Source organism: Brachyhypopomus gauderio, chromosome 9 (genome assembly GCF_052324685.1).
Source record: "Brachyhypopomus gauderio isolate BG-103 chromosome 9, BGAUD_0.2, whole genome shotgun sequence".
Classification (NCBI taxonomy): Eukaryota; Metazoa; Chordata; class Actinopteri; order Gymnotiformes; family Hypopomidae; genus Brachyhypopomus; species Brachyhypopomus gauderio.
The window spans coordinates 6,108,913-6,181,001 of record NC_135219.1 but is presented as its reverse complement, the minus strand read 5'-3'; the positions used below and the strand labels follow the sequence as shown (position 1 = coordinate 6,181,001).

General features: G+C 44.2%; 5 protein-coding genes across 10 annotated transcripts in view; 1 reads left to right on the top strand and 4 right to left on the bottom strand.

Moving 5' to 3' along the window:
• Positions 1-2,417, bottom strand: part of LOC143522807 (uncharacterized) — a 12,451-nt gene extending 10,034 nt beyond the window's left edge. Inside the window, exons 1-6 of one of the 2 annotated variants that reach the window (XM_077016671.1) lie at positions 2,205-2,417; positions 1,804-1,878; positions 1,583-1,706; positions 1,372-1,471; positions 599-733; positions 304-420 (exon numbers count right to left, since the gene is read on the bottom strand). In XM_077016671.1, coding sequence (XP_076872786.1) covers positions 304-420; positions 599-733; positions 1,372-1,471; positions 1,583-1,706; positions 1,804-1,878; positions 2,205-2,220 — 567 coding nt within the window. In that variant the 5' untranslated portion in view covers positions 2,221-2,417. The remainder of the gene's footprint in view (positions 1-303; positions 421-598; positions 734-1,371; positions 1,472-1,582; positions 1,707-1,803; positions 1,879-2,204) is intronic. The other variant, XM_077016672.1, reaches the window with a different exon arrangement.
• A 2,789-nt stretch (positions 2,418-5,206) lies between these two features.
• Positions 5,207-7,642, bottom strand: smim8 (small integral membrane protein 8). 4 transcript variants are annotated; one of them, XM_077016666.1, is made up of 4 exons: positions 7,600-7,642; positions 6,702-6,831; positions 6,479-6,602; positions 5,207-6,333 (listed from the first exon to the last, which is right to left on the bottom strand). In XM_077016666.1, exons 1-4 carry the CDS (start codon positions 7,625-7,627, stop codon positions 6,175-6,177), a joined length of 441 nt encoding a protein of 146 aa, XP_076872781.1. In that variant the 5' UTR covers positions 7,628-7,642; the 3' UTR covers positions 5,207-6,174. The 4 variants fall into 4 exon arrangements, with proteins under 4 accessions (XP_076872781.1, XP_076872783.1, XP_076872782.1 ...); XM_077016668.1 differs by lacking the exon at positions 7,600-7,642 and adding an exon at positions 7,193-7,341; XM_077016667.1 differs by lacking the exon at positions 7,600-7,642 and adding an exon at positions 7,128-7,278.
• On the top strand, positions 7,410-9,383 carry gjb7 (gap junction protein beta 7). The gene is made up of 3 exons (XM_077016665.1): positions 7,410-7,640; positions 7,728-7,785; positions 8,138-9,383. Exon 3 carries the CDS (start codon positions 8,176-8,178, stop codon positions 8,950-8,952), a length of 777 nt encoding a protein of 258 aa, XP_076872780.1. The 5' UTR covers positions 7,410-7,640; positions 7,728-7,785; positions 8,138-8,175; the 3' UTR covers positions 8,953-9,383.
• Positions 9,384-10,328: 945 nt separating this feature from the next.
• Positions 10,329-29,114, bottom strand: znf292b (zinc finger protein 292b). Its single transcript, XM_077016664.1, has 8 exons — positions 28,933-29,114; positions 20,495-20,649; positions 20,223-20,301; positions 19,924-20,059; positions 19,553-19,758; positions 19,136-19,272; positions 18,762-18,903; positions 10,329-18,626 (listed from the first exon to the last, which is right to left on the bottom strand). The coding sequence occupies exons 1-8, from the start codon at positions 29,092-29,094 to the stop codon at positions 10,923-10,925; spliced, it is 8,721 nt and encodes a 2,906-aa protein (XP_076872779.1). The 5' UTR covers positions 29,095-29,114; the 3' UTR covers positions 10,329-10,922.
• A 2,627-nt stretch (positions 29,115-31,741) lies between these two features.
• Positions 31,742-50,694, bottom strand: htr1e (5-hydroxytryptamine receptor 1E). 2 transcript variants are annotated; one of them, XM_077016663.1, is made up of 4 exons: positions 50,247-50,694; positions 35,682-35,768; positions 33,918-34,580; positions 31,742-33,465 (listed from the first exon to the last, which is right to left on the bottom strand). In XM_077016663.1, the coding sequence occupies exons 3-4, from the start codon at positions 34,488-34,490 to the stop codon at positions 32,899-32,901; spliced, it is 1,140 nt and encodes a 379-aa protein (XP_076872778.1). In that variant the 5' UTR covers positions 34,491-34,580; positions 35,682-35,768; positions 50,247-50,694; the 3' UTR covers positions 31,742-32,898. The 2 variants fall into 2 exon arrangements, with proteins under 2 accessions (XP_076872778.1, XP_076872777.1); XM_077016662.1 differs by lacking the exon at positions 35,682-35,768.
• Positions 50,695-72,089: the final 21,395 nt, after the last annotated feature.

The window sequence follows — 72,089 nt, the reverse complement described above, 5'->3', positions numbered from 1 at the left end:
AAGACGTGTACACAGATAGCCACCCCCCCACGCATGCGCACGAACAACTCTGTTGTAAATTAAATTAGTCAATTCTTTGAGTTGAGTGCACATGCAAGTGTGTGTGTGTGTGTGTGTGTGTGTGTGTGTGTGTGTGTGTGTGTGTTAGGAGATGTGATTTACAGGCTGCAGATAGCATCCTCTGCTTTGATCAACAGATCCATATAAAAAGATAAATCCACTCTTACACCTGTGCAGTACCCTAGCCCAACCACAACACCAATCTAGCAACAAGTCTTCGCTGTGAGGTTATGGGATACTGACCTTAATGAAGGCGACCCAGCTCTTGTGACAGTAGACGAGATATCCACCCAGACTAGTAGTCAGCTGGCTACGGTCGATGTAGTTTGAGAGTTCAAACACATCTTTGATGAAAATGCACTGTTTTAATAATAATAAAAAAAAATCATTTCAGATTTTTGACCTGAATATACTGCTTTTTATTGGGAACTATAAACAATAAAGCATAAAAACATCCATGGTTTTAAGTGTTCACACCTAGAAAGGGAGGAGCAATACCAATCAAAAATGACTGTTAACAAGTCAACAAGAGGCACACCTTTAAAGGGGTGGAGCTAGGTGACCTGGAGGCACCCGACAGCAGGAGTTTGTGCAGTAGTTTGTGCAGGTGCTTGGACACGCCCCTCTTCCTGGGCAGGACCACATACAGCGAGTGCACAACCCGTCCTCGCCGCTGAAACACAATTCAACCTCACAATTGACCTTCAATCAACCAATCAGTGATTGAGCTCATTCATATAGCAAACATGAAGTCACAAAAAGGGCTTTTCACACACATCGCACTGCACATTAAGGTTTGATAAGTTGTTGTACTAAAGCCTGCAGTGCTGTGGTCACCCAGCAGGGGGCAGACTAGGTGGGAAGAGTGAACGCAGGAGAGGAGCATCCAGGGAGATCTGATATTAGATTAGCGCAAGCACATGACTTCCAAAGACGTGTGACTACTGCTGCAGACAACTCCAGATCCATATACAGAAATACCCTGAAGATCAACGGTTTTGAGAGGGAGGGAGGACCACAACAGTAAAGTTCCTGTACCTTCAGGAACAGGGTAAAAAAAGCACAAATCCTCCATTACAATCCACTACACACGATTGAGAAGTTCCACTCATTCTTGTTCACCTCACTTGAACGTTACAGTAGAGCTGCTGTGTGTCAGCATGCCACTAAAAGTAATTTCAGCTAAAACATTCCATCGTGGACCACAACTTGGACAGCGTCAGGGAACGCAGAGTCTTGAAGCTGGCAGCGCCCGTGTGGAATGACACGGAGGAACCGTTGGTGCTGAGCCCGGCTGGGAGCAGACAGTACCTCCAGGAGCAGGAGAGTTTCTGCCACACGCCGACCCACGTCCACAGAAGCCTCCCTGAGATCAGCAACAACAGACAGCAAACACTCCTCCCTGGATTTGCTTGAAACAGAAGGGGGAAAGCCTTTGAAGAAGATACAAGTAAAACTGCTACAAACTAGTGGATTGTGGCAGAACATGGTATAGATTTCATTCAAACCGTATCAAACATACTTGTACAGGCGCAGGAAGTAAAGGATGAAGTCGGACACCTCTTCCTCAGTGAGCTCCCGCACCAGTTTGGACTGGGTTTCCACCGGGAAGACCACAAGTGGACAGCCGTGCTGGTCGAAGGCACCTGTTGGCACAAAACAAACGGCAAAAACAAACGGCGGTGTGGTACAAAAACACGGCGCCGGTAAAACGTTATATTCAAACGTTATATTAACGTTTACCGGGAAATATCACGGCTCCCGAGTCCAGCACGTGATCCGGGGGCAGCGGCGGGGCTGGGGGAGACCACTGAACTGCTGAAATAACATTTTTTGTTTCAACTTGGCAAAATGGAAACATTGCTGAGCGACACACTCCTCGTTCACTCTCCTCTCTCTCTGCCCGAGTCTCGTTTCATTTGGATAGAGCGGCATGTTCAACAGTAGTACATTATAAATTATCATTAAATGAGCCCATTCGGGAAAAAAGTTAATTGCGATACTCTAGACGCAAATTTTAACAGGCACACGGGGGAACTCGACATCAAATATGCTGCAAACTAATTATTTGTAGTCTTATCTGGAATAAGAAGTTTAGAGCGGCTTGCAAAACAGTCGCTGAATACACTTGTTTCTGCTCGTACCTGTCGAGTCGCCCATTTCCGTGGAAGTGTTCACCTTTTCTCGTCTAAAACACCGCGAATGCGTCCGGTTCGGATAACTTGTCGCTTTCAAACGGGTGCTCAACGAACATGTACTTGCGTGTGATTGTGGAGGCCGCTGCGGGACGGCCGAGAGATGCGACGCCCTCCACTCTCCGCCATGTTGCGCTTATACTGTGGCTCACGCGCAGACGAGCGGTGGTCGCGGCCAGCCGGAACGTGAACCAATTTATAACTCCCCAAACTGATGGGCGGGGAGACCAAGTGTGTCACACCAACTTACACGCCCCAGAGTTGCTATGTCGATTCACTTTTGGAAAATAAAGTTATTGTTCCTGTATTTTAGTCTATCTCGTGCTTTTGTGAACTACAGGTTATATCCAGGTCAGTTGAGAGTGGGATTAAATCACATTAACCAATTTAATCCCGAATTTTTCCCAGACATGAAAATATCCAGATCTTGGGTATTTAGTAACCTTCACAAAATATCAACCATTATTTTTTTAAGTTTCATGGATAAGTAGGAGTAAAAGTACATTTTATGGCTGGTCATAACTGTGACCGGTGGGATAATGTTTCGAATATTGATTTACTGCATTCAAAACTCTTATATATCTTATTCCAATTATTAACATGGATGGATGATGGAGGGGTGTGGTGAGGTAGAGTGATGGATGGTGGAGGGGTGTGGTGAGGTAGAGTGATGGATGATGGAGGGGTGTGGTGAGGTAGAGTGATGGATGATGGAGGGGTGTGGTGAGATAGAGTGATGGATGGTGGAGGGGTGTGGTGAGGTAGAGTGATGGATGGTGGAGGGGGTGTGGTGAGGTAGAGTGATGGAAGATGGAGGGGTGTGGTGAGGTAGAGTGATGGATGGTGGAGGGGGTGTGGTGAGGTAGAGTGATGGAAGATGGAGGGGTGTGGTGAGGTAGAGTGATGGATGGTGGAGGGGTGTGGTGAGGTAGAGTGATGGATGGTGGAGGGGTGTGGTGAGAGAGTGATGGATGGTGGAGGGGTGTGGTGAGGTAGAGTGATGGATGATGGAGGGGTGTGGTGAGAGAGTGATGGATGGTGGAGGGGGTGTGGTGAGGTAGAGTGATGGATGGTGGAGGGGTGTGGTGAGGTAGAGTGATGGATGGTGGAGGGGTGTGGTGAGGTAGAGTGATGGATGGTGGAGGGGTGTGGTGAGGTAGAGTGATGGATGGTGGAGGGGTGTGGTGAGGTAGAGTGATGGATGGTGGAGGGGTGTGGTGAGGTAGAGTGATGGATGGTGGAGGGGTGTGGTGAGGTAGAGTGATGGATGGTGGAGGGGGTGTGGTGAGGTAGAGTGATGGATGGTGGAGGGGGTGTGGTGAGGTAGAGTGATGGAAGATGGAGGGGTGTGGTGAGGTAGAGTGATGGATGGTGGAGGGGTGTGGTGAGGTAGAGTGATGGATGATGGAGGGGTGTGGTGAGGTAGAGTGATGGATGGTGGAGGGGTGTGGTGAGGTAGAGTGATGGATGGTGGAGGGGTGTGGTGATACTCCATATCTCCATCACAGTCATTAAGGACAACATCTTCCTCATTTTGACTACATGTTGCATGACATTTCCGTGAAGTCACATAAATCCAACAAATTCAGAATTTGGCTCAAAGTGACACTAAAACAAAGAACATAGTATGATGTTAGGTAGAGCAAAACGATATGTGTATGTGATTATATGTATACATTGTGTTATCCTATCGGTCACTATTGTTGCCATCAACATGTTTTCTCATTCTGTGATCTCACTGAAGAAAGTTGAATAATTGTAAATGCATATATCAATAATAGACACCTGAAAGATGATGTGTACCAAAAGTGGTTGTCATTTTTATGTTAACACAATTTACTAAACATTATGTTTTGGAGTTTTGATGTAACCATCCTCTGCTCCTGGTGCAGTCAGGAAGTAAACAGCACTGGTCTTTTGAAAATGTACACAATATTTTTGACACTGCACATATATAGAGACCCATTAATATTTCAATATTTGTTGGAAATTCATGAATATATCATTTAGTTAAATGTTTACAGCCTATAAAAAAATTACAGTCACTATTGTGACCAATGGGATTAAATAGGTTTTTAAAGACCACATTCCAAGCACGTTTGACAACCATGATGTACTGGACTAGTGGCTGTGCTACGTTCGGCTCTTTGCTTCTTTACTTCCCTCTCAGAGTGTGACTAATTACATCATCTTAAAAACATCTGAGATGAAGAACAGGAACAGTAGGAAACTATTTTCTTTTACACAGACACACAAGATTGGTGAATGACTCTAGATGGACTAGTCAAACCTGCTTCATCATTCTCCTCTTCCTCCTGAACTCCAGCTGTGTAAAAACCTGTTAGGCAGCCACCACAGTCTTACTGGATCCTGTTGGTTGCTTCCTGGCCAGACTGAACCTCTCACACTCCCTGTGTCAAGAGCAGTGTCTCCTCTTTGTGTCTCATGTATGCCTCCTGCAGGCCAGCCAGTGTAATGCCTCCTCTAGCTGTCTCTCCTATAGGGCCCAAAGCTACAAGTGCCATGACGACCCCCAGATCCAGCAGCATGTGGTGTTTGCATATGTGTGTGGGGCATCTGGCCTGATCAGTCTACAGCTGTGTTTACTGTTTTTACATCTTGACATCTAATCAGTAAACACACTGATAAAAATTATAAAATGTGTGTGTGTGTGGTGATGTCAACAGGTGGTTGTAATCATGATTTGGTGCAAATGCTGAGTCTTTGAGGAGCAAAGATGGCCAAAGGATCTCCACTTTGTCAACAAATACATGGGGAAATTATGGATTTCTTTAAAAACAATGTACCTCAAAAAAAGATTGGAAGAGATTTGCATATTTTGTCTTCTACTGAGGACCAGTATGTCTGTCACAGGGTCCATGGGGAGGTTCCGATCCGAAAATCCGAAAACTTTAGCCTAATTCTCTAAAAATAGTGACAAAATCACTATGTTGCCAATACTGCTGCCGCTTTATTGCCATTCACAAAATGATGTGTCTCACACCATGGTTGGTTGCATTTATGGAATATTTGTGCAGAATCATCCTTACAGAAGTGTCCTGTCTCCATGTGGCTGGTGGGGGAAGGAGCCCTCCCAGGATACATGGCCAGGAGGCTGTAGTCCATGCCATCCCACAAGCTCTGGTCATGAGTCTGCTCAGTCAATTGGTTTTTGCAAATTGGACACATCTATGCTTTCATCACATACAAGAAAAATAATAAAATTAAATAAAATAATGCTCATGTGTGTAAAGGTCCTCCCCGCAGTGGTCAGGGTTTCAGAAGACTGGATTTGTCGCACTGCAAATCAGTTACATATTTTGACTTTTGCATCCCTAATAGCTAGATGCAGTCTTTAGAACCAAACAACAGAGGCGTATTTCTCAGTGGTTTATAGATAGTGTCCTTAAACTGGAAACGATTACAAGCTTGGTATAATTTAACCATGTCATTCCTAGATAGATGGCAGACTTTAACCTCAATATAACATTGTTCTGTTGGTTATTTGTTCTAATTATATTGTTTGCCTTTTATTTTTTTGTCTGATATATACATGATTGAGGTACCAACATTTATATTTTATTTAACATGAATTCAATAATATTTAAATTTTCCACTCTCTTGAAGGATGGAAAACAATAAGGATAAAACTCTTTAGCTATACAAAAATGCTGTCTATTCAACAGTTAGTCTGCAAATTATAGACATTGACATATAGGCATGTATGAATACGTACAAATATACGTCATACTATTTTAATTACCGAGACCTGCATTGGCTAAATCGAGTGTCAGAACAAATTCACGATGCAAGAAACTATGCCAAATCGCTGTTACAACGTGTCAGTTTGGCTTTGTGTCATAAGATGTTCTATTACATCGCATCGCTGAAGCTCCACAGAGCAGCGCCGCACAGTCACTTAGTCCCATTTGGAGTTTTTTCTGCGCATGTATCTCTCTCCCTCGCTGTCTACAGCTTCATAAAGTTCCTGCGTGTTCTCCTTCACAGCATGCAGGTAGCCGAGGTATCCAACGCACAGGGTCACGGTCACGAGACCAAACGCCATCACGGGTTTGTTCTATGAAGCAGTGAGAGACAGAAAATTATTAAAGAATGTCACATGACATCATAGGCGTGCTGATGACGTAACAATGCAAATGACGTGTCAAGGACGATGTCGTGCAAGTCTACGAATAATGCGCAGTAAGAGCGCAGTGGCGTACAGGTTTAATGAAGAGCTCCGGGTTGACGGCGCGGAAGAGCGAGGTGGTTTTTACTCCTCTTAACCCGGGACTCCTGTAGTCTTTGGGGACGTCTTTACCGCTGCCACTGTCTGAAGCCGACATTCTAGATGGCACAGTCAGCAAAATTTGGACAAATGTGGTGACGTGAACAACATAAAACTATTAATGCTAAAGCCTGACATCTAATAAATGTACAACTTACTCTACAAAGCGCAGGATGAACTGACCAATCCTCTCATAAATTATGTGAAACGCTGGGCGTCGCCATCTTGTTAGGAAGCAAGAGTCTGCCCGAACATAGTCAAAACTCCTTTGTAATGACATCCCGCCATCTGGTGGTGGGAATACACAAATGGAAAATGTAATATCGGAGAAGCGACAGTACTAGACCACATGTGGCAAACCATATGTGTGTATGTGTGTGTGTGTGTGTGTGTGTGTGTGTGTGTGTGTGTGTGTACACAACAAAATACATATCAGTTTTAAATAATTAACCTACATGAAAACGTAAGATACGTTAAGGGTTTTAATAGATTTACTATAAATTTACTATAAATCTACAAGTATTTCTACGTTGCTGGGTCATCTTAATGTCGTTAATAATATATGAACACGTAAAACACCCCACCGTTATTGTTAAATTTGCATGGCCTTCCCTCCCAGCTCAGGTACACACACAAGATCCTGTATCACCTTTGTTTGTTTTGGTACCGCGTCCATTAGCCTCCCATTTAAAAACAATGTACGTTTTATGTGCACTGAGAATTAATTTCTATTTTAACGGAAGACGAAACATCGGATCTGCTTTCCTGGTAAACAATATCAAGGCAGTGTTGACGTGAGCCCCTATTAGACAAGGTGTCTGGACCGCGGAGGTGGACGGTGACCAAGGTTACAGCCCACAGTTTCTCTTACACGACAACAGATGCGTTTTTAGTGGCACAGTAAATCTCCATTTACCAAAGTGCTTATCAAACTATTGAAGATCAAATGCATAAACGACTACATTCCATATTACTGAAAGTAATTTGGACATTTTAGAAAACAGTAGTCTATGTTGAAAACAGATATCCACAAAACCCGGGTAGAAGTGTATTTACTGTAGTGGCGGACGTAAGACACCCCCATAGCAACCAAACAGGTGCGGCACCAGGTGCATTTGACTTCCAAACGCGTAGTATGAACCGGCGGTGGGTTTTCCTATAATTTAACATTTCTTTGATCACAGCCTTCTCAGCGATAAGCAGACCTTCTTGCAGGAATACAGAAACTTTCACGAGTGAAAGGTGAACATTGCTTCTAAGGGCCATTTTATTTCTATACGTTAGACTTTGTTGTTTTGAAATTCTGAATGTTGTCGCTATTATAATCTAATATGTAACGGATTTATAAATATTAGTAAACCTAAACTTGGTATTTTTATTATCGGCTTTTCAATGTGACTTTTTAAAATTGTGTAGTAGACTTAACGTTGGCTAGCGCTTGAAATAAACTTTTTAAAGTACAGGTTCATAAACTAAATAAAGAAATAAGAAATATAAAAAAAAATAATTATGATGCCTTCATTTGACTTTGAAATGTGCTCAACCAAGCCAAACGTTGACATTGTAATTAAACTGTTGGTTATTGTATTTCTAGTTCTTTTTCCATCGTAAGCCGGCCGAGCCGCCGCAGAAATGAACTGGGGCTTTTTGGAGACGGTGCTAAGTGGGGTAAATAAATACTCCACTGTCATCGGGAGACTGTGGCTCTCTGTCCTCTTCATCTTCCGCATCCTCGTCTTCGTCGCCGCCGCCGAGCAGGTGTGGAAAGATGAGCAGAAGGACTTCGTGTGCAACACGCAGCAGCCCGGCTGCGAGAACGTCTGTTTCGACCGCTTCTTCCCCATCTCTCAAGTGCGACTGTGGGCGCTGCAGCTGATCCTGGTGTCCACACCGTCCCTGCTGGTGGCGCTGCACGTGGCCTACCGGGAGCACCGCGAGCGGAGACACGGGAGGAAACTTTACGCAGACAAAAGCAGAATAGACGGCGGCCTGATGTGCACGTATCTCTTCAGTCTGACGCTGAAAACAGCATTTGAAGTGGCCACGCTTCTGACGTTTTACTACTTGTACAGCGGTTTCCAGGTGCCCAGGCTGCTGCAGTGTAGCGAGAGTCCCTGTCCGAACACTGTCGACTGCTACATCTCCAAAGCCACGGAAAAGAAAATCTTCCTCTACATCATGGGCTGCACGTCCATGCTGTGCATCGCGCTCAACGTGGCTGAGATGTTGTACATCCTGTCCAAGCAATGCTGGCAGTGTTTTAGTAAGAGATACATCCCCGTGCAACAGCAGAGCGCGTGCCACTGCCACCCTGCCCCCACCTGCACGTTCGCCTCACCTGGTCCACAGCCCATATCCGCAAGCAAAGATGAGCTAACCCGGATCCAGACACCACGAGGAGCAAAATAACTACCAGCCTAAGCAGCTCCAGGGTGCAGAAAGAGTGGAGATCGGCTCAACAAACCTGCGTTATAAACAGGCTAATTAGGACCTGTTTTCACAAGGTTCCCAATGCTACTGGGATTAGTATTTACTATAGCTTCCCCAAAGTAATGGGATGTGTCTTTACCAGCTTCCCAAAAACCAACACTTGGTTTCTACAAGGTTACCAGCATCCCAAAGCTAACAAGATGAGTCTTTAACATCTCAATAAAGTGAATGGGTTTAAACCTGACCAACTTCCAAAGATCACTCAGAATTAGTCATTACCAGTTTCTCAGATATAATGGAATTAGTATTACATATTCAAGTAAACAGAGATGTTAAGTGCCGATGAGGAGAATCACGCATATATACACAATGGCCATTAACTTCATTTACTATCCATCACTTGGACCGAAACGAGTTCAGACAGGACAATTATTGCCCTGCGATGCAGTTAGCCCAGGGGCTGCTATAGGCCACCAGTCTGGAAAAATAAAGGAAGTTATGATGCCATGGTAGTTTTAAGACAAGTATAATTGTGCTGGACTCATATTCAAAAGCTCATATTCTGTGCAGTTTTTGATCACACAGGCGTTGGTTTCATCAGAACACAAAGGTGTTTATAACCGGTTTACATTTTTGGCAGCAAGTTCTGAAAATGTAAATACATAAACCCTAAATATATATAACCATTTTATTTGTAATATTTTAATTCATGAGGTAACAGGAGGTAGCAGAATTATATATATATATAAAAACACACACGCACACACACTGCAGCACTATAGTTAATTTGTATTGGGGGTTAACTGTTCAAATACTTTTTCTCTGTATTTTCATTTCACTTTCATAATAATAATAAATTATCCATTGTATAAACCTAGCTAAACCTATTGAAATCTACCAACAATAGTTCCATTGTGCAAACCAAACCTACCCTAAAAAACTAGGGTTAAATATATTTAGTCACTGAAAATTTCTGTCTGACGACTTCTATTCAAAACACTGAAGTGTGAACTATTGAAACATGCTTCTGAAGTGTGTTGGAGAACTATGAGGAGAAGCAGCAGCCCTCCTGTCTTTTCCTCCTCGTCGCTGTTCAGATATGGCAGCACAATGCAAAAACAAAGTAAAATACTGCTAAGTGACATTTTCCAAAGTATTGTTCATTTCTATTGTGTAAAAATCAGTAATCAGAAAAATAAATGTTCCTGGTATGGGAGTGTTGGAGGAAAAAAAACACATTCAAAAATGCATGAAATTGTATGATAAGGAAATGGATTATGTCAGTAAAATGGAAGATAAAACAATGAGCAACGACAGGTTTTTCCACCAGGAAAATAAGCAACACCAGGCAGAGGTACAAAATGCAAGCTGTAATAAACGGGTCTCAGTTATTTAAGGTACAGACTGCTGGTGGCTGTGTTCGTCCAGAAAGCCAGTATAAGCACACACAAACACCACATCAGACAATTCCAAATTTACAAGGTACGGTAAACGAGACCAACACAGTTACCATTTACACACTGCACTGCAAGATGTTCAGTCCAACGGGAAATGGGGCATTTCACTTAGAAAGTACATTTCTATGGAATATTTAAAAGGTAAATCTTTAATATTCCTTTAAAATTTAATTTCCAAAGGCAAGATGTGCTAAATATCTTTGTAGGAGCATGCTTTAGAGGTATATAATTTGTTTTTCAACTACAAAATGAGTTTATACACATAGTCCTTATTGAGAGATTAGCAGGAATCTAGAAGTGTTGTGTTTTTCCAACATAGAGGGCATGTATTGATTCACATACATAAACATTCCAACAGTTCCAACAGAACAAATACTACTCAATCATTACTTCCTACACAGTTAATCCTAATGTCAATCCATCAAAGTAGCTGAACAAAATGTCTGGACCTATCTGCATGGCTGGAGTACCATTTTGTAATGTTAGGGACCATCACACAGACCCTCTTTTCTGAATTACCACTGCAGGGCGCATTTCATGCAGCTGTTTGAGCAACAGTTCAAATACATTTGAAAAACCTCTGTGAACCTCAAACGTTACATTGCTAAGACAGGTTAGCTTCTGAGGGTTTTTAAATTCAACGAGTTTCAATATGTCTCCAGCATCTGACCTACTGCACACAACTGAGGCAGTTTTTAGGTGCATGGCAGAGGTTCTTTTGCGAGGATGAACATCCAACATGACTGAAGCTTTCCTCTTTCCAGTGGACTGGCTGGATTCCTCCAGGAACTGAAGAAAGGACACCTCGAAGCCAAGAGGTTTAAAAGAGCTCAGAGATGCGTTTTGATCAGTACCGTCCTCTTGTGTCAGTGTGGTGCTGGATGAAGTGGAGTCTGAGTTTATGTCCGCATAGTTGACGGCGTAACTCTGCGCAGCCCTTAACCTCGTCATTCTCTTGTGTGCAAATGGTCTATCATAGTCCCCCTTGCGTGGCCGTCCTCTCCTGCGCTTTATCACTACAGAGACATCTGAGCCAGTGTCGGTGGATGGCTTAACATCTGAACCTTCTGCATCTCCAGTGCTCTCCTTCTCGGATGTCGGCTTTGAGAACTCTGACTCACTTGGGCCAGTATCCAACGCTTCCTCGTTCTCAGACATCTCGATAGAGCTTTCGTCCGTGTCATCACTCCTGGACGCGATACGTTTGTACCTGGAGCGGGGCAATTTCTTACAGTATATGTAGTTGCTCCTTTGCTCCTCCAGGTACTGTTTAGGCAGGCCATGCTGAACATAGTGTTTCATGATGTTTCGCTCAGAGCTGGTTACGGTCTCACAGCCCTTGATCATGCAAGGATACTGGAGGGGGAACTTCTTAGTGCACAGGGCAGATGCCTCCTCGGTAGTCTTCAGAATGGGTTTTCCATATTTTGTCCAGTGGTTCTTTTCATCTTTTCTCTTTTTGTCACCCCCCTTATAAATGGGTTTCTTATTAACCTCTCTGTTTTCCTTCTCAAGGCAGGCGTAGTTGTTCTTCCGGGGCCGACCAAGTTTCATGCCCTTCTCGTATTCCTTCGAGTTCATGAGTTGGTGTTTATAAAGGTCCTGGTGTTTTTTCATGGTGTGTCGCAAGAGATTTGACCGCGTACTATAAACACAGTCACAACCTTCAACTTCACACCGGAACATTCCATCCACAGGCTCCACTCTTAAGATCTTTGTATCTTTGTGTTCTTTGTCAATGTGGCTAACGTATTTCCAAAAATCAGTGAAGGTGACAGCGCAGTCTGGCTGGTCACACTGAAACCTGCCCAAGTCCACCTGTGACAGCAGGGCACCTGCTTCGTCAAGACTCAGTTTGTGGAGCTGAAGGTAATGTTGCAGCAGGTCTGTAACAACCTGGAATACACGAGAGCAGTCTTTGACCTGACAACGAAGCTCTGTTACCTCGGCATCCTCAGCGTCAAACACGTCATGCTCCTCGTTTTCATTTTCCTCCTCTTCATTTTGTTCCTCCTCATTGTCGACTTCAAATTTGGGCAGATCAGACTGATGCACTGCCTTGTAATGAAGTATCAAATTGTGTTGAATGGTAAAAGCGGCCACACAGCCCTGATGTACACAACGGTATGGCCTGTAGGGGCTGAAAACATCATCCATCTCCACCTTTTTGTCTTTAGCTTTCTTAGGCATTTCTTTTGGTTTGGGCATTTTAGGTCTTCCTAGTTTTGGCTTCTTGTCTGGGGACGTGCTACCTGCCTGTGCAGTGATGGAAGGTGGTTGGGCCACCACTGGTGTACCTGGAGGCAATAGACCTCCCAGAGACGTGCCATAGCTGTGCTGGCTGGGTGCTAATGGCCTTGGCCCCAGCTGGCCATTCAGTTGCTGCTTCATGTTAGAAGCAGTTTCCAATGATGGTGGCTGAATGGCTGCCTGACTTTGCGAGGGAGTAATCTGTGCCGTCTGCACAGTCCCTGGTTGACTAGTGTTCAGTGTACCAGGAGGAGGCTGCTGTGCAAAGGGTAGAATACTGCATTCTGATTTAACACTTTTGTCTACGTTTTTCAGAACTGGTGCAGCAGTTCCATCAAGGTGTTGATGTTGTCTACGTTTTGTTTTCTGCACCAGTCTGTCATCCAGAAAGTGTGAATCCGAGATACCTGGAGTGGGACAGGGACTATTTCCATCACCCTCCAAGGATCTTCGGCTGTAGTGACGCTTGATTCTTGTATTCACCATCTGCTCTTGTGAATAATTGTGAACAGTTTGATAATGGGCTCTTAAGTTTGAGTTTCGCGTGAACGTCTTGGAACACACCTGACAACTAAAAGGTGCATATTTAAACCGTTCTTTCCTCCACTGATTAAGCATGTCATCAGTGTAGTTGTGTAGCTTGATGAGATGTTTGAACAGTGCATCCTTTGTCATGGCTCTGTAACCACAACCATTATTGTCACAACTGTAGCCTGGAGTCCCAACAGCAGAGGTCAAAACCTCTGAGGCCACAGATACTCCATCAGACTCCGACAGTTCAGTAGTAACCTGGTCACTTTGAACTATTTCCTTATCCAGAACCAATCTTTCAAGAGCTTTCTGGATTTCTGCCATTTCATCCCGTTGTGGTAGGGACTCATTAGCATTCACATCGACGGCCACAGGGATGTGATCTGTACCTTCATTTGGTGCAACACTGCCAGTCTGGGCCAAACCTTCTGTGGATAGTTCAGCACTATTTCCAGCATGATGCTTATCGCTTTGAGGGATGTTCTGAACTCCTTGTGATATTAGCTGAGGATCCATTATAGAGCTCGAGGAAATGGTGCTTTGCAAAACCGAATGGTCTACGCCTTGCCCTTGACATGCATTGTTTTTCTTGTGAAAGTCTCCAGCTAATATCTGTTCACGGAGTTTTTCCTTAACACTCTTTTCCGACACCAGATTTTGAGCAAGGCTAGCCATGGCAGCCAGAAGACCATCGTTTGACAATCCACTGGTGTTTACGGTGGTAGAATGTTGTCGCATCTCCTTCATCTTATTTAATGTTTCTGCTTGGAGGATCTTGCCAACGTGATCAGTGGGAAGCTTGTTAAAGGAGGCAGAAACGTTGTCTTCATCTAGCAAATGAGACAGTAATGGATCTGACATAGCAGTATCATTGGGCAAGGGATTACATGACTGTGTATATTTAATTTGATGCGGATTGCTCCTTTCATTTCCATGTTCATGCTTAATCAGGCCGTTTTGTCCATCTTGAGGATGAGAGAGAGTTGTATTGCTAACAGTCTGTTGTCCTACCTGAAGAGGCTCACAGGGATTTGCAGGATTCTGTTTGATCTCACCACTCTGCTTACTATCATTAGAGTATGTGGAATCTTCTCTGTGTAGAAAAGTGACATTGGGGAATAATTTAGGATCAAGGGCTTTATTCACAGAGTGAAAGGTCTGGTTGGTGTCCTGGGGAGTGTTTACAGGATGAGGGGAGTTTAAAAGATCAAGAAATGAGGTGGGCAGGTCTGCTGTCAGGTCCGCTTCATCGAAAGCCTTGCAGTGAGAACGTTTAGACAAATGTCCTCCGAGAGATTTAGGACTCTGAAACTCTCTGAAGCACCTACAGCAAATGAACTTCCCATCTCTGACGATGGCAGGCCACTTTGTCCTTTTGTTACGTTTCACTCTTTTTATGTCGCCACCATGCTTGGAACTGCCTGCATCATCTTGGGAACTTTGGGAGTTCACTCCAGTTGGAGGGGTGTTTTGTTGTGAGCTGTTGGGACGTGGTAACCCCAGGTGTGGGTTTCTCTCTAGTTTTACCACACACTCGGTATGTTTTACAACATGTACAGAGTTCTTCTTGGGATGATGAGTGTAGGGAGATGCAGGTGAGTCACTGGAGTGGCCAGGAATGGATGGATTATTCATGCTATGAGATCCTTCCATCTGAGAAGGAATAAAGTGACACGGGTAATTACTCTGAGTCTGCAAAGGAGGGTAGACCATTCCTACACACTGAGCATCTGGCCTCTGATTTTGTGAGCCTGCGTTCACGTGGGAAGAAAATTGACCAGCAGAAAGGGCATCCATATTCGAAGTGATTCCTTGTGAATGACAAGCCTGCTGTTGAAGTGAACTGTTCACTGGGGCAGAGGTCCATGAAGATTCAGGTGGTCTGTGAGACTGACTCGAAGAGTTTCCCAATTGTGAAAGAACAATGGGGTCCAAGATATTTTCCATCTGGTTGGGGAACGTCTGGCCTGCAGTAGATGCTAAATGGGAGGAAGCAGAGGAACAACTGGAGCTTGGACCACTCGCTGAGGATGCTGGCTGTGAAGCAGGATTCTGGATTTGTGTCACAGGAACAGAAATTCTTTGCCCGGTCTGTTTCTGCAAAGGGGCAACAGAATTAACCTTCGCATTCATGGGTGCAGTTCTACTCGTGGACTGGACTTCCCTATTATTCTTCCTCGTTAGTTTCCACTGTGTATAAAATTCTGGGTGGGCAGCTTTCATGTGCTTGGTTAGACTCCTGTAAGAGCTGTAGTCTCGTGAACAGGTTTCGTATGCACACTTGTGTCTGTGTTTCTCCTCTGCTGCTGGACCCAGGCTGTTTGCCTGCATCGCCTGTACCGGACTGCTCACGTCCGGGGTTAGGCTGCTGGTATGCATTGACTGTATTGGTCGGCTGACGTCGGGGGTCAGGCTGTTTGCGTGCATCGACTGTACTGGTCTGTTCACGTCTTGTGTCAGGCTGTTTGCGTGCATCGGCTGTACTGGTCTGTTCATGTCGGGGGTCAGGCTGTTTGCGTGCATCGACTGTACCGGTCTGTTCACGTCGGGGGTCAGGCTGTTTGCGTGCATCGACTGTACTGGTCTGTTCACGTCGGGGGTCAGGCTGTTTGCGTGCATCGACTGTACTGGTCTGTTCACGTCGGGGGTCAGGCTGTTTGCGTGCATCGACTGTACTGGTCTGTTCACGTCGGGGGTCAGGCTGTTTGCGTGCATCGACTGTACTGGTCTGTTCACGTCGGGGATGAGGCTGTTTGCGTGCATCGACTGTACTGGTCTGTTCACGTCAGGGGTCAGGCTGTTTGTGTGCATCGACTGTACTGGTCTGCTTATGTCAGGGGTCACGCTGTTTGTGTGCATCGACTGTACTGGTCTGTTTATGTCGGGGGTCAGGCTGTTTGCGTGCATCGACTGAACTGGTCTGTTCACGTCTGGTGTCAGGCTGTTTGCGTGCATCGACTGAACTGGTCTGTTCACATCTGGTGTCAGGCTGTTTGCGTGCATCGACTGTACCGGTCTGTTTATGTCGGGGGTCAGGCTGTTTGCGTGCATCGACTGAACTGGTCTGCAGAAGTCTCGGGTCATATTTGCGTGCATTGACTGTACTGGTCTGCTCACATCTGGGGTCAGGCTATTCGCGCGCATCAACTGTACTGGTCTGCTCACATCTGGGGTCAGGCTGTTTGCGTGCATCGACTGTACTGGTCTGCTCACATCTGGGGTCAGGCTGTTTGTGTTCAGTAGATGTACTGGTCTGTTCATGTCTGGTGGCAGGTTGTTTGTGTGCATTGACTGTCCATGTGTGCTCACAGAAACATGTCCATTGGATGAAAAGGGTGGTGGAGGACGCCTCTGAGAAACTGGCACTACTGGTGTACCTTTATGAACAGACAGTGGTAAGGGTTCCATGTTATTGCCATATGGGTCCTGGTACTGTGCTTGTATCTGAGCTACTGAATTTGGAGAATATCGTCCATATTCGGTGTTGGCATTGCTATAGAGTGGTGCATTATGGGTCTGTGAGACAGCAGTCTGCATTTGATCTTGCAAAACTTCTCGGGAAGGTACTTGTGGAAAGTCCTCCAGAATGCTCTGGTAGGAGGGTGTCTGAGTAACAAGCATTGTGTCACTCATCAGTGCATCCAGGAGGGAGTCCTCCGTCCTTGGTTCATTCAAGTGGGTCATGGAAGGGTTGACAGGGGGCTGGATCACTCGACTCTCCATGGGGATGAGAGGCTGTATGGGACTTGGATCAGGTGGTTCAGTTTTAAGGGTTCCAGGGTCAAACGCACGAGTGCAACCAGGATCGGAAGTGTTGAGCATACTTTCAACAGAGTGCTTCACTTTGACCAGGGCTGGCGGGTGATTTGAAGCACCCGAAAGGGTGTCCTCCAGAACAGCCTCCTTAGACGGTTCACAGGATTCATCGGGCTGAGACTCCATGACATGATCTTCAGGCATCTCTTCTTGAGTTTTCTTAGCATCATGGCTCTCCCTGTGTAGATCCAACTGTGACTGAGAATGGAATACTTTACCACAGCCAGGATCTCTGCAGGTGAATGTTTTGTAATGTTGCGCCTCATGATCATAGAGTTTAAAAGCCTCACTGAAAATCTTCCCACAGCCAGGAAACATGCACTTTGCCTTGAAGACCGGATGGTCTTTCCTGTGTACGAGAAGCTCGGCGTTGGAGTCAAAACTAGCTTTGCAGTTAAGCTGAATACAGATGTACGGTTTGGTACCACAGTGGACCTGAAGGTGATCGTTTAGGTGGCTAACGCTAACAAACTGGCGACGGCAGTACTGACAGACGATCCGCGTGGTCTGCAGCTCTAGGAAGCGCTGAGCTTCTTCCACTTCCCCGTGATCCTTCACGTGGGCAAGCAGATTGCGGAAGTACTTGAATCTTTTCCTGCAGTTTGGAACAGGGCAAATGTTGCTCTGTGTCTCATCTACCACCATCCCAGTGAGCTCAGCGTGAGGGGCTCCTGACTCTCTCTTCATACCATCAGAGTCCCCACTGCAAGTGTTTTTCGCCTTGGTCTTCCGTGCCTGATTTTCCCCACTTTTGGCTTTCAGTGTAGCAACAACAGAGGCAGCGTTTTTTGCATTTGCTAGTTTCTTAGTGGTTTTCATTGCAGTAAGACGTTCTTTGCAAGACACCTTTACATGTGATGCAACATGTGGGTCTAGATTCTCCCTCGTTTCAAACGTCTCTGCACATATCGGGCAGCTGTAATATCCATCTTTGAAATGAGTCTGTGCATGACGCACTATTCTGTGACCAAGAAACTCCTTATCACACAAAACACAATATTGCATGTATGCTTGCCAATTTCTAAACCTTGCCGACACAAACCCTTTCTCCCTTAACTTTTTGATTTCTCTATTTTTTTGCCTCTGGTCTGCAATTTCCTTAAGTCCATTTGTAGCATCTAAAAAGTACTCGGAAACATCCTTGAATGTCTCCTGAACAAATCCAGAATCATCTTGCTCTGTTTCTTCTGGACGATCATCATTTAGCTCATCGATGGAGGACACGATGGACGCCTCCTCACCCATCAGACCTAAGCAATGTCGCTTTAGGGTCCTCCAGTCCCAGAACTCAGGGTCGAAAGGCCACTGGGTTTTGAAAACTAGGAGAAGTTCGCACCGTAGAGAGTTGGGTACGGGAAGACTCTCCTCTTCAAGCTTCTGGTCTGGCTCATTGTAAAGTGTTTCCACAGCATAGTACGAGTCGACTGTTGGCGCCAGAAGGAACTCTGTTAGCTGGCAGGCCCGTTTCACTTCCAGGTCAGAGGGCAGCAGGCACGAAATGGTTTTGCACATTGTTGTTTTGCTTGCTCCCTCACATGATTCCATACGGAGAGCACGTACACACATCTCAATGCAGGTGGGCAATCCAATCTTATCCAACTGAGGGTGAGAACAGAAACCAAGTCTAAGTTTTTTAACATGTATAATAATAATATTATTAAACTATTGCTTAATTTCAGCAAAGGTTTAACAAGATGAGCTGAAGCACAGGTGTGCAGAAGAAGAGAAACTCACCTCCGACTGGATCACTTTTATGAAAAACAACAAGTGGAACACAGTTTTGGCCAAGCGAGACATCTGCCGGCATCTCTCCAGAAACCCTTGCTCTGAAGGCTCTAAGCGCTTCAGGAGTTTGCTCCAGAAAAGGGTCAGTTCCCTGAGAGAGAAAGAGAGAGAGAAATTATAAATTTTCCATTTAATGACAGCAGTTTGATAATCTCACACCACTCTTGTTCCAACAGCTGATGAACTCTCTCAGAGAAACAGCATTTAGACTGACAGTGGGTCTGTAAGTGATGATTTAATACTAAGAATTTTGTGTCTCCTGCCTAAATTGAAAAGTCAATGTTGGTAACAAGACAAAGCCGTCTCTTTCCATCTGAGCTCACCAGGCGCAATAAGAGTCCTCCTGGAGGAGCTGTCTGCTCAGAAAGCCTGAGCAAAGTGTGAAGGCTCCTCTTTCATCTCCTTCTGCCTCCAAGTTACAAATCATCTCCAGAGCATCTCGACAGTCCACCTTGGAGAGCTGCAGCAGCAGACGGTAAAACAGTTATTAGTATGTATGAATTATTGAGTCCAAAATATCAGCAGACTCACTAACAGCACAGCAAAAGAGACATTTTCATAAAAATGGTCAAAGGCTCAAATCTGAACTAAAATGCTAAACCCACAGTTAGTGTTTATGGCTGTTATCTTTTCTACTGCACAGCCAATCACAAACTTCTTTATGTCATATGTTTGTACTCTTATTTAAGCATTTACAAATTTCTACACAAGACACACACATTTGGGGGTCCTAAACTCACCTCATCCATGAGTGTTTGCTGTGGGGCAACAGTGCACAGACACACCAGATAAATCTGCCTGAAGTGCCCTCCCCTGCCCTCAAACCCAGGGCAGTCAACACAGGCTCGGGCTAGCACCGCAGCCTTGTCCATGTAGTTCTCTTTGATCAGGTATTTCACTCGCAGCTGCAACAGGTCTGGACCTTCGCGGCTGAGGAACTCACAGACTAGCAGAAAACAAAGAGAAAGAGCCAGTTTTGTCAAACCACTGCTGGGCATTCAAACAGTATTGGAAATCGTGATCTAGTCATGTGATTCCTTTGGTATATGGTTTAAAATTCTACATATGTGACTGCAGTCCTTTACAAGTATGGAGCAAGAGGAGCTCCTACCATTCTCGTCTGGAGGCATCTCGTTGCTGAGAATGCCCTGTAGCGTGCTGTCGGTCCACATTCCTTTCTCCAATGCAGCAGAAGACAGGAGGCGGAGCTGAGTGATGCCATTCTCCTCCAGCAGCGAATGAGCTTTCTGAATACGCCCAACACAATTGAATAAATTAATTTTATAAATCGAATGGAAATTACTCCTACACATGTACGAAAACCTTCAAAGACAACAATTATAATATTACATAATTTGATGATGCTTGCAATAGATAAAATGTTGGTGTTAATAGTTTAGCATACTGTACCTGGACAGAGGACTGAAACTGTCTCCACAACGCATCTGGAAAAGTGGCAGATATTGAAAGAAGCAGTTCCATACAGTTCCTGAAAAGCAAAGCAGGAATTCAGGCACAACAAATCAGCTTCCTTTAAAGGAGACTGTAGAGTGGATGAATGAATATATTCATACATAAGGGAAGAAACTGGTATTATGCATGAGAACGCAGGTCTGAGAAAGTGGCAATCTCAGGTGCACTGCAGGTAAAAGAGGGATCTACTCATGAAATGTTGAACTCACAGCGAGACTCTCTCGAGTACAACAGAGACGTCATCACACTGGGTGGAGAGATGGTTGGATGCCCGCGCATAGCTCAACAAGGCCACAGCGTAGCCCTCCAGCATGGGCCACGGGTCTTCCTCAGATCTCCACCTACCCATGTACTCCACCAGGGTCTGTCCACACACAGGAAGCACGATTAGGTCCTCTTACAGATGGTACAGCATTCAGCAAACACATTTATACACTGAGAAAGGCAAATATGAACCAGGTTATTTTTTGTTTTTGTAGAATTTTCTAAAGCTACTACTAGGGTTGTGCCGATGGACGATATCACCTTTCTGAGGGCGTGCTGCTAGCGCATATACAGAAATACTTACGCGCGGTTGTTGCCATTAGATTTGGTTATTTTTCCACCATATCAGTGGATCCTCTTCCCCGTCTATAGAACTTTCCTGCAGATAGATTGCCATTTCTGCCTCAGCTCTTTGCTCGTCCGTTATTTCTCTAATTCTCGCCTATCAAACGGAATTAAAGTGGCGCTTTTAACTGACGCAATTACGTTAACATTCAAGCGTAATTGTATTAGAATGTTAACGGCTTTTAAGAATAATTGTATTTGAAAAATATATTTTTTTTAATGCAAGCACCCCCCCCCCCCCCCCGATGGCATCGTCCATCGCAATGTTTCACTGCCAACATCGTCGTCTGTCAATTAAGAAGACATCGTCCAACCCTAGCTACTACACTGTTGATCTTAATATATGATTGCACTCCAGAATAATTTCAGTAGATCTTTGGTAATTACAAACACCTAGAATAAGAGTCTTCTTTTATTTTATTTTATAATGACTGTCTGCAACAATGTACATGTTTTCCAAGTCAAAAGCATCTGCAACATAACTTGATGCAAATACATCTTGTGCAGATTTTACCTCTATAAACTCATTCTGGTCACATTCTGATGCTGCACAGAAAAGCACTGGTGTTAATGGTTGCATGATCACTATATCACTGACAGTATGGGTAATTAGGGCTGATAATTATACCTGCTTCTAATTGATAATTAAGTGTTCCAGTAGAGAACGGCTCCACTTTGGCTGAACAGAAGGACAAGTCACTAAATGGAGCATACCAGTACACTCCATGAATGGAACCAACACGCAACATGGAAGTTCAAAGCACTGCACAGATTTACCAGTAGTGGAGAGGGGAGATGTAGAGACGTGTAGTCAAAATAGTAGCAATAATGTATTTGCAAATCTGAGAGCTGAGCTTTACCAGTGCAAAGGACAGACCACTGAGTAAACAGACAACAGAAGAAAAATGTAGGAGAGAGAGTGGGAGGGACAAGGGGAGGGAGATAGAGAGAGAAGGAGTGACAGAGTGGAGAGGGAGAGACTGATATGGAGAGAGAGCTGAGAGAGACAGAAAACCTTAAGTGTACTCCAGTTAAGTGAAGGAAAATAAGAGAGCATGGCCTCCAGAACTCACAGCCAATAAAACAATAATAATACCCAATAAACAACATACACAATAAACAGCCAAACAATAAGACCCAATAAACAACAAAATAATAATACCTAATAAATAACAAAAAAATAACAATGCATAATAAACAACAAAATAATAATAATATTTAATAAAGTGCACAAAAGGTCAAAGTTTAATTATTTCACTGCTGTATCAGTTAACTTTAATTGTTCGATTCTACCGGGAGAACAATCTGCAGTTCTTCTGTTTGCCTCTCCCTGATCTCAGAGCAGTAGGACAGAGCTGCTGTTTGAGGCTCCTTGATCTCTCACCATTAGGACAAAGTGGCTATCTGCCACTCCCTGATCTCAGACCAGTAGGACAGTGCTGTTGCCTGCATGATTTTGCCCACCACGAGTGCTTCAGCACCGTTCTTGCCATCTCCAGCAGAGGTGGCATCTGCTCTCTACAGCGTATTCAGCTCCTAACTGCCTGAGACACACTGACTCTGCAGGGAAAACCCATCAAGCTGCTAATCACCACGGCCCTCGGCAGCTCTTACTTGGAGACGTGTGCACAAGCATCTGAATCGTGCATGTCCTGAGGTGTCTGGGCCACTGAATATTTTCTTGTGAGAAATCAACCGAGGCACACACAAACTGCTCCAATCAGAGGGAAAAGCTGAAAAATGTAACTGTTTTGAACAGAAATACAATTGAATCCATTATGAAATTAGTGTGATATGATAAGATAATCCCTGATAATTGTTATGGCAGCAACAGGTCATCACTGAAAGTCAGGCCACAGGAACAGGTCTTAAAGAGTGAATCGGGTAGACACTTATCTGAAACCTACTTAATCAGAATGTAACCAGACAGCTAGCGGGGCAGCCTATAATAATGGACCTCACTCACCTGTACCACTGCACTCTCACGCCACTTGAAATAACTATCATTAATAACCTCTCCAGAAGGTACAACTACTTCCTCTAAACCTCTCCTGAAGGGACGGCCACTAGGTTTCTTGCAGGTGGGATTTCTCTCCCAAACAATCTGCAACCTTTGCAATAATCTAAGGCAATCGTTTAAAACACTGATTCCAGTACAGTCTTCTACTCTCAATCACAGTTAGATCCATGGCTCTAAGAAAATACATATACACTGATCTGTTGAAGATCACTGATCCCACCGTGATGTAAACACTGTGTTTGATCATTCTATTCATGTGCAGTTCCAAAACACACTCTTAAGTCTGAGCTAAATAATAGCAACAACAAAAAATTTAAGAGCAAATTCTTCAGCACCACACTGAAGTGTATCGGTCCTATAAAGCTTTAAGTGTTGTGTGGTCAGGTCAGCCGTAGCCATAGAGACAGGAGTGCGAAGGAATTGGACTTCATTGGATGTTTAGTCACACTGTACACACATTACCTTATGACATGCGCGTTACCACATGACATGCGCGGTACCTTATCGATCAAATGATAGCCCAGGGATTGTGTCCGTGGCTTTTAATCTCCCTGCCTGTTTATGCAGGTACACAGAGCTGCAACCCACATACAGCTATAACTCCCATAATGTGAGAAGCAACATGCGCCGAGATGAGATCAGCTTGCATGCGCCGAGAGGCGTCATATAGATGCCCCGAGAGTCTGACTACAGATCAGCGTCCATGCTGTGAGAGGAGTCATACATACACCTGGGTGGTTTTCTGCCAGTGCACAGTAGCAGATCCCAGATGTGAAACCAATTGAGGAATTGAGATAAAAGCTCTCCTCTTCCTCTTCAAACACCAACTGGGAGCATCAAACACCAGCCAGGCGAGTGAAATACTGACTGAGAGAATCCTGCATGTCTCCTCAAATGAGCACATAATGAGTTATGTTTCAGCTTTTCAAAATCAATCTCTGCCTTGTAAAATGGGTTTGCACCGTGGATACAGCTGGCAGGGGTGATGTTGTGAAGATCGGTGCTGGCAGCCCCTAGTGTAAGAAACAACACTCAAACAACGTGAGGCACGTGTTTCACTGCCTCAACACAGATATGCCACACCTGTCCTGTAAAGGGAACAGACATCAAAAACAAGATAATACTAATGCCGCTTCACTGATGCCACCGAAATAAGAAAAGCACAGTTGAAGGTTATTTCGAAGTGGACACATCAATCAAAATGCTTCACGATTATTTAAACCTGGTGATCACCCCACTTTCCATCAGACCAGCCAGTGTGTGCAAGGAATAAGTAATTCATTTTCACAAGATCAACAAGCAAAACCTCTCATAATAAATAAGGCAGACAAGAGAAAACAGGGCACTGTATATATATCTGTTTCCCCCTCCATCTGTCTATCCCTCCATATACCCCCCCATCTCTTTCTCTCTCCCTTTAGACTGCTTATTCATCTGTTCTTCCTCATCACCGCACAGATGCAGACAGTCTGCCATGCTGCCCCCCCCCCCCCCCCCCCCCCCCTCTGGAGTGGAAACGAATAGACAAATATTACTGTTAATCTGCTCTGGACTACATTTCATCAAGACACTCGCTCACCCCACTTACAAAATCTGCATACACAAGACTGGGGCTTTTTCTCACATTTTGAGAAACACAAAGAAACTACTGAGGATGAATTACATGGGTGTGTCATGAAAAGCCACTGGATCAGGGAGATAATGGCAGGAGACGGCAGTTCAGACAGAGATGCTTAGATACTTGCAGCATGATGTAAATACCCAGCGCACACACACTCCGTCACAGTATAGCAGTGTGCACACGTGTGTGGGTGTGCGCACACACACACAGAATCACAGTTCATCAGTGCACACACTCTGTCACAGTACAGCTGTGTATACACATACATGCACACACACACACACACACACACACACACACACACACACACACACACACACACACACACACACACACACACACACACACACACACACAGGGTCACAGCACAGCAGTGTGCACTAGGGGTGACCTGCAATATAGTCAACTATACCCCCTAGTCGACTATGAACATCATAGTCGAATGTACCATTCTAACTGCATGGGGGTGCCCAAGGATGCAGCTAAGAATTAATTGTTACAAGAAATGTCTTTGTTTTTGTTATATATAGCCTTTTGTCAAATAAAATCATCCTAATTTCTGTTAATAAATATTTTAAAATGATGTGTGCGCATTAACAATAGGCATCTTCCTTACTACACATTAATAAATCACAACCTGCAGTTGCACAATCCAAATGAGCGGAGCTGAACACACTACAGGATAGTCAGCATCTGCCGAGATTATAATGGCTACTAAAAAAGCTTCAAAAGTATTTTGAAAAATATAAAGATGAATCAAACAAAGTAAAGTGCAAGTTATGTCATCAACGTCTTTCATTTCGCACGACAACAACCAACATGGCATCCCATTTAAAACGGGTAAAAAAAAACAAAAAAAAACAAAAACAGTTCAGCCGTTTGTCGTTTAGGTCGTGTCGTCTTGTCTCGTCGCGGTGTGTCTCTGACAGTTCGATATGTGCACTGACGGTGACTTTTTTTTTGTTATTGTTCTCTAACGTTTCATTAAAAAATAATAAGTAAATAAATAAAAGCTGAATAAAGCCAACCTACCATGTTTATTCATTTATCTGAGTGTTTTAGGTTTTTACTTTGAAGTGGAAAAAAGTCCTGAATGAGAACGGGATCCTGTTTAAAGTGCACTAGATAAAAAAAAAAAAAACCCCGATTCGACTATTAGTCGACTAAAGGGAAAATCTGACGAAACAGATTTGACTATGAAAATCCTTAGTTGAATACACCTCTAGTGTGCACACTCGGTCACAGTACAGCTGTGCATGTACACACATACACGGCCACAATACAGCAACACACACACAGGTCACAGTATAGTAACATGAAACACACACACACACACACACTGTAGTTATATATGAGGGTGCACATATGTGAGGACTAGGGATGCAAATGATTAATCGACTTTCGATTAATTGTCGATTAAGACGTTACTCGATCAAAATGTATTAATCACGATTAATCGTTAGAGAGCGCTCCTGTAGTAACTTGAACAGAGTGTAAGAACGAGAGGTGAACATGTGTCGCGAAAGACCAGAGTGGAAAACAAAATGAAGCGGGCGAAAAGACGTGCGGTGTGGGACCATTTTGAAGCGTGTTCGGGAAACGAGGCAGAAACTGCGTAATCCAGAAAATCCCAAGGAGGGAAACTTTATTTTCCACGCAACTCAAACAATAGCACTGTTCTCTTCCCCTCCCCTGACGCGCGCAGGCGCCGCTCTCCCAGTGTCACTTAAAGGGCCAAGTGCCTGTCTGTTAGGGAATTCGCTGCGAGGAGTAGTAGTCGCTACAATTTCAACATTGTTAATTTAGGCTAAGAAGTCAAATGTTCTCTGTGTAATGCGGTATTGAAGTACAACAGTTCCACTAGCTCACTCAATTATCATTTGAACACCGTGCATGCAGATGTCCTGCATATCACCAGTGCACCTGGTCAACCTAAAAGTTTGGGAAGGCGAGCGTTTTCGAAGCTCGCTATGAAAAATGAAGAGTGAGCTAAAACAAAGCTAGCTACCACTACTGCTGTAGCCCTTACAACAGATTGTTGGACGACTCTAACAACAGAAAGTTACATTACCGTGACGTGCCACTACACTGACGAGAACTGGCAGCTAAAATCTGCAGTGCTGATTACGACGAACATGTCGGACAGACACACCGCTGACAATTTAGCTGACAAGCTCAATGATGTTGTGGAGACTTGGGCACTCTCCGGTCGCATTACAGCATGTGTTCACTACAACGCTAGAAACATTGTCCAAGCATAGGCTCAATAATATTCTGTTTGGCTCTCTATTTAATTTCTTCTTTAAATTTTTTTTTTTTACATTTTTTAAAATGTCTAATGTTTCAAATGCAAGAACGGAGCCAGTCCTTAATTTATTCCTTTTTTAAATGAAAGAATGTATTTTGTTATACCATGAAAAATTCCTAATGCATAATTACTTGAGCAATATATCATATAATACAATATAATTATCATAATATAATATATACTTTTTGACCAGTGTTTTAACTACACTGCTCAAAAAAATAAAGGGAACACTTAAACAACAGAATGTAACTCCAAGTCATCCACACTTCGTGTTCAGATAGGAAACAACACTGATTGTGAATCAATTTCAACTGCTCTTGTGCAAATGGAACAGACAACGGGTAGAAATGAGAGATTTTCAACTGATTTCAAAGACTTTTATTAATTGAGATCTAGGATGTGTTATTTTAGTGTTCCCTTAATTTTTTTGAGCAGTATATTTAGCTAATATTTTTAAAAGCCCTATTGAAACACTGAAATTCAGGTGGAAAACGCCGCTTATCGATTAATCGAAAGTCGATCGATAAGATCAATCAACTAACGATTAATGAATTAATCGATAATTTGCATCCCTAGTGAGGACACATACACACACACAATCACAGTACAGCAACACCACACACACGCTTCCAGTCAAACAACAGCACAGCTCCCATAAGCAAGTCCTGCATGTTTATAACGATATGACTGCGTCTTTGTTTATTGCACTTCTATCTAACTTACTGATATCAAGAGAACTTCCTCAAATAAGAAGTGTGTGTTTATTATTTGTGTCTGCTCGGTCTGTGTTTATTGTTCCAATAAGAAAAAAAAAAGACCTGTAGACAGAAATACAATAGACTAGCAGGTGTACGGAGCGTGGAGGACCACAGCCGACCCCGCTCACATATTCCCCTCTGATCCGATGAGGGCTGTTATCTGGGCGACCAGTGCGATCAAGTGTGGCAAATCATTAAGGCGGTACTTAATCCACAGTAGCGCTGCCCTGCTGGATCACACCACGGTGTCACCGAAGGGGCCATCCTCACTGCACCGATCACACTGCTGTGCATCTTTTAAGGTCAGGGAGTTGTGAAATCATCCCGTTTACATAAAATTTGGGTACAGTACAAACAGGATCACAGACTACACCCTGCAGTACAACCGTTTCCGAGCTGAACTAGCCCACAAGCTGTGAGGTCAAAAGGTTTTCTTGAAAGACAGTACAAACCATGCAAATGTAAGCGATGCATGCACAGTGTGATTCTACGAGCACTGGAACTGTCTGGCTTTCGAACATATGAACAGAGCAATATAAGCTCATCTGTCTGCTTGGCTCTTCTTAAAAATTTTAAAAATACAGCTACAAATTGTACATCATTGGCATCACATGTTAGGAAATAAAATTAACTTAGGTTGCCTTTCAAAATGGAGAGTGGTGGAAATCAAATTGATCATTTAGTATTGTTCCCACGAGGGGCCACAGGGACCATATGCTACGCATAGGCGCATGGCTCACTGCTCGTCCGCAATGGAGGTGCGCAGTTGACGTACAGACCATGGACCAATATCTCGGGACAGAATATGATGTCCCAACCAAACCGGTGCCTCTGTTAACTGATAAAAGATCTGCCTGTGAGTGTCAACATCAAGGCGAGAGGCACGCCACGCTCAACGCACATTTATTTATTTATTTATGGCGTTTTGGAGGACAATAAGGCGAGCGACGCCGGGGGGGGGGGGGGGGGGTCGTCCGAGTCCTGCGTGTTTGGGAGGTTATGAGGAGAGAGATGCACGAGACGGGGTTAGACTGGCGCGCGCAACGTCAAGGAGCTCCGCGCGCACACCTCCGTGTTTGTTTATAGCCCGACGAGCTGCGCGAATAACGCTGGTCGGCCAGCGCGTCCGCGGCTTAATGTGACGGTAACCGGGAAATTGGTTCGCTTTACGGGGGGTCAGTCTGACGTTGACCGTTTAAACGACTACATTGGCGGGCTCGCTAGCTGGCCGCGCTAGCGATATTGCGCCGACGTGTGTGTGTGTTGTTGCGGAGGACGCACCGTATAGCGCCCCGCGGCACACAGAGCGCCACGGGGCTGAACGTACTGACCTGACAGAACGCCTGGCAGTACTGGGAACCGGGGTCCTCCGAGTGCTCCGGGCTGTCGTTCAGGGCGGCTGCTAACTTCTCCAGGCGGGCAGAAAGCGCCTGTATCTCGAAGAAACTCCCACTGTGACCGCAGCTGTCCCGCTCGGCCTCCTCGTCCGCCATCTTCACATCTAATTCCGCCGCGTACGCACAAAACAACCACGTGACCGCTGCTCTACGTCGGCACGTAACCACGTGACCGCTGCTCGACGTCGGCACGTAACCACGTGACCGCTGCTCGACGTCCGCACGTATTCCGCTGGTGGCGTTTGCTGCACGTAGATTTCGTCTCCTTCGCTCGGGCTCTTTGATTTTGTGTAGTTGCGAATACATTACCGGGACGTGACCATGTGCAACCTCGTGCCAACATCGTCGTTAGGATTTGGCACGCACTTAGTAGTTGGATTGCAACGCGCACATTTGTGTTGTGATCGTAATTTGCTAGTTTGTTGATTTTAACTAAATGACTGATCTGTAATGACGACACAGCCAAGTGTTGATATGTAAGAGACGCCATTTTTACTGTAGCAAAGAAGACAAGAAAATGCCATCTTCAAGTTCGAATTGAATGTGCTTTTATTGTAAAGGGTCAGGGGGTGGGTGGAATACACAGAAAATACACACATCACAGAGACAGAACACACATCACAGAGACAGAATATACATAACAGAGACAACACACATCACAGAGACAGAATACACATAAAAGAGACAGAATATACATAACAGAGACAGAACACACATAACAGAGATAGAACACACACCGCAGAGACAGAACATGCATCACAGAGACAGAACACACACCACAGAGACAGAACACGCATCACAGAGACAGGACACACACCACAGAGACAGAACACGCATCACAGAGATAGAACACACACCACAGAGACAGAACACACATCACAGAGACAGAACACACATCACAGAGACAGGACACACACCACAGAGACAGAACACATATCACAGAGACAGGACACACACCACAGAGACAGAACACGCATCACAGAGACAGGACATGCATCACAGGGATAGTACATGCATTAAAGAGGTTGTACACGCATCACAAAGAGAGCATGTGCATCACAGAGCCAGAAACATCTACTGGCACGCTAATTTAAAGGAATAAGGACTCAAATAAACCAAACACACACCTGCAAATTAACTATTAAACACATTGTGAAGCAATTTAAACAAAATTTTGAGGGGGCACACACCATCCTGGGAGTTGTCGCAATATCTGCCTCTCACTTTATCAACAGCCCCTCAGTGACCCCTGTGGCCACCCTGGTGGATCAAATATAGCTCCTCTCCTAAGCAGACACCTTTTCACAGTGATTGGAGCTTGGGGTGTGTCCCTTCCTGTAGTATGGGGTGAATGGCTATTCATGCAGTCCCGGTGAGAGTGGCTATCCCTGGCAGCATGTGTCATGAGCTTACTTCTGGCAAGTGCTGATGCCGCCCTGGTGGCTTCTGTCTGGTGCACAGTGTGGATGTGGAGGTGAAGCTCCTCGACACCCTTCTCTGTGTGTGCTGTTCTCCAGGTGTGCTGTTCACCAGGTGTGCTGTTCTCCAGGTGTGCTGTTCACCAGGTGTGCTGTTCTCCAGGTGTGCTGTTCTCCAGGTGTGCTGTTCTCCAGGTGTGCTGTTCTCCAGGTGTGCTGTTCACCAGGTGTGCTGTCCGTCTTGGCCCCAGGCAGACAGCTGAACAAAAGCGCCACGGGCTCCATTCCTGCACAGGACCTGACATGCCAGCAGGACCAGGGGTAGTGGAGGTCCAACAGCATCCCACCGTCCTGACTGTAGCATCGATGGTGAGTTGGTTTTTCCAGTGGGAGCTGCATGTACTGTCAGAATCCCACTACTGGCACCAAAGTCGCATCAGTGGAGAGGAAGAATTATTAAATGTTATCTTTGGTTTTCAAAAAACATTGTTTATTCACAAGACTAAAGAAATGTGGGAAAAGGGGGAACAAAACAACCAAAAGGAAGGACACGCACTAAGAGGGTAAGATACTCCACACTAACTTAATCAAAAAGGAATTGACTCAATTGAGCCGGACATAAGCACACAAAGTCTACAACAAAAATTAAATTAAATATTAAACATAAATTTTTAAACTAATAAAAGCAAGCAGATGGGCATCTGAAGAATTCTGGGAATTCTCAACATCACAACATATTTGATTTACATGCAATTTCATCACACACATAAATGTACATTCAGCTGGAGTAAATGAAAACACGAGCTAGCTTAAATCACACAAAATCAACTTATAGTAATGAATATTTGTGCCCATGATTATATTTAAATTCACATAAATTTAATAAAGATCTTCAAATTAAAAGTCACAATAATGGCAAAATCTTTTCTGTGGCAGTCCCAATGTGAATAAACTTAATTATCAGAATTGTGAAACACAATCAAAATTGTGTTACTTATATCAGCAAACTCACCCTACCAACAGTAAAAATATTGAGTGTAACACTGGTAGGGTGACTTGTTGAAATGGTTATCAGTTTAAAAGTAACACAGTACATATATGCTTTAGGATAGTGTACAAAATCACAACACACATCCAAACCTTTGTATGTTTAAGTCACAAAAGACAAGGGTGAATAAGGCTTTAAGGTTTGGTGATCATGCATAAGCAAATAATAGTAGCTAACATAAATCAATCTCAAAGAAAAATAAGATAAAAATAATCACATAAAAGAGGTATACACACACACACACACACACACACAGCTACAATTTCAATAATTTTCCCTAAATATGTCGCCACAGTTAATTATAGCTTGTGGGACCAGATCCTGTAGTCCTACTATGAGATGGCTGATCATCAACATAACAAATACATCTAAGAACATAGCCAAAATAAATGTAATGGTGAAGGAAGACGTATGTTGGTGTGAGTGTTTGCCTGGGTTGCTGAACATCTCCAGACCACAGAGGTGATGGGAAGCACTTGTGAAGAGTTCTGATGTGGTAATGCACACGCGCTGCCATGGCAACAGTTGAGCATTTCTTTATATCATCTCCTGAGTTCTTTATGGAGGTATGAAACATCGGTCTGTCTGTTCACAGGTAGAGGTGTACTACTCCAGAAGGAACACATCAGTCTGGTGAGGCTTCTGCCTACGGATATTCTGAGAACTACAGACTTCAACTTGAGCTTCATGCCTTTTCCAATAGCAATAGATTTTAGATTAATTTTAACTTTACTTACTGTTTTCCCAAACATCTCAAAGAATGTTTAAATACATAAACAACTGTTTAAAAAGGAAAAGATGGTGTGCAATGCATATAAAATTTGGCCAAATTCATTTATTCATATTCCGTCTAATTAATCATCATCTGCATGATTTCCAACCCATCAAATATATTCCACAAAAACAAGTTTGTCTATTACAATATGGAAGCAGATTTGAATTTTACTTTATTTCTTTAAGAATAAAACCCAACTCATTTGTCATATAGTAAAACAACCAGTGATGTCATAACAAGAGTAAACAAAACAGCATTCATCTAAACTTGAAGTCCATTTCTCCACTTCTCAGTGATGTGTAAAAATGCAGAAATCTAAAACTCAGTTTGAATGCTAAAACAACTCCCCTTTGAGTGTTAGCTGAGGTCAATATAGGCTATATATTATCGCAGTGGCCACAGTGCTGTATAATGGTACTGTTTCTAGGATTTCAGTATCAGAAGAGTGGCCTGGGAATTACAAATCCTTACTGGGACTTATAACACAGAAAACCTCAAGACAAAATGAGTTGTGGACAGACCTGCATCATAGCTTCAGCCTTCTGAGTTACAGTCACAGTTCTCATATCCAGAGTAATTATTCAACCCATCTGGTCTAACCCACAGTACACCTGTGCTGGCGTTGCCAAGGTGCCCACGCCCCCCCGTCACCCGCTGTGCTACGTGTGTTCCTTGCATCTGAGCAGCCTTCTGAAGGCCTGCTTGAAGTCCTCGTTGAAGCTGGTGTAGAGGAGCGGGTTGATGAGCGAGTTCACGTAACCCAACCAGGTGAGGAGGTCGGACACCTGCGGAGACGGCTGCAGAAGCTTCAGGCCCATCAGCAGTTCCTTGATGAAGAAGGGCAGCCAGCAGGCGATGAAGGCCCCGAGGATGAGGCCCAGGATGCGGGCCGCCTTCCTCTCCCGCGAGCTGCAGATCTGATCGCGCTCGTCCGCGCCGGGGTCACCGTCCGCCGTCTCCACGGACGCCATGCGGACGGCCACGTTGAGATGGTCGAACTCCATGGTGGGGTCGGAGGTGGAGAGGTCAGAGAGGCAGAAGGCGTGCGTGACGCGGCAGTGGTTGAGCGAGTTCTGGCTGCCCGCGCTACGGCTGCTCAGGTGGCGTGAGGAGCCGCGTTTCTGGTAGAGCGTCTTGGCTGCGCTGTAGATGCGCGAGTACAGGATCAGGATGAGCGTCATGGGGATGTAGAAGGCCCCGAATGTGCTGTAGATGCTGTAGCCCACCTGGAAAACATGACAGCATGTTATCACCTGTTATCACCTGATAAACTGATAAACAATTTGTGAAAAGTCTACCAGGAAAATACTAGGGGGGGGGGGGGGGGGGGGGGCTTGGAATGTTCACAGCTGTGGAGAAAGCAGACATGACATTGTGTCACCAGAGGGGGCGCCAGAGGGGGGTCCTTAGTGATCACAGCTGCAGATGAAGGTCTGGCTCCTTTCTACTTTAGCTCAGGACACAAACCCCAGAAGACACGTACTGTACTGGGATGAAGAGTGGCTGACTGAGAACAAACTGGGTAGACACTTCAGCAGCACACGCTAACGAAGACCTGATTAGGTAGTTAGAAAAGAGATAGAATCACTTTGTTTCTAAATAAAGTGTCAGACCACTCCCACAGGTGCTGTCTTCAGACCACGCCCCCCCAGGCACTGTTTTCTCATTTCATACACACCTGATCGTGCTCTATGATGCACACGCTGGCTCCGCCCACGTTGTCACGGTGACGCCAGAAGAGGGGGGGCATGGAGATGAAGATGGAGATGAGCCACACGCTGGTCACCATGGCGGCTGCCCGGCGGGCTGTCCTCTTGCGTGCGTACTCGATGGCCTTGGTAATGGCCCAGTAGCGGTCAAGCGCGATCACACACAGGTGGAGGATGGAGCAGGTGCAGCAGGTCATGTCCACGCTCAGCCACACCTCACACATCACCCGACCCAGGCACCACGTCTCCGTGGCGATGTACAAGATGCTTGGTGGCATCACCAACACCGCAACAAGGAAATCCGTAACGGCCAATGAGCAGATGAGGTAGTTGGCGGGAAGGTGGAGTTTCTTGGTGGTGCAGATGGCGGTGATGACGGCGGCGTTGACGACGGCTGTCAACAACATCAGCAACACCAACACGGTCACCACCGCTAGGCGCTCTGTGACCATGGGATCACGGACTGTTGCCCCTGGGGTGGAGGTGGTGTTGGTGCTGTTGGGTAAAGGTGTTCCAGAACTTTCTCCCAGATATCGCTCCATCTTCGCTCCAGCTTGGATCACTCTGGCTGGGCAGGACGGATCCAGTCTGTCTGAGCGATCCAGGGACCTCAGCGGAGATTCTCAGCAGTCCTGCAGTGGGATCACAGAGCTGATCAGTGAATTGATCACAGAGATGATCACCAAACTGATCGCAGAGCTGATCTTAGCTAAATTATTTTCATTTACAGCTGACAGTAATGACTGCAGAGAATGGAGACTGGCAGCATGAAGCGGTAAGAATGGGTTTGGGTTAAGGGCAGGTTTAAAACAGTTTTAGGGTGGGTTTAGGACAGTTTTAGGGTGGGATAAGGGTGGGTTTAGCACAGTGTTAGGGTGGGTTAAGGGTGGGTTTAGGACAGTATTAGGGTAGGTTAAGGGTGGGTTTAGGACAGTATTAGGGTAGGTTAAGGGTGGGTTTAGGACAGTATTAGGGTAAGTTAAGGGTGGGTTTAGGACAGTATTAGGGTAAGTTAAGGGTGGGTTTAGGACAGTATTAGGTTAAGTTAAGGGTGGGTTTAGGACAGTATTAGGGTAAGTTAAGGGTGGGTTTAGGACAGTATTAGGGTAAGTTAAGGGTGGGTTTAGGACAGTATTAGGGTAAGTTAAGGGTGGGTTTAGGACAGTATTAGGGTAAGTTAAGGGTGGGTTTAGGACAGTATTAGGGTAAGTTAAGGGTGGGTTTAGGACAGTATTAGGTTAAGTTAAGGGTGGGTTTAGGACAGTATTAGGGTAAGTTAAGGGTGGGTTTAGGACAGTATTAGGGTAAGTTAAGGGTGGGTTTAGGACAGTATTAGGGTAAGTTAAGGGTGGGTTTAGGACAGTATTAGGGTAAGTTAAGGGTGGGTTTAGGACAGTATTAGGGTAAGTTAAGGGTGGGTTTAGGACAGTATTAGGTTAAGTTAAGGGTGGGTTTAGGACAGTATTAGGGTAGGTTAAGGGTGGGTTTAGGACAGTATTAGGGTAAGTTAAGGGTGGGTTTAGGACAGTATTAGGGTAAGTTAAGGGTGGGTTTAGGACAGTATTAGGGTAAGTTAAGGGTGGGTTTAGGACAGTATTAGGGTAAGTTAAGGGTGGGTTTAGGACAGTATTAGGTTAAGGTTGGGCTCCACATGAGTTTCTGAATGAGGTGTCAAGCAAAGTCCTAGTGGTTGCACTTCCTGTTTTCTATGTATTTTGCTCCTGAGAACTCACTTAAGCACAAGGGATGTCCGTCTGACCCATCTGTGGTTTCCTTTGCTGGTTTCAGTTTGTCTTGAAAGCTAAAGCTTGTTGCACTGACTGGGGGTCACATGACATGTTTTATTCATGTTTCATATTATTTTTAACAAGAAATTATTATCAAATTAAATGATCTCCCCACACTAGCAGATAATTCTTCCTCTATGAAGCATTTATTATTTCTTAATGTGATACTCTTTCTTAATCATCATGATTAAAAGTCTCTAATTAATGTATTCAACAGCTGTGGTGATGGCTCATAATTAATGCATAATTGCTGTATTCCAGTGTTAATGAGGAACGACAGATGACAAAACTTCATGAAGAATCAGTCCAGCTGACATTTACATACTGTTCATACTGAACACCTCATTCTCATTTAAAACATCACTTTTTCACATTTTTCACATCAGCCTTTTCACATTTTGAGTAATGAATATTCATTAATTATTCATTTATTCATTATTATTTTGGTGTATAACTATTTGCTGATGTTGATTTTAACAGTGATGTCCAGATGAAGAGAGTTGTCCCCAGGCTTGGGCCACACACAGCGAGCTCCGCTAAACCCAACCAACCCTACAACCTGCACCCTGCCTCCTACACCCTGCCTCCTACACCCTGCATCCTACACCCTACACCTTACACCGTGGAAGGGAGAACCTGTGGACTGGCAAATGAGCTTTTCTTCATGCAGTCATTTTAATAGAAATTAAATTTCACCACACACAGAGACCAAAATCCACACGCACACACATGCACGCGCACCCACTCACACACACACACATACACACACACACACAGCTCCAGAGTGGAAAACAATCAGACAAACTCTCTCAGATGAACAGGTGCTTAGTGCAATATTAATATCTGTGGGCTTGTGCATGTGTGTTTGTGTACCTGTGTTGGTTTGTATGTGTATATGGGTTTGTGTGTGTGTTTGTGTGTCGGTTTGAGTGTGTGTGTGTGTGTGTGTGTGTGTATGTGTGTTTCAAGGGGAAATAAAACTAATTGGTTCTCTCAATCCCACCATCTCTCATGTCTTCTTGAATATGTGTGTGTGTGTGTGTGTGTGTGTGTGTGTGTGTGTGTGTGTGTGTGTGTGTGTGTGTGTGTGTGAGAGAGAGTGCGTGAGTGTGTTTGGTTAAAGGTTAAAATGCTATCTCTCAATTGAAACACAAGTCTCTGGGCCAGCAGTTGTCTCCTATGCTGGGCACCATGACCTTTCCACACTACAGTGACTTAACAATCACACTGAAGCGACTTCACAACTGTTTGCAGGAGCATCTACATTAAATGCAGCTGGTGGGAAATTTCAGAAGCTACTCTGGCCTCATTGCAGGGTGAGTTCACTAACGCCCAGGTAGAGAGAAGCTAGGGCTGGGTGATATGGCCAAAAATAATATCTCAATATTTTTTAGCTGAATGGCGATATACGATATATATCTCAGTATTTTTTCTTCCCATAAGGAAATAGCAAAAAGGCACAAAACTACATGTCCCAAATGTCATACATGCACTTTTATTAACATTCTCATGTGTATGAGAAATAGCTGAAAATAAACTACTGACATATTTTAAATACTAATGCTCCTCAAATAACATGCACCTAATAATATGCTATTAAAATATAACAGAAAAGATACAGAGCACAAATAAAAAAAGGCTGAATCAAATGAGATACTGAGCCAACAAGGCAATCCCATGATTCAACGCAAAATAACACATTTAACACATCCTCTGCTGTTTCTAGAATATTCAACATAAAAAAAAAATATATATATAATATAAATATACTATTTATATTTATTACTATTAATATAAAACCACATAGCATTTATTTTCCATTTTAGGTTAAATTTTAAATAAAACTTTAAAGTTTTATGCACCGATCGATTAGCTTTTTATGGTACCGGAGTTTGAAGCCTCAAGCTAACTAATGTGGATAGCCAGTTAGTTAGCTAACAAACTTCTTAGCATAACAAGTAGCTTATCTAACGCAAGAAGTAAAATTACTATAAACATTGGAAGAGGAGAATCCATCATGCACCAAAGCAACGCCACAAACTGATGTGAACACAAGAGCATGCTGTGATGAAATGGCTCTCCATCTAAAGCGTCTCAATAACCTGCCATATAAGGATGGATGTTAGAATACTGCCTACTTACAGTAAACAGTGCCTACTTAGCTCACTGGGCAGCGTTAGGTTTTGAGAAAGACCCACAGACTATATCGATATAAACTATATTGTCTCACCGTATGAATGAATGAGTGAGTGCATGAATGAATGAGTCAAAGATTAAATGAATGAGTGAATGAATGAGTGAATGAAGGGTGAGGAAAAGAGGTCCAAGGATTACCACATGATGCGAGTAGAGATGAAAGCGTGAGAGGTGGCAAAGTGAGTGTGTGTGTGTGTGTGTGTGTGTGTGTGTGTGTGTGTGTGTGTGTGTGTGTGTGTGTGTGTGTGTGAGTGAGTATGTGTGTGTGTGTGTGTGTGTGAGAGAGAGAGAGAGAGCTGTTACAGATTAGAGAAGGATGATAATATGGCACTTGTCTCCAGGATACACAGCGAATAATCTAATCTAATCTGTTTTTGCCATATTTAAATGTTTTGCACTGAAGCAGTCTCTCATCTGTCTGCCATCATTAGCAGGGATCCTGGTCCTGGGCTGTATGGTTTCAGATCACAACGTCCATCACCACAACATACACACACTCATATGCAGCAGAACTCAAAGCACAGACATTGTTTGCTTTCTTTCTTACGAATGTAAGAAAAACAAAGTATTTATTGTAAACCGACTATAGACTGTACTTTGGTCTCTTCCTACTAGGTTCTGTAAGTTGTTGATAGACCCATCAGTACCACTGCTAGTTCAGGGCATCGGGGCACTAAACTCCTGTCCTTGATCAGTTGTCAGGGGCAGTCAGTGAGTGGCAGACTCTCCTTGATCAAGGTAAAGTTGTTTGTGTTTGAGTGCAGAGACAGATCAGCTGTGTATCAGCTGTGTACTTCAAAGGTGTGGAAGACACAGGGAGATAGAGAGAGGAAGAAAGAGAGAGATTTAGAATTTCAGTTTTCCTTTTTTATTGTCCCACAATGAAGGAGATAGGTGGATGAAAATAATTATCAATAACAGTTCAATAAATCAGCAGTATGATTTATTGTGTGTGCAGCACCTCACTGATCACACTGAACACAAGTGAACAGATAACTGTCCTACCCACACCCCCTGAAAACAAACACGCGGCTACAACCCCCTGAACTTTAGCAAGCAGCTTCAACCCTGTGAATACAAACACACAGCTACAACCCTGTGAATGGAAACCTGCAACTACAATGCCATGAACACACAGCTACAACCCCATGAATTCACAGCTACAACCCTGTGAACATGAACACCATGTCTGTCAAACACTGACAGCCAGCTGTACCTGGTATTCCAGATTACTTTTATTTTGAAAAAAAAAAGCCCCTAAGAGCTGAAACCACCAACCAAGTTAACACGTAAACTGGCAGGCTAACTACATACACTGCACACAAAGATGAAGTAAATATTGAACAGTGGGACAAAAGCACTTAGGACTATATTGCCCTGGGTAATCTTCCACTGGACGGTAGTTGTCAGCTGGACACTTGTCCAGGATTTCCAGCAGGCTTTAGGGAAAAAGGCACCAGTACCCCTTCTGGAGGGAAACTGTTTAGAAAGACACAGTCAGGCAGGTGACACGGGTGATACAAACACATACAGTTCTGGGGATGTAAGGCCCCAGAATGCCCCATTCATCCTCCATGTACTGCCCTGTCGTCGTAGTAACAGTCAAAGAAGGAAAGCTGAGAGAGATAAACAGAAAAGGTAGGGCAAAAAAAGAGAAAGTGACAGAAGTAGAGAGAGACACAGACAGCAAGAGACATTTTGTCTAATTTTGCACAAAACTTGTAGAGAAGTGGATCGAAATATTACAGACATGTACTTTGGCACTGATGGATGAAAACAGTTATTAGCAAAGAAAAAACTGACTGCATTCCAGAGACACTCATAATCTAAAGAAAATGAACTTGAACTCCGTCAAAATAACTTTGTTCAGGCATGAAATTGATATGCAAGGGGTAAAATATTCCATCATCTGTTTCATTTGACTGTGTTGGAAGCTGAAAAGAAACATGTGAGCTTCAAGGTTGGACTCCAAACGTGTGGCTGAGTTCACAAGTGAGGTGATGCAAACGGAGAGAGGGAGAGACAATGTGGCAGAGGTGTATACTGTATATATATATATATATATATATATATATATATATAGAGAGAGAGAGAGAGAGAGAGAGAGAGAGAGAGGGGCTTGGCATGTGTCACACATGAAAAATCATGAAAAATCACTGTAAAGCAACTAAACAAATCTTCAATTCACATCCATCATCATACATATGCAGTCATATGATTGTTTCATTTTTTTCACATAATCAGGTAATTCCACTGAGATTTAGCCCTTTGAGAAAGCAGGCCCGAACTTATACCAACCTGCTAACACATTCAGGGGGAATCAACAACAATGTGATATGTAATTTCTCCTCACCTTTCACCATCATTTTACATCATTTTACAGACCTAACAAAGAAGCCGTTTTCCACGCAACGCTGATCCAGAACCTACTCGAAACAGCCAGCTGCGAGATGCTCCAGATTTAGCATGCTGTTTGAATCCCAGTGACCATGGAGGGCTGGGCTGACCCTGGACACCGACAGCCAGTTGGCAGTGGGTAGGAGCAGGCCGTTATTTCTGTGTGATAATTGTAGCAATTAGCGGATGCAGTGCGGCAGACAACCACTGCAAGCTCTGGACAAAATCATCCAATGTTTGTCGTTGCAAATAAGGTGCATCAAAACGTGTTGTGGAGATTACAGAGTGGGAGCCAATAAATCTGATGAAATTTGCAAAAGGATGAAACAGTCTAGAGAAAACGGAATGTTGACTTGAGTAAAGAGAGTGATGAGTGAACACCAGGCCTTGTAAAGAGAGAACAGTGATGAGTGAACACGAGTCCTTGTAAAGAGAGAACAGTGATGAGTGAACACGAGCCCTTTAAAGAGAGAACAGTGATGAGTGAACACGAGTACTTGTAAAGAGAGAACAGTGATGAGTGAACATGAGCCCTTTAAAGAGAGAACAGTGATGAGTGAACACGAGTACTTGTAAAGAGAGAACAGTGATGAGTGAACACGAGCCCTTTAAAGAGAGAACAGTGATGAGTGAACACGAGCCCTTGTAAAGAGAGAACAGTGATGAGTGAACACGAGTCCTTGTAAAGAGAGAACAGTGATGAGTGAACACGAGTCCTTGTAAAGAGAGAACAGTGATGAGTGAACATGAGCCCTTTAAAGAGAGAACAGTGATGAGTGAACACGAGCCCTTGTAAAGAGAGAACAGTGATGAGTGAACACGAGTCCTTGTAAAGAGAGAACAGTGATGAGTGAACATGAGCCCTTTAAAGAGAGAACAGTGATGAGTGAACACGAGCCCTTGTAAAGAGAGAACAGTGATGAGTGAACACGAGCCCTTGTAAAGAGAGAACAGTGATGAGTGAACACGAGCCCTTGTAAAGAGAGAACAGTGATGAGTGAACACGAGCCCTTGTAAAGAGAGAACAGTGATGAGTGAACACGAGTCCTTGTAAAGAGAGAACAGTGAGGAGTGAACACGAGTCCTTGTAAAGAGAGAACAGTGATGAGTGAACACCTGCCTTGGAAAGAGAGGACAGTGATGAGTGAACACGAGCCCTTGGAAAGAGAGGACAGTGATGAGTGAACACCTGCCTTGGAAAGAGAGGACAGTGATGAGTGAACACGAGTCCTTGTAAAGAGAGAACAGTGATGAGTGAACACCTGCCTTGGAAAGAGAGGACAGTGATGAGTGAACACCAGTCCTTGTAAAGTGAGAACAGTGATAAATAATACAGGAACATGCAGGCTTAAATAGATGAAACAACGAGGGGGAAGAAGACACAAGAGAAGACAGTAAAGGGTGGGCAGGACAGACCACAGGATCCACAACAGATCACGGGAACCGCAACGCCAAAGGGAGAACCGTGACAGAGCCGTCTGAGAACCTTGGGCAACACACAGCCCACGCAAAGCAGAGCTCATAGTATGTTTGTTAATTAGGTAATTTGGCTGTTAATGTAGCGGTGTGATCATTAATGAGGTAGTGTAATTGTTAATGAGGTAATGTAACTGTTAATATGGTTAGGAATTGTTAATGAGGTAGTGTAATTATTAATGAGGTAGTTATTGGTAACGTGGTGGTGTGATCATTAATGAGAGAATGTGATTGTTAATGAGGTAGTATGTTTTCATGCACTTAGTAATCCAGTCATAATCAGATTTTTCCATTATCTGATAATTCAATTGGTAATGTAAATAACATAATCTCATTTCTTAGATCAGATTAAGACCTAGACATCCAATTTCTTAGCTCAGTAATCTGATTTCTCAGAGCATGTATACCCTTACCTCTGATTTCTTTCGGTTTTCTCAGTTTGCAAATGTAACCAGAGCTGTCCCGACTGCAGCTAAAAACAGCTATCAGACCCTTTTGGGGATATTATGAAATGCACTACATGCTCATGGAAATTGAATTGCACACCATTAGTAACCAGGAAGTTTGAGTTTTGTCTTATCCTTGTCACATCCTTGGAAAGTTCATGTTATGATTATTGCCTGATGTAAACCTGGAGTTTTCCCATTATCTCATTACCCGAGTGCATGTAAATGTATTTTTCAGATTATGGACAAAATCTGATTTTCTGCAGTTATTGGATTGTTGTAATTGTAATGCACTCATTTTTAATGTGGTTCTGATATGTTATTCTGGTATTGTTGATGTAGTGTGGCTGTTAACAAGCCATTGTGAATTTTAATGTGGTTCTGTGATTGTTAATTAGGTTCTGTGATTGTTAGTGAGGTAATGTGATTGTTCATGAGGTAGTGTGATTAACAACATCAGCAGTGATGTCTGATGTCAAGCCATTTCAGATAACCAACTCAGCCATCTCAGATGTATAATTCAGCTCTCCACTTAGCTCACAATTACATTTCACAGTGATCAAGGTGACAGTGAATTAGTTATGATCAGTATAATGACTCTGTTGACAACTGTTCCCTAAAAAAATCATAAATTAGAGCCAAGCGCCAGAGGCTAATGAATGAGAGGTGAGTGGTGTTGGCTAACGCAGATGTGATGCGGCAATGCCAGATCATTTGAAAAATAGCCAGAGAAAACCATAACCAAACTATACAAAACAGATTAGAGAGGAAAACCATAAAAACAGATCAAATCAACAGATAAAAACTCATTTTAAACAACTATCATATTTTTAAACAACTGTTACAGGAGAACCCTGAGATGAATGTAGTGTGAGCATAGGTGTGTATAGTGTGAGCTCAGGCTGAGGGTTTGCTACGGCTAACAAGCTTCTGTCCTGTTAATTCTGTTTTCTTGTATGCCAGTAAATGCAATGTTGCCATAATTGATTTAACTGTCATGTTTGGTGCTTGTTCAGACAGAGACATGAAAAGATTTGTAGACAAGGTAAATTTTTGTTTGCATTGATATTCTAACAAAAATAGTTATACAGATGAAGGAAGATCACTTTTAGATCAGCAGTCTTCCTCGACATGCATCACTGTACTGAACTGAGTCACACTCACCATGGACCTTAGAGGAATTCAGTTCAACTCAGTCGCCCTCATTTACCATTTACTGACTTGACAGAGTCAGAGCGATGCAGAGAAAGAGTGAACTGCATTGAGTCAGAGTGAGTAAAATTAAAACAGCATTTAGCTACCCAATCGGCACGTAACTTTCCCGGATTTATTCATCACAGCTGTAATTTCTGAAGGCAAGCTGTATCACAACCACCCTTTTAAAATAATATATTATTTTTATGTCAATGTATTTTTTCTAGATTGTCTCAATGCTGGTTGCCACCAATTCTGTTCTGAAGTTCTGAATCTGCCCTGTAACACAGCACTGATCTAGAGAGAGAGGGTGATCATGTTTGTTGTCCAGACTTGTGATACTAGGCACCTACTTAAGCCAATGCTAATTACATATTGGAGAGCATCTGAGCATGACTGGATGAGAATGCAACATCGCCACATCCATGTACACAAGCTAGCAGACGCCCCTGACTGGCTAGCTCTGTTGTAGATCAACACGAGGAAGACAACACACTCTCCTTCCCACCCCCAGAGTAGGGATGGATTTGGCATTTGGATCTGACCTGGGATCAGGACAAGTGCCTTCGCACTGGTGTCACGGTTGTCTTGCTAATGACTAATAAGCTTATAATTATGTGGTCACAGTCCTGCAAGGACACCCAAACCCGAACAGTGTGCGCATTCATCACGCTGCCGTAGCACTGAAGCGAAGAGGCCGACACTGATTCACGATGCTGCTAAGGCTGAGACGGCCAGTCTGAGGATGTGTTCCTCTCAGATGTGTAGTTTTATTAGCCAGGACCTGCTGCCCTCCCCAGAGCCTAACAGAAAGGGAATGTGTGGAGAAGGACTCGCTGGCTGAGCACAGACCTTTAACGTCTGTGGGTAATAGCTCCAGCCTGTTAGAACTGCAGTTTGACAGGACAGAACTGTCAGTAGTTGACCTTGGGGGTAAATTTTCCAGTCGTGTCCAAAAGACAGGTTCGCAGACAGAAAGAGCTAATGCTGTTTCTGACTCTACCGAAACGTAGGAACATAGGTGAAAACAAGTCACACCTGTTTATTCTGTACTGCTCATTATTTTATATGTAACAAAACACATTTTCATGCTGGTTCCACTGATTATAAGGTTTCTTTGGATAGATGGATGGATGGATGGATGGATTTTGTAGATCTGGTGGATCCCAACAGATGAGTTTAGTGAGTGCAATTCCTGAAGTGAATTAAGGACCTGGGTGTTGGAGCAGTCCTCTGTGGCTGAGAAACAATGTCTGCTGAAGCTCACTGAAGTCCTTCATCACACACAGAACACAAAACCTTTGAGAGCTGAGCTCTGGTCCACCATAAGTTTGGCCTTTTCCATCCTAATGAACCCAATTGCACATGCAGGAGAGGTCCTGAGAGGAAATTCTCCAGTGTGGTTAACTATCAGCAAACCACTCGGTTTCCCGCAGCCTTTGAGGAGGGAGATTTTTAATGTCAACCCGACTAGATGCCATTGTTTTATCACAGATCTCATCATGACATTTCAGACATACTGATGTAATTTTACAGAGGAAGAGTGCAGGAGAGTAGAGATCAGATCACATCCACCTGCACCTGTTTTAGCAAAGAAATAATTCTATTCATTTGTGGTTGGAGCTTCGTTCTATGGTATAATTAGAAGCACATGATTTGCCTGTTAATGGGAAGGCTGCTCCCAAGTGGGAAAATCCTCAGTCAAATGCTCCCATACTTGTGTGCTTTGTACATACTGCATATACCAGCATATACTGCGTATACCAGTACACCACTTGGTGCTGGTGATGAATGCAGTGCTGATAGAGGTGGTTGTGATGGAGGTGGTCATGATATTGATGAGATGGTGAAAGAGGTGATGACAGAGGTGGTCCAGATGAAGGTGGTGTTGATGAAGGTGGTGGGCATGGAAGTGATGGCGGGGGAGGTAATGCAGTTGATCTTGGTGGTGGTAAATGTGGAGGTGATAAAAGTGGAGGAGATGGTGGTGATGCTGGAGGTGGAAACGAAGATGATGGAAGTGGTGGAGGTGTTATATGTCCTGATGAAGGTGGTGGTTTGGTAACAGAGATGGAGGTGTTACATGTCCTGATGAAGGTGGTGGTTTGGTAACAGAGGTGGAGATGTTAAAGGTGTTGATAAAGGTGGTGGTTTGGTAACAGAGATAGAGATGTTGTAGGTGCTGATGAAGGTGGTATTGTGGTAACAGAGCTAGAGATGTTACAGGTGCTGATGAAGGTGGCAGTGTAGTAACAGAGGTGGTTCATCTGGTCGGAGTTTATCCGGTCACTGATTATAGTGATCATGAGGATTGAATGAAGGCTGAATTTCAAATACAAAAAAAAAAAAAAAAAACAATTACAACAATTACAAACTAGATATGACAATTACAGCAGGTATTGTGTTAGAAAGCTTGGATGGCCCTGTAACATCTCTACACACACTATCACACACACATATTTAAACACAGGCCCCTCTGTGTGCAGCAGTCAGACGCTAAGAGGCAAAGACAGATGTGTGTGTGTGTGTGTGTGTGTGTGTGTGTGTGTGTGTGTGTGTGTGTGTGTGTGTGTGTGTGTGTGTGTGTGTGTGTGTGTGTGTGTGTGTGTGTGTGTGTGCGTGCACGCTCAAGCAGGCGAGGTGTGGATGAATCATCCTGCTCTCTCACCACAGCCATGCCATGAAATTGTCCACCTTTTACTGGTTTGTTTTAATGGAACACTGCCTTCTTCTGCGTCTGTCTTTCCCACAGCTCTTTGACACAGGCAGGATGGAGTCGAATGTCAGTGGGGAACAAATCTTCTTCAGAGTTTTTTTTTTTCTTCTGAAAAGCTTTGAGCTGGTGCTCTGCACCTATACCTTCAGTTTCAACAGGTTCTTTATTCAGACAGCAATACCAGGTACCATCTAACCATTACTCCTGTCCTTGGAGGAGGCCCTTAACCTGATTTACCTCTGCTCATCCTTGTCCATCTGTGCTCAACCCTGCACATCCCGATATATCCCTGCCCATTTCTTTCACGGTCCTTCCTGAATTCACACTGGAGCATCTGAGGGCTCTTGGTGTTCTATAACCCTGCCATGTGCTTCTGTGATTGCTGTTCTAGAATGCTGTGGTGTTCTAGAGCCTTTTTTGAGATTGAGACCAACACAAGTATAAGAACATATTTCACTAGAGCTTTGATTTCAATGCACTGCCTTTTCACACGTTCATCCGTATTTACAGTGAACAGCACTAAAAGCTGCTTAATAAGGATTAAATGATCCCTGGCAGAGAGAACTATGTATTTTGTTACAGTTTCATATCTGCATCACACAGGGATGCACAGTGTGTTAAGAACAAAGTTGCTGTGTTAGTGCCGTTTAAAATCAGTAGGAGTGCTAAATGTGTGTGTATGCTTATGTGTTTGTGCGTTCATTAAGCAGGTGGTGCATGTGTGTGTACACGTGTGTGAGCTAGCTCTCTCTCTCTCTCTCTCTGTTCTCCTGACCGTGTTCTGTGGTATCCAGACTTTATCTGTAGACTGAAGAGTTTTGGTTAATGTTGAAGGAAGTACCAGAGGCCTGAGATGTAATAATGTTTATCAGCAAAGGTCCTGGGGGGGGGGGGGGGGGGGGGGGGGGGGGCACTTGAGAGTGTGCATCTGAGAGTGTATTCCTGTCCTTTCCCTCATGCCCACCCCCTGGACCTTCCACACAGTCCATATTACCACCAGGGGCTGTGTGTGTGTGTGTGTGTGTGTGTGTGTGTGTGTGTGTGTGTGTGTGTGTGTGTGTGTGTGTGTGTGTGTGTGTGTTTGTGTGCGTGTACAGGTGTGTGTTTGTGTGAGTTTGCATGTGTATATATGTGTGTGTATGTTTGTGTGTCTGTGTGAGTGTACGTGTGTGTAAGTCTGCGTGTATATAAATATGTGTGTATGTGTGAGTGTTTGTGTGCATGTACAGTGTGTGTGTGTGTGTGTGTGTGTGTGTGTCTGTGTGAGTGTACATGTGTGAGTTAGTCTGCGTGTGTATAAATGTGTGTGTATGTTTGTGTGTGAAGTCCCCCTCTCTTTTCTTCCAGACACAGGCTATTTTTTCTTAAATCTCTGATGTGACAAGTATTGATCTGTTATGACATATGCGTTACAGTTATAGATCAGTTTGACATGGCATAACTGACATAGTCATCAAATTGGTGTAGTGTGCAAAATACAGTAATAAACAAGTAGATGTTATGCCTGGTATAGTGGTTGGATTAGTATAGAGACCAGATTACTGTGTTCATCAGCATCAGGTCACATGGGTTAGAGATCACTGTGGTGTGGTGTTTATAGTGTGATATCAGCATTCTCACTGACCTGGTAGACAGCTGCACCAGCTCACACTGCTAATGACCAATGGCATGTCACCAAACTCAGACATAACGCTGCTAATGGGTGAGCACATTGGCCAATCACACATCACCAAACACAGACATATGGTGGTTAGGAACCGTCTGCTCATGCTGCTTAAAGTGGCATACACTCAGCCCTGTTATCTGTAACTTTTCCTTTTTGAACAGAAAACCAAGCTTTGGAATTATATGTGAGGATACAAGTGTGTGTGTGTGTGTGTGTGTGTGTGTGTGTGTGTGTGTGTGTGTGTGTGTGTGTGTGTGTGTGTGTGTGTGTCTGTATGTTTTTTATTGGACCCTAGGGTTGACCTCTCCTCTGATGTTCACTCCCCCAACACTCTCTTTCACACATTCACTCAAACTTTAACACTTTCTCATGCGGTCTTATAACACCTTCGTTCTCCTTCTCTCTCCATCTCCTTCTCTCTCCATCTCCTTCTCTCTCCATCTCCTTCTCTCTCCATCTCTCACTGGCTTTTGCTTTCTCTCTGCCTCTCATTCTTTCTCTAATTCTTTTTCTCACACCCTATATCCTCACTCTGTTTTTCTGTCGCCTAGATCTCCCTTTCTCCATATCTGTTGCTGCTGACATATCTCTCTCTCTCTCTCTCTCTCTCTCTCTCTCTCTCTCTCTCTCTCTCTCGCAGGGACTCTTCTGAGCTACAGTGCTGGTGATGTCCTGATTACTGTGTCCAAGCACCGTTAGCAGTCCAACACAGGGTGCAGCTCATGTGCACGTGACAGGATATAACAGACCTGCTATAACTCAGTGTTGCTTCCCAGAAGTGACACTTTGGAACTACTAAACTCCAACACACAGGTGAAGACACAGGACTTACCTGTAGACCCAGGCAGGACGAGGAACGTGACACTTTATCATAGATCATTACTGCCCCTTGGAGCAGCAATGTTCAGCTGAGAGCTGCTGGGACCAGTAACCCTGGTCTTTTATCCAGAAACCTAGCACCACACATTGACCTCAAAACCTTGAGCTATCACCACACCCAGACCTGACATCCTTCAGCTAGCACCACACCCAGACCTGACATCCGTCAGCTAGAACCACACCCAGACCTGACATCCGTCAGCTAGAACCACACCCAGACCTGACATCCTTCAGCTAGCACCACACCCAGACCTGACATCCTTCAGCTAGCACCACACCCAGACCTGACATCCGTCAGCTAGAACCACACCCAGACCTGACATCCGTCAGCTAGAACCACACCCAGACCTGACATCCGTCAGCTAGAACCACACCCAGACCTGACATCCTTCAGCTAGCACCACACCCAGACCTCTCAATCTTTACCTAGCACCACCACACCATTGCTCCATATGATACATAACACTTTAACTCTACCTATTTAATCACACTGTAACCATACGAGTTCAGCCATTCGCTGAGTCTACCTATCCCACTACACTCTAACTCTTTATTTATCATTTATAGCAATGTATAGCAACTTTATAGCAAAGAATACAAGTTCCTTCACCTGGATTAGGGTCCAGGTAGAACTTTTACTGTCAGGTGCTAAGGTACTTAGGTACTGGATGGCAGTGACGTAACATCCTTTTTATGAATGGGTTATACTCCCTCAGTTCTGCAGATACATTGAGGCGCCTTGAATTGGCTGGTGCTGTTTTAAAAGCCTGTATCCACTACGGAAACCACAGACATTACTGTCAAACAATAACAGCAAAACGCAAACTGATTCTTCAGTGAAAAAGAACAGATAGGGAGGGGGGGGTGTACGAGAGAGAATGAAAGATGTAGAGAGAAATAGGGTGAACAGAGACAGAGAAAAGAATGAATGATGGAGAGAGAGAGATAAATGAAGGGAGAGAGAATGGTGGAAAGAGGGAAAGTGCATTAATGATGGAGAGAGAGAGAGAGAGAGACAGAGAGAACAGACTTGAGACTGTGAAAGAGAGAAAGAATGATGTAGAGATAATGGGACTGCTGTTTTCTGTTTTTGCTTCTTATAGGAGAAAAATATTGGGGAAAACATTGCATAATATACCTGAGGATAACAGAATTATTGTCACATTTCCCAGACTTCCATAAAGACATCAAGCAGAAGTGTCTTTACACAAGGTTGTCAATAAAAATAAACGGAAATATAGTTGATTCTATCTGAACCTAAAGCTCAATCAAGATTAACTTGCTCAACGTTTGAAAAGTTAAATTCGTATTCAAAACGTTATATTTGTTTTTGTCGCCATTGTGCCAATCAGAGATTATATATATATATATGCTTATATATATGCCAATATAAGCCCAGTGCCCCAGGGCATCAGAACAACTACGTTTGGAGTAATTGACTTAATGTGCTTTGCGTCGGCTGCTCGTTTAACAAAACGCGGTACGTGAGGGTTGAATTACCTTCGAAACACCCGAGCAGGGGAAATTAAAGTTGCGCTCACCTGTGCCTTGACCATTCCCGGCAGTCTGCGGGTATTTACTTCAGACAGCAGTTTGCTTCAGACAGGGGGTAACGAGCTAAGTACACATACATCACACTCTCTTTCTGCTCTCCACGCAGAATCCGTGGAGTTTAGACGACGACGCCGCGTCTTTTCCGCGCGTTTGAGTGAGCGCGCTCCGCCACTCATCAGGTGTTCGCGCGCGGCTGTGCGGTCATCGGGCTCTCGCGCAGCGGTGTAAATCCGTTCATTTAGCTCTGCACAATATGAAGGTTCACACCTGTCCGGGCTTTTCAGGTCCGTTACATGGTTAACGTCAAGTTGTCCCCGGTGCTGTTTTCGCTCTCGTCTAAACTCGTACCGTCCGTTTGATGTCCTCGCGTCTTGTAACGCTTCTAATGGGCTGCCGTTATTGGGGTCCGTCGAACTAACGGAGCTTGAACCCAACACCAGGGGTCGCTTCAGGTCCAATCCGCGAGAGGAGCATGGAACCAGTGAAACTAGTATAAAACTGATACTGGCGTACTTTGTGAATGAAGTGTCGTACGTGTAGCGCACTATTCCACAAACAAGAACTAATAACTATATATTACACTCCACTACATGCCTTACAGCAGCACTAACCTCGCCCAGCAACGATGTATGCGGCGAAATAACAGCGAAAAACTTAAATATTCATGAGAAAACATGTTGCGATCAAATTCATGAGTTATTTACCCAACAGTAACGCACGTAAAATATGTCTGAGCTGAGAGGAGAGACACTCCTGCTGGAGCGGGAACAATAACGGCAGATCCATACGCGGAGATCTTTATTATAGATCTCGCGAAGCAACTGGGGATTATAGTTCCCACTGATATACTGGCAGACAGTTGCATTCATCCCTGCTGGACAGGGCAGTTACAAAGGACACTGGTGCTCTTCTCTATAAGCACGTGGAACAGGACCGCGTCTATTGGCTGGTAGGTAGTACACACTATCTTACTGTAGTACACATTGTGTCCTACAGTAGTACACACTATAGTACACACTATGTCCTACAGTACTGCACACTATCTTACTGTAGTACACACTGTGTCCTACAGTAGCACACACTGTGCTTCACTAGGGCACATTATGTTCTACGTAGCCAGTTATATTAGCACTCAGACAACATTTAATAAAATAGCTAATAGTCAGTGTCCACCACAGTAAATGGACTCTTGTTCGGCAAGTCACGTGTCTGTAGATGAATAGTATCATTAGTTCAAACAGGGTTTGACAGTGTTAAACTGACATAACAAGTGAACCATTAGAGACAGGTGAGTTGGAGCTAAGTTCTGCCCTTCTTAAAGCTCTTCTTATAGTTCTCATGTGAATCATGGTTCAGTGAGTGGCAAGAGATCTGAGCTGTTCTGGCCTCAGCCCCGCCCACATTGTCCTTTCCAGGTGAGAAGGAGCTGAGAGGTTCCTGCAGACGGAGATGAACACTGATTCCAGTCATGTTGTGACTCTGGAGTCCACTTTCCAGTGCATATTCACTTCTCACAGACAGTAGAATATGAGAGACACAATGATAAGAAAATAACAAGCTGTAAATGCACAGAAATGTTTTTTTTTTCACTGTATGAATTCACAACTGCAGCTCTGCCCTCTCTGATTCTGTTCACAACTGCAGCTCCGCCCTCTCTGATTCAGTTCACAACTGCAGCTCCACCCTCTCTGATTCAGTTCACAACTGCAGCTCCACCCTCTCTGATTCTATTCACAACTCCAGCTCCGTCCTCTCTGAGTCGTGATCACAACTTCAGCTCCGCCCTCTCTGAATCGTGATCACAACTGCAGCTCCTCCCTCTTTCATTTGGTTCACAACTGCAGCTCCGCCCTCACTGATCCATGTTAAAAATAATCGTAGTTATGCAATTTCAGCTCTCCCTCTCCCTCTCTCTCTCTCTCTCTCTCTCACCCTCTCTCTCTCTCTCTCTCACACACACACACACCCTCTCTCTCTCTCTCTCACCCTCTCTCTCTCTCTCTCTCTCTCTCTCTCACACACACACACACCCTCTCTCTCTCTCTCTCTCTCACACACAAACACCCTCTCTCTCTCTCTCTCTCTCTCTCTCTCTCTTCACCCTCTCTCTCTCTCACACACACACTCTCTCTCTCTCTCTCTCTCTCACCCTCTCTCTCTCTCTCTCTCTCTCTCACACACACACACACACACCCTCTCTCTCTCTCTCTCTCTCTCTCATTCATTCTCTCACTATGTCTGTCAGTCCTCTGAGTCTGCCTCTATCTGTAGTGCTGCAGGACTGGTGTACAGGTTCAGCTCTTCACTCACAGTCCTGCTCTCCAGCAGCCGTGCCAAGGATTCGCGCTCTGGTTTTAACTGGTAACAACCAATAAAGCAGACTGGTATACAGCCCGACAGGCCGCTGGACTGGTATACAGCCCGACAGGCCGCTAGACTGGTGTACAGCCCGACAGGCTGCTGGACTAGTGTATGTTCTTATTAGGCTTTCTGTGAGCTGGAGATAAACACTTTAATGCCTCTTGCCATGTGCAGTACGTTTCAATTTGGTCCATTGTTTTGTAATGTCACTGCGCTCTTCTGCACTGTCTGAACAGAGACAATACGCATATTTTACCTTAATTAATTCAGATAAGTCCTGTGCACACTTTCACGAGAAGTTCAGAGCCAAACAAAATGCTGAATTGCATCACTGTAGGTGTTGAGTGTTATAAAGGACACCTGGATGTGATTTGGGTCAGGCAGAGCTGGTCACAATAGGTGGCATTCTAATACAGTGCATTGTAGTTAGATGCTTTTCACACATACACACACACACACACACACACACACACACACACACACACACACACACACACACACACACACACAGAGCAAGGCTGCCTTTCTTGGCAGTTGCTCACATGCTCATATGCTCAAATGGATATTCTGTTGCTGTTCCTTTGCTAAAACAACTACTGAAATTAGCGTCCACTTAAATAGTCATGATCTGCTGGTGTTGTAACCCATGCTGCGACAGTGGGGGCATGTGTGAGTGTGGTCTGCATGGCGGAGACAGCTCTGCTGAAATTGGTTGCACCTGTGTAACATCAGCCACTTAATTCGAGACACCCAGTAGTGCTTGGGACCTCCTTCAAACTCAGCAATAACAGCAGACTTCTGAAATGCTGAGCTCAATGTCGGTGGGGTTCTCAGTTGGAGTCTTGAGAGGGAGACTATCTGTCCCAAAGAAGACAGACTGTTGATCAAGATCAAGAATAGAGCTAGTTGAGACACGTATCTGACAAATAGAATTGTGTTTTCTGTGTGTATTTGTAAGGTCATTAAAGTTCTTAGTCATGTTCCTGCTTCCTGTGCCTGAACAGCTGAAATGCCACCCATGCTGATCTCATGCTCTTTCATGCTTGCATTTATGTCACCAGAAATCAGCAGACTCTTTGGGATACCTGTGTGAAACGTAATGAAAACATTTATTGACAGCTGGAAGAAAAATTACTATCAGAAATATAAGCACCTTCAGCACCCGTGGATACCACAGCACAAGCACTAAATCAGAAATGAGATCTCATCCATCTATTTAAAGCTCCTGAGAGAAAGTGTTTTTTTTCTGTGTGGATCAAGACCAAGGGTGGGGGTTCTCAGTGAGGGGTTACACACACTTGGTAAACACACCTGGTAAACACAGCTGGTAAGCACAACTAATAAATGGAGGGAGAGAGGGAGAAAAAAAGACATGGGGGGACAGAGGCAGAGGACAAAATAGGGAGAGAGAGGGAAAGAGAGGGACGGAGGGAAAGAGGGAGAAGAAGAAATCAGAGTGCAGGCCACACCTTCTTCAGGCCTGGAACAGTCACTTTTTTCACCAATCAGGAACCAGAACTGTTTGTGAATCTAATTTTGAACTTTTCATCGCGTTCCAAAATAAACAGGTTTGTTCCCAGCTGGAACCAAGGAAAAGTTCTTCAACGCAAACTGTGACGACATGTAGGGGCATTTCAAGTTGTAGAGGAAAGAGTTATGGTACAGGGGAGCTAGACTGAGTCATAGCCAATTTTGTTATGCTTGATGGTGTGCAGTAACAGATTAACAGACCAGCATTCTCCTGCCCCCAATCTACTCCCACCTCCCCCCAATCTACCCCTTCCTGCCCCCACTCTAGCCCTCTCTGCCCCCACTCCACTCCTGTCTGCCCCCACTCTATACCCCTGACTGCCCCCCACTCTACCCGTGTCTGCCCCCACTCTACCCCGTCTGCCCCAACACTACCCCGTCTGCCCCCACTCTACCCCTGTCTGCCCCCACACTACCCCGTCTGCCCCCACTCTAGCCCTGTCTGCCCCCACACTACCCCGTCTGCCCCCACTCTACCCCATCTGCTCCCACTCTACCCGTGTCTGCGCCCACTCTAGCCCTGTCTGCCCCCACTCTACCCCGTCTGCCCCCACTCTACCCCGTCTGCCCCAACACTACCCCGTCTGCCCCCACTCTGCCCCATCTGCCCCCACTCTACCCCGTCTGCCCCCCACTCTACCCCGTCTGCCCCAACACTACCCCGTCTGCCCCCACTCTAGCCCTGTCTGCCCCCACACTACCCCATCTGCCCCCACTCTACCCCATCTGCCCCCACACTACCCCGTCTGCCCCCACTCTACCCCGTCTGCCCCCACACTACCCTGTCTGCCCCCACTCTACCCCGTCTGCCCCCACTCTACCCCGTCTGCCCCCACTCTAGCCCTGTCTGCCCCCACACTACCCCGTCTGCCCCCACACTACCCTGTCTGCCCCCACACTACCCCATCTGCCCCCACTCTACCCCATCTGCCCCCACACTACCCCGTCTGCCCCCACTCTACCCCGTCTGCCCCCACACTACCCCATCTGCCCCCACTCTACCCCATCTGCCCCCACACTACCCCGTCTGCCCCCACTCTACCCCGTCTGCCCCCACACTACCCCGTCTGCCCCCACTCTACACCTGACTGCTCCCATTCCACCCCTCTAGCAACACCTTTCTACCCACCGTGCGCTGGTTTTCTTCACCATTATTCTACCACATCCATTGCACATAAACAGGATGACATCCTTCTACCCATGATTCTTTCTCCAGAAAGTTATGAGCTGATAGCTGGATGAACTCACTTGTCATTAACCAATGAATCAGATAAATGATCCACTAGCAATCACTATATGATTTCACCTGATCATAAGAGATCATCTTTGGTTTTTGTATTGTTATTATTTTAGTATTAATTTAGCAATCATTTATTATTTTTTATTAATGATTCATATTAATTTGTACACTGTGATCAGATTTTTGAGAAGAGGTACATTTGTTGTGAGAAATCTTTTGAATTAGTTGAGAAAATATGTAGCACCACCAGTGATCACAGGTCACACACTGAAAAAAACTTTGTCTTCCATTTGAAGGGAAGACAATGTAAAAGTTTAAAAATATGGATGAGAAAGAAACTGTATTTAAATAGCAATGGTAGCTGCACCCTGTCAGGCTATGAAGAACACACTACACCACACATTCACACCCTCATACACATACACACTCTCAAACACACACACACAATCACTCACACACATGCAATCACTCACACGTATACAATCAATTACACACTCGCTCACACACACACACACACACACACACACATACAATCACTCACACACAAAGACAGACATACAATCACTCATACTCACACAGAACACTCACACACGCATACAATCACCCACACACTACAATTTAAGTTCATGCTTTTACTCTCCAAGACAGGGCCAAGAAAAAGGGGAAGATAGAGATGGGATACAGAGAAAGAGAGATGAAGAGAGATAGAAAGGATTCTGTTTAGTAAGTAAAAGTTTGCCATTGTATTACATTTGTATGAATCACAAGGTTTTCATTCTTACTGTAATAGAGGCCACAATGAGTCTGAATCACTCATAAGACTCATTCATAAGATTCTGTGTGAAACTGCAGAATAACTCCATAATAACTCCTAACCTTACACACACAAACTCTACACATAACAATAATAACTCATGACCTTACACACACACGCTCTATACATAACCATAACTCCTAACCTTACACACACACATGCTCTACACATAACCTTAATAACCCCTAACCTTACACACACACGCTCTACACATAATATTAATAACTCCTAATCTTACACACACACACTCTACACATAATCATAATAACTCCTAACCTTACAGACACTTACACACTGATATAATTCATACAAGCCATACTGAGCAGCTCTACACTTCAGTGTAGCCTTAATGGGTGACGCACCTCACAGAAGGTTCAGAAGGTCTGTCTTATTGGTCAGTGCGTTCAGAAGGTTTGTCTTAGGACCAGATCACCAGCAGAGCTGTGGAGAGGAGTGTGTGTGTGTGTGTATACATCTTGTGAACCCTGGCACCATCTAATAATTCTCTGCAGGAAAATAAATAACTGGAACGGGGGATGTTTTTTTTTACAGAACCCTCTCATGCGTGACACCAAGGTCTTCCAGGGCACCTGCAGCACTGTGAAAAACTGCAGCCTGACATACAGCACACATCTCTGACAGAGCCATCAGCAGAGCGTGGAGTAGGACAGATCGTATCACTGCAGCTAATGAGAGTTTCGGTGTGTGTGTGTGTGTGTGTGTGTGTGTGTGTGTGTGTGTGTGTGTGTGTGTGTGTGTGTGTGTGTGTGTGTGTGTGTGAGTGTGAGTATGCATGTGTGTGCAGGTGTGGCCTTGTGTGTGTGACTGAAAAGATGTGTGTGTGTGTGTGTGGGTGTGCCTGTGTGTGTGTCTGTGAGTGTGTGTGTTTGAAGAAGAAAGAGGAGCCCCATTCAGAAGAAGAACCCATGCTTTTCTGGAGGACTATGGAGACAGATCTGAGAATTATAATATCATTAAGCAGAGATCTTCAGTTTACTTTTACACAAAGACACAAGGAACTCCTGACTAATAAATATATACAGTATGTTAAGCAGGGAGAACTACTGACTAATAAGTACAGGATATTAGATATGGAGAACTACTGACTAATAAGTACAGGATGTTAGATATGGAGAACTACTGACTAATAAGTACAGGATATTAGATATGGAGAACTACTGACTAATAAGTACAGGATGTTAGATATGGAGAACTACTGACTAATAAGTACAGGATGTTAGATATGGAGAACTACTGACTAATAAGTACAGGATGTTAGATATGGAGAACTACTGACTAATAAGTACAGGATGTTAGATATGGAGAACTACTGACTAATAAGTACAGGATGTTAGATATGGAGAACTACTGAGTGCAGTACATAGATATTGAATGTTAGATATACATCTAGTCCTGTATTTCTAGGTGTTAAATATGAGACAAAGGTGATCATAAGCAGTCCTGCCATTATAAATGATGGCATATTCTGTAAAGACTTCAGGTAAGGATAGTAGATGATCCCATACACTTCATATGTGTGTGTGTGTGTGTGTGTGTGTGTGTAAGAAGGAAAGAATGGCCTGTTGATGCATATACTGTATACTTTCTGCATTGCAAACTAGGAATATTTAGATACAGATAATAAAGGAAAACAGCAATACACACTGTTCTATACCATGTACAGTGTATTTTCACTGTAATGGGTGTAGATAGTCCAGATAAGACTATTGTTACTCATTACTGTCAGGATGCTCATATAGGAATCTAAATAGTTTAAAAATAGTTCAAATAGTTCAAAATGCTGCAGCCAGAGTTCTGACTAGAACTAGAAAATTCGATCATATCAGCCCAGTCCTATCAGCCCTGCATTGGCTCCCAGTTAAATTCCGTTTTGATTTTAAAATTCTTCCTCTGATTTATAAAGCACTGCATGGTCTTGCTCCTGATTACCTCCAGGAACGTATCTCCTATTATGAACTCCCACGTCCACCAAGATCACAGGGTGCTGGCCTCTTATTAGTTCCAACAATTAATAAGGTAACAGCAGGAGGAAGAGCCTTTTCTTATAAGCACCCCCCAACTATGGAATAACATTCTAGACTGTGTCCGGTACTACGACACAGTCTCAATCTTTAAGTCTAGGTTGACAACTTACTTATTTAGTTTAGCATTTGGTAATTTATGTGCCCCCTTAGATAAAGGTACAGATCCAGGGGTTCATGGGCGAAGGGTTTTATGGTAAACTGGGGCGCTGGTGCTGTCGTCCTGTCACTGCACGTGATCACTCAAGTTTGTTGACGGTGTAGTGGGTGGATGCCAATGTCTCAGGAAGCTCCCAAGTCTGTGTTATAGACTATATATATAGTATATATATATATATATATATATATAGACACACACACACACACACACATACACACAAAACAAACACACACACGCACACACACAATATGTTATACACAGTGCATCTTGCTCAGGCAATATAAACTAATATAAACCAACCTCTCTCTCTCTCTCTCTCTCTCTCTCTCTCTCTCTCTCTCTCTCTCTCTCTCTCTCTCTACTCTAGTACAATCATTTTGAGTCTTCCAAACTGACAGCAGGGTCAAGAACACAGACATGAATATATCTGAAAGATACATGTCCACATGTCACTCTGTGTTGACAATCCTCAGCATAAATATTGTTAACAGCAATCAGTTTCTTATGGTCATGTGCACACACACACACACACACACACACACACACACACACACACACACACACACACACACACATGCATATGCAGACACTAACACACACAGAGAGCTCTTTCTTTCTCTCTCTCTCTGTCACTCTCTTTGTTTCTCTCACCAATTTCAGCAAACACCAAAAACCAAAGCACCCAGACTCTATTGAACCTGATCACCACTGGAGTTTGTGTGTGTGTGTGTGTGTGTGTGTGTGTGTGTGTGTGTGTGTGTGTGTGTGTGTGTGTGTGTGTGTGTGTGTGTGTGTGTGTGTGTGTGTGTGATCGTAGCAGATGGTGTGTGAGAGAAAGACACTGAGGAAGCCGTTTTCATGCTGTATTTGTTTGGTTGTTTGTTTATTTGCTTTCCTTTTGAAAAGAACCATCATTAAGGTAGAAACTGCATTATATGTGGAAATACTACAGAGTCACTATCAAAAACCATCAAACACTGTCAAGCATTAACCCTTACTGCATCATGCAAAAAAACAAGAAAACTCAAACTAGTCCTCCGCTGTCATCCTGGACACAGCAGACACAAAACTCCAGATGAAGTGTGCACTGCAGACCAGGCCTTGGAAAAGAAAGGCTGCACATTTTTTGCATCTTAAATAACATAAGAGCTCAAACGTTGGTATTTGCACAGCTTCTAGCTGAAGGCCAAAACAAAAACAACCTTCAGACCTTTAGAACAGACGGAGGTTCTCTTCTTTACTCAGCAACAGAGGCCCTGAAGTTATCTCAGCTGTTTGCTCTGTTAAGACTGAAATCATCTTTATAATGGACCTCCTTTAGCAAACCACACAAACCACTTAATGACATTTGAAGAAGCACAAACTGAGGAAGAGGAGGGTGAAGAGAGTTCAGAGCAGAAGAAGACCTTTTAGACTGCAGATCCCCTCTAGCCCATACACACTCTCATCTGGATCAGTACTAACTCATGTCCTATACACACTCTCATCTGGATCAGTACTAACTCATGTCCTATACACACTCTCATCTGGATCAGTACAAACTCATGTCCTATACACACTCTCATCTGGATCAGTACTAACTCATGTCCTATACACACTCTCATCTGGATCAGTACTAACTCATGTCCTATACACACTCTCATCTGGATCAGTACTAACTCATGTCCCATACACACTCTCATCTGGATCAGTACTAACTCATGTCCTATACACACTCTCATCTAGATCAGTACTAATCCATGTCCCATACACACTCTCATCTAGATCAGTACTAATCCATGTCCCATACACACTCTTGTCTGGATCAGTACTAACTCATGTCCTATACACACTCTCATCTGGATCAGTACTAATCCATGTCCCATACACACTCTCATCTAGATCAGTCCTAACCCATGTCCCATACACACTCTTGTCTGGATCAGTACTAACTCATGTCCTATGCACACTCTCATCTAGATCAGTCCTAACCCATGTCCCATACACTCTTCTTCTTAGATCAGTACAAACCAAGAGCAGTTGTGAAAACAAAATGTATGTCTTCACAAGTCATAGGTCTTCTGATTCAGAAGCCGACACTGCAGTTGCTCAGCTCAGTTGCTAAAATCTCTACACCAGCTTTTTATGTGGCTTCTCCACAAGTTTCTTATAGAAGTGATTTTAAACTAATCACTTATACCAACGGATTAGGCCCTGAACACCTGCTCAAAAGGTTTATACCCAGTAGGACTCTTTGATCCTGGGACGCAGGCCAGTGTGTCCAAACATGGTGAAGCAGCAATTACTTGTTCTGGAAGCAGCTCGCAGTCCAACATAGTTGTACCCAAAATGTCGACATTTTAAATCCATCAGTTGTTTTAAAACTTCAAGCTGTGTGCAGGGCGGCACCTCACTGGAACTGTCTGTATGTGTGTTTCTATGTATGTTTGTGTGTGTGTATGTGCATATGTGTGTGTGTGTGTGTGTGTGTGTGTGCACATGTGTGTGTGCACATGTGTATTTATTTACATGTGTGTCTACATGTGTGTGTGTACAGGTGTGTGCGTGTGCGCACGTGTGTGTGTGTTTGTGTGTGTGTGCGCGCATGTGTGTGTGCTGTTATGCTCTGCCCTATGATCCTTAATGCCCTCCATGTTTTATACAGGTCACAGCTGGTAGAGCACCTTCTTGTGGACAATAGTGTCCAAGTTACATCAAGATACAGATAGAGCCTTATGTTACATATTCATGACATGATCACACATGCTATGTTGGAAGCTTTAGCTATAAAACTGCTGGAATTACAGGCAGCAGAAACAATTGATGGTCTCAGACAGAGGAGGGGCTTGGCCAGACAGGAGGGGCTTGATCTTATCTGAGGAGGGGCTTGGTTTCAGACAGAGGAGGAGCCTGGTCAGACAGGAGGGGCCAGGTTTCACACAGAGGAGGGGCCTGGTCTCACGGCCAATACGATCTGGATTTACTTTCTAAACACATCCACAAGCAAGAGGAAATTTTACCATTACATCCTACATCGGTCTGATCTCATTCCTCTGTCAATCATGACGATGTGAGAAAGAAGCCCTTTCAATGTCAGACACCCCAGACACCCCATCCCACTGTAAGACCAACTCGTAGAGTGTGTGTCAGTCTCCTCCATCTTTCCCCTTTGTGTCTCCGTACAGGGCAAAGGACGGTGAGGTTGCTGAAGCAGGCGTCTGTCACCAGTGTTGTGTCCATGTGGAGCCCACAGCCTGTGTGAGTAATAGCAGAGTGTCACTTTGCTCTATCTATCTCTCTCTCATTCCCTCTCTCACTTTCTCTCTCTCGCTCTCTTGCTCTATCATTCACCACACTTTCACTCTCTCCACTGTTCTTGCTTTCTCTCTGTCTGACTCTGCCTCTCTCACTTTCTCCCCTTCTCTCTCTTTCTCTTTCTCTGTCTCTCTCTCCCTCTCCTGAAGAGGACCGTGTGAGAGAGGGGCGGGGCCAGGAGTAAATGAGAATGTCATTCCTCGCTGCTCCAGTGCCTCAGAGAATGAGTCGTTTAATGGCATTTTTCCACCAAGCAGGGTTTCACAACAAGCTGTAGTGAATCCGTGGATCACTCCCTCCCTCCAGAGCAGCACATCATCTGTCTAATGCCAGCTTTCCTGAGACGCCACAGTGAGCCATGCATAGGAATAACAATTACATCTAAAAATAAATTAATTTATTTTTCTTAATTCATTTTTTCACTCTTATTATTATTGTGTTCCAACCCCAACTACAGTATAAAATAAACAATCACCAAGGTTGTAATTAATCACAGGAATAACTTCACACACACACACACACACACACACACACACATGTATGAGCAAATGTACAAATACACTACAGTATAGATTAGATGAAACACTTATGGACAGACACACAAACATGTGCACACACACAAATACATAGACGTAGTAATTTCCTGTGATCCTGATGTCAATGTCTTGCAAATCTGTCACAAATATCTTGTGAACCTGTCATAAATGTCCTGTGAACCTGTGATAAATGGTTTTTGAACCTGTCATGAATGTCTTGTGAACCTGACATAAATGTCCTGTGAACCTGACATAAATGTCCTGTGAACCTGTCATGAATGTCCTGTGAACCTGTCATGAATGTCCTGTGAATCTGTTATAAATGGCTTGTGAACCATAAGTAACTTGGTGGTGCACTGCTGAGATGACTGGCAGGAGTGTTAGAAGCATTTGGCTCAGGCTGGTCTTCAGTCTCAGTCTTCAATCTCTGCTTGGCCACACTGCCTACCACAGTCACAGTCAGGTTTCCATGGAAATCCAACAAAAGATCTTTTTTTTATGAAAGAGGTATTAACACCCACACACTAAATATTACTAAAATGTGTCAGAAGGCGAAAAAAGCCTTTGCACTGCTGAAAACTGCATTGACCTTCAGCCCAGTGGAGTCTTCATGAGGAGCTCCGTCATGGGAATATATCCCCTCTGTATATAATCCCATAGAGAGGTTCCAGAGAGAAAACAGGAAATGACTCTCTCTCTCCTATCAAGCCTTCCTGAGTAGTGAGAACACATATTCACCTTCACACATCACACATTCACAATTTACCTTCACGTTAATTATTTCACGATGTATCTCTGCCTTTATCTATAATATCAGACCTGTTGCCCTGACATCTTTAGTGATGAAAGCATTTGAGAAATTGTTTAAGACAGCAATAACAATAATAATAATAATAATAATAATAATAATAATAATAATAATAATAATAGTAATAGTAATAATAATAGCAAAGACTGAGAGAATTTTCAGCCACTGCAGCTTGCTTTTATGGATGATGGGGGTGGAAGATATTATAACAACATTTGGAAGGGCAATAAAAACACTCAAGGGTGTAAATTATTGACTTTTCGTCAGCTTTTAATGTGATTCAACCATGTTTACTGCCAAAAAGGTTAGTGGATAGTTTTTCACTTGATTTTAGTGGATTATTAATTTTTGACTATTAGGATTCAGTGAGTTGAATAATTATTTTTCAATAGTTTTGTTTTCTGCATGTAAGGACACTGACGCGGTACAGAGTCCCCCTGCCAGCCACCTCCGTCAGCAGCGGCAGAACTTCATGCTTGTCTTGTCCTTGTGACATCATGCTCCCTCAGGTGGGCGTGTCCCATTAGGGAACTCGACACCTGAGGGTCATTTGTTCGTATGTATATATGTCTTGTCTTTGTACCAGTTGATTGCTGGTTATTGTATCCTTAATTTGGATTTTGAAAATCACGGTTTTGCATTGGTGAGAGATGAATACACATCATGTATTCACACTCACCCTCCACACATCACATAATCACATTCACAATCACAATCACATTCATACACATCACCTATTCACACTCACCCTAACGCACATCACCTATTCACACTCACCCTCACACACATCACCTATTCACACTCACCCTCACACACACCACCTATTCACACTCACCCTCACACACATCACCTATTCACACTCACCCTAACGCACATCACCTATTCACACTTATCCTCACACACATCACCTATTCACACTCACCCTCACACACATCACCTATTCACACTCACCCTCACACACATCACCTATTCAGACTCATCCTCCTGCACATCACCTATTCACACTCACCCTCACACACATCACCTATTCACACTCACCCTCCTGCACATCACCTTTTCACACTCACCCTCATACTCATCACCTATTCAAACTCACCCTCACACACATCAACTAATCACACTCACCCTCACACTCATCACCTATTCAAACTCACCCTCACACACATCACCTATTCACACTCACCCTAACGCACATCACCTATTCACACTCATCCTCACACACATCACCTATTCACACTCACCCTCACACACATCACCTATTCACACTCACCCTCCTGCACATCACCTTTTCACACTCACCCTCACACTCATCACCTATTCAAACTCACCCTCACACACATCAACTAATCACACTCACCCTCACACTCATCACCTATTCAAACTCACCCTCACACACATCAACTATTCACACTCACCCTCACACTCATCAGCTATCCACACTCACATCACCTATTCACACTCACCCTCACACACATCACCTATTCACACTCACCCTCACACACATCACCTATTCACACTTACCCTCACACACATCACCTATTCACACTCACCCTCACACACATCCCCTATTCACACTCACCCTCACACACATCACCTATTCACACTCACCCTCACACACATCCTCTATTCACACTTACCCTCACACACATCACCTATTCACACTCACCCTCACACACATCCCCTATTCACACTCACCCTCACACACATCACCTATTCACACTCACCCTAACACACATCCTCTATTCACACTCACCCTCACACACATCACCTATTCACACTCACCCTCACACACATCCCCTATTCACACTCACCCTCACACACATCACCTATTCACACTCACCCTCACACACATCACCTATTCACACTCACCCTCACACACATCACCTATTCACACTTACCCTCACACACATCACCTATTCACACTCACCCTCACACACATCACCTATTCACACTCACCCTCACACACATCCCCTATTCACACTCACCCTCACACACATCACCTATTCACACTCACCCTCACACACATCCTCTATTCACACTCACCCTCACACACATCACCTATTCACACTCACCCTCACACACATCCTCTATTCACACTCACCCTCACACACATCACATATTCACACTCACCCTCACACACATCACCTATTCACACTCACCCTCACACACATCCCCTATTCACACTCACCCTCACACACATCACCTATTCACACTCACCCTCACACACATCAACTATTCACACTCACATCACCTATTCACACTCACCCTCACACACATCCCCTATTCACACTCACCCTCACACACATCACCTATTCACACTCACCCTAACACACATCCTCTATTCACACTCACCCTCACACACATCACATATTCACACTCACCCTCACACACATCACCTATTCACACTCACCCTCACACACATCCCCTATTCACACTTACCCTCACACACATCACCTATTCACACTCACCCTCACACACATCCCCTATTCACACTCACCCTCACACACATCACCTATTCACACTCACCCTCACACACATCCTCTATTCACACTTACCCTCACACACATCACCTATTCACACTCACCCTCACACACATCCCCTATTCACACTCACCCTCACACACATCACCTATTCACACTCACCCTAACACACATCCTCTATTCACACTCACCCTCACACACATCACCTATTCACACTCACCCTCACACACATCCCCTATTCACACTCACCCTCACACACATCACCTATTCACACTCACCCTAACACACATCCTCTATTCACACTCACCCTCACACACATCACCTATTCACACTCACCCTCACACACATCACCTATTCACACTTACCCTAACACACATCCTCTATTCACACTCACCCTCACACACATCACCTATTCACACTCACCCTCACACACATCCCCTATTCACACTCACCCTCACACACATCACCTATTCACACTCACCCTCACACACATCACCTATTCACACTCACCCTCACACACATCACCTATTCACACTTACCCTCACACACATCACCTATTCACACTCACCCTCACACACATCACCTATTCACACTCACCCTCACACACATCCTCTATTCACACTCACCCTCACACACATCACCTATTCACACTCACCCTCACACACATCACCTATTCACACTTACCCTAACACACATCCTCTATTCACACTCACCCTCACACACATCACCTATTCACACTCACCCTCACACACATCCCCTATTCACACTTACCCTCACACACATCACCTATTCACACTCACCCTCACACACATCCCCTATTCACACTCACCCTCACACACATCACCTATTCACACTCACCCTCACACACATCCTCTATTCACACTTACCCTCACACACATCACCTATTCACACTCACCCTCACACACATCCCCTATTCACACTCACCCTCACACACATCACCTATTCACACTCACCCTAACACACATCCTCTATTCACACTCACCCTCACACACATCACCTATTCACACTCACCCTCACACACATCCCCTATTCACACTCACCCTCACACACATCACCTATTCACACTCACCCTAACACACATCCTCTATTCACACTCACCCTCACACACATCACCTATTCACACTCACCCTCACACACATCACCTATTCACACTTACCCTCACACACATCACCTATTCACACTCACCCTCACACACATCACCTATTCACACTCACCCTCACACACATCCCCTATTCACACTCACCCTCACACACATCACCTATTCACACTCACCCTAACACACATCCTCTATTCACACTCACCCTCACACACATCACATATTCACACTCACCCTCACACACATCACCTATTCACACTCACCCTCACACACATCCCCTATTCACACTCACCCTCACACACATCACCTATTCACACTCACCCTCACACACATCAACTATTCACACTCACATCACCTATTCACACTCACCCTCACACTCATCAGCTATTCACACTCACCCTCACACACATCACCTATTCACACTCACCCTCACACACATCCCCTATTCACACTCACCCTCACGCACATCACCTAATCACACTCACCCTTATGCACATCACCTATTCGCACTCACCCTCCTGCACATCACCTATTCACACTCACCCTCACACACATCACCTATTCACACTCACCCTCACACACATCCCCTATTCACACTCACCCTCACACACATCCCCTATTCACACTCACCCTCACGCACATCACCTAATCACACTCACCCTCATGCACATCACCTAATCACACTCACCCTCACACACATCACCTAATCACACTCACCCTCACACACATCACCTATTCACACTCACCCTCACACACATCACTCAGACAGGTGAGGCTCTTCCTCAACAATCACACATTTCAGGAAGCAGCAAAATATGTCGCAAACCAAAACAAGTAAGAAACGATCAGATAATGAGCAGATAATTCATATAATGAGCAGATAATTCAGATAATGAACAGATAATTTCCTGTTTGCACTTATTTCAATTATGCAACTGAATGGGCCACTTCTTCCATCCTTCTCATCTTTCTGACTTCTCTTTCTCTCTCATCCTCTCTCCTTCCTCTCTCACTCTGATTCTCTTCTCTCCAGTGATTACGCCTTTCTGCTTATTTCTCTTAAATGCTCCCTTTTCTGAACTGATTTTTTTTTCTGAGAAACTGAACGTGCTTTTATGCTTTCTATGTTAATGAAGTCCTCTATTTCCAACGCCTCTCTTTCTCTGTTTCTTTGACATTCTTTATTCACTCTTTTTATTTCCAGCTGAAAGAGAATGGTGTTGTGTGGGATAAGTGTGGTCTCCCAGGAGACAGGGGTTTGCTACAGCCAGGCGACTGGGACACACCCCTTCATGTCCCTCATTAGACCTGTCAGCCACAGGAGACCACTCTGGAGCAGAACCTCTAGCACCACGAGTGCATGCCTGAGCACTGATAACCACCTCATTTACAGGCAGTTTCATTTCCACTAGCCTCTGTCTGTCTGTCAGCCTCTTTCTGTCTGTCTGTCAGGCTGTTTATGTCTGTCTGCAGGGCAATTTTTACGTCAAACTCTTTCTGTCTGTCTGTGATTTGTGTTTTGTCCAGATATGGTCCTAATTCCACAGAGCAGACGCACACTATATGTGAACTATGAGAGCAGAGTGCTGTACAGAACAATAAGATGAAAGCAGTAATAGTAATGCAAAAGAGAGCTGGAGAGGAGACAACACACACACACACACACACACATACACACTCACACTATGTTTGGAGCCTGTGTTTGTGTTCCGACTATTACTGACTCCTCTCTAACACAGATATTTTATATGATGTAGGTACATTTGTTTTAGTTTTTGTTTTAATATTGAAGCACCAAAATATCCACAGATATTCTTAACCTTACACACATATTCACATCACAGACCCAAGAGCCTTTTAGTCTAGCTACAGTGAGTTAGGAACAGTTACGCCAAAGTTAATACAAAATGTACATGTGGGGTTGTGTGTGTGTGGGGAGGTGGTGGAAGGATGTAAGTGTGGTCTAGAGGGTGTTTAGATGGATGATGATTTAACTTTAAACACCCCTGGGGGGCTCTTTCCATAACAATTCATCACTTCCTGTTGGTGTCTATGTTCAACACTGCAGTGCAACTCTGGTGTCCTTCACGAATTGCAGAGCAAATTGAGTTTTCCATCCAGGTGACACGGCTCACTGCCAGAGCAGGCAGCTTGGACATTGTCAGCATGCAGCACCCAGGAATCGAGGGCCTGACCCCGCCGAGGGGCATGACCCCGCCGAGGGGCATAACCCTGTCCCTGTACACCCTCCCAATCGACCCAGATGGGTTTGGCTACCAACCCTGTGGAGGCCAAACAAACAGATGGCACCTATTCCAGACACAGAGGACATCTGACACTCTGACTCCGTCTTTTTTAGACAGTTTTGCCCCGGGTGATGTGAGATCACCTAAAAAGAGTCAGAAACCTCCAGGGTGATGTGAGACAGCCCAGAAAAAGGACGACACCACCAGGTTGAGGTGAGACAATCTAAAGATCTCCAGGCTTCTGGGAACATCTCTAGGATGAACAGTACAGAGGCTGGTGGACAGCTGTAAATGGAAACAGGCTGCACACACACACACACACACACACACTCAGACAGAGAGAGAGAGAGAGAGTCTGCTTTTGCCCATGTATATCTGTATATATGTGTGTAGAGATATACTGATAGATGTACCTTCTAGCACAATCAATAAAAGGGGGTTATGGGTAGATGATATCTACTAAAACAACTGGAGAGTGTAAATGAATAAACATGTAAGCTAACCCACATGTAACAAATCTAATCTCTCTTCTTCTGTTGCACTGGTTTCAGATGTTATACAGAGATTACTATATTGCGCTGAAACACTATTCTACTATTGGTTGATTAGTATGGAGGGATGACTGTAATCTCAGGGACTGAGGAAATGAAACACTTAAGAAACAGAAAAGGAACAATTGAAAGCCCATGGAAAAGAAAAGGTCTCAAGTGCCATCAGAAGCTGGAGTGGTGAGGATGGAGTGTGTGGCATGTCACACAGCCGGTTTCTGCTGCTGTCCCCGTCCGAGATGCTCTGGGAGTGAGCCATGTCACCTGGAAGGAAAATTCAATTTGCTCTGCGATTCATGAAGGAGCGGAGCTGAGCTGCAGTGTGGTGATGACAGGAAGTAGTGAAGGATCGGCGGCAGTAGCCCGTCTAAAACTGCTTCCTGTTCAGGACAGTGTTCAGTCTGAGCTCTCCTGTCTTCTTCATGGAAAACGGCATTACATTATGTCACTTATTACATTCAGACGTCTGTCTACACCACCATCGTTTCAGAATGGCTTAGTGGTTCCAGAATGAATGTACATGCTGCTTTGAACCCCCTGGTGGTGGTCGAGCTGAATATAGTCTCAGTGGTGATTTGTATATTGTCTTAGGAACAGATGGGATGTTGAGTTTAGTTTTGTTTCTGTTAAGCTGTTTCTGTTGAGTATACAAAATATATATGAAAATAGAATATGTAAAAATTCATATATACTATATTGCCAAAAGTATTCGCTCATTTGGAATCATTCGCTCAAATGATCGGAATCAGGTGTATTCCAGTCACGTTCATAGCCTCTGTTGTATAAAATTAAGCACCAAGGCATGCAGACTGATTTTACAAACATTTGTGAAAGAATGTGTCACTCTCATGAGCTCAGTGTAGGTGTGGGTGTCTATGTGTGGGTCTATGATAGGAGGCCACCTGTGCAGCAAATCCAGTCATGAAATTTCCTCATTCCTAAATATTCCACAGTTAACTGTCAGCTCTATTATAAGAAAATGGAAGAGTTTGGGAATGACACTGAAGTTCATAGTGCGAAGAGGTCACCAACGTTCTGCAGGGTCAATCACTACAGGTATCCATTGTCAAGCAGCTGCATCCAGGAGAACGGTACTTGTCTGACTGCATTGTGCCAAGTGTAATGTTTGGTGAAGGGGGGGTTATGGTGTGGGGTTGTTTTTCAGGAGCTGGGCTTGGCCCCTTAGTTCCAGTGAAAGAAACTCTGAATGCTTCAGCATACCAAGACATTTTGGACAATTCCATGCTCCCAACTTTGTGGGAACAGTTTGGAGCTGGCCCCTTCCTCTTCCAACATGACTATAAAGACATGGTTCAAGTTTCAAGTTTATTTGAAAAAAAGTATCTGCATAATCTGCATAAAACTGAAGAAAAAATTTAAGATGTACATATGGACAGATATACACAATAGACAATATATACAATAGACAGACACAGGAAGCACTATATACACAATACGCATTTACAGAGGTAATGTTTAGTGTTTTGTATAGTAACATCAGATCAAATAGCACCAGAAAGGAGATGATAGTGACGAGAAGTGATCAAGTGATGTAAAGTGATGTAAAGTGACCTAGTGATGTAAAGTGACCTAGTGATGCAGAAGGCTTAGATGTACCAGATGTAATAGTGAGGGAGTATATATTGTCATTTATCCCCCATCTTATTCAGAAGCCTGATAGCCTGCAGGTAGAAACTGTTCATTAGCCGGGTCGTTCTGGCCTGGATGCTTCTGTACCTCCTGCCTGATGGCAGTAAGGTGAACAGCCCATGTGCTGGATGACTGCTGTCCTTCTGGATTCTGTGGACCTTCCTCAAGCAATGAGACTTATATGATGATATATATATGAGATATATGATGGATGGCAGAGTGTGGATGAGCTTGACTGGCCTGCACCTCAACCCAACAGAACACCTTTGGGATGAATTAGAGCGGAGACTGAGAGCCAGGCATTCTCATCCAACATCAGTATCTGACCTCACAAATGCACTTCTGGAAGAATGGTAAAAAATCCCCATAAACACACTCCTAAACTTTGTGGACAGCCTTCCCAGAAGAGCTGAACCTGTTCTAGCTGCAAAGGGTTATATTGATGGATTAGGAATGGGATGTCAATTAAGCTCACATGTGAGTCAAGAAAGGTGTGCGAATACTTTTGGCAGTATAGTGTACATGCTATTATCAATATTCAACTCTTGTTCCATAGTCTGCACATATATGATACACATATAAACATATACAAGGTGACCTTGGGGTCATGGGGTCATGACCTACGCAGAGAAGACTAATCTCAGTCTGTGGTTCCATTGCGGATTCAGTGAGTCTTTGTTACTGTGGCAACAAGGCACAATGAGAGCAATTGCACAAAGTGAACTGTATGTTGTATAGTGTTTCTCCAATCTGTGGTGGAGAAGGATGGACTGTGATCATTACTCCAACATGTACATCACTGGACACATGTATTACCATAGCACAGCAATACACACATATGTTACTGCACTATTACTGTAACGCAGTGACACACACTTTCTTGACTTCACAAAGCTTGCCATGAGAAAGGGTATGTGTTTGTGTGTGTGTGTGTGTGTGTGTGTGTGTGTGTGTGTGTGTGTGTGTGTGTGTGTGTGAGAGAGAGAGAGTGAGAGAGAGAGAGA

What these genes read in the sequence shown, in the direction of transcription:
- htr1e (XM_077016663.1), bottom strand. Translation starts at nt 34,490, where the DNA reads ATGGAGCGATATCTGGGAGAAAGTTCTGGAACACCTTTACCCAACAGC. An exon ending in GCATCATAGAGCACGATCAG is followed by an intron (nt 33,466 to 33,917) that starts GTGTGTATGAAA and finishes CATGTTTTCCAG; the next exon opens with GTGGGCTACAGCATCTACAG.
- smim8 (XM_077016666.1), bottom strand. Translation starts at nt 7,627, where the DNA reads ATGGGGGTGTCTTACGTCCGCCACTACA. An exon ending in GTCTTACGTCCGCCACTACA is followed by an intron (nt 6,832 to 7,599) that starts GTAAATACACTT and finishes TCCCACCACCAG; the next exon opens with ATGGCGGGATGTCATTACAA. An exon ending in CGGAGCTCTTCATTAAACCT is followed by an intron (nt 6,334 to 6,478) that starts GTACGCCACTGC and finishes ACTGCTTCATAG; the next exon opens with AACAAACCCGTGATGGCGTT.
- gjb7 (XM_077016665.1), top strand. Translation starts at nt 8,176, where the DNA reads ATGAACTGGGGCTTTTTGGAGACGGTGCTAAGTGGGGTAAATAAATAC.
- znf292b (XM_077016664.1), bottom strand. Translation starts at nt 29,094, where the DNA reads ATGGCGGACGAGGAGGCCGAGCGGGACAGCTGCGGTCACAGTGGGAGT. An exon ending in GATGCCTCCAGACGAGAATG is followed by an intron (nt 19,759 to 19,923) that starts GTAGGAGCTCCT and finishes GTTTTCTGCTAG; the next exon opens with TCTGTGAGTTCCTCAGCCGC. An exon ending in TAAAAGTGATCCAGTCGGAG is followed by an intron (nt 18,627 to 18,761) that starts GTGAGTTTCTCT and finishes TCTCACCCTCAG; the next exon opens with TTGGATAAGATTGGATTGCC.